The 72089-nt window shown below is 37.8% G+C and overlaps 1 protein-coding gene across 3 annotated transcripts; it reads right to left on the bottom strand.

Annotated features, from left to right (window-relative positions):
- Positions 1-29726: 29726 nt before the first annotated feature.
- DIRAS2 (DIRAS family GTPase 2) lies at positions 29727-65323 on the bottom strand. Of its 3 annotated transcripts, XM_027653128.1 has the most exons (3): positions 45959-46324; positions 41246-41325; positions 29727-33837 (listed from the first exon to the last, which is right to left on the bottom strand). In XM_027653128.1, the coding sequence occupies exon 3, from the start codon at positions 33794-33796 to the stop codon at positions 33197-33199; it is 600 nt and encodes a 199-aa protein (XP_027508929.1). In that variant the 5' UTR covers positions 33797-33837; positions 41246-41325; positions 45959-46324; the 3' UTR covers positions 29727-33196. The 3 variants fall into 3 exon arrangements, with proteins under 3 accessions (XP_027508929.1, XP_027508930.1, XP_027508928.1); XM_027653129.1 differs by lacking the exons at positions 41246-41325; positions 45959-46324 and adding an exon at positions 65238-65323; XM_027653127.1 differs by lacking the exon at positions 41246-41325 and having other exon boundaries at positions 45959-46320.
- Positions 65324-72089: the final 6766 nt, after the last annotated feature.

Below are 72089 nucleotides of genomic sequence, written 5' to 3'. Positions count from 1 at the left end.
TGCTCTATTCTTCCTAGCACCAAAGTCACTGCAGAACAAGGAATGCGGAAACCCACGTGTTAGAATTCTGGGCATGGGCAGAAAGAGAACTTCAGTCTCCTGGGGATTAAAATGCTGTTATTTACAGTTTAGTTCTGTTTCCGAGACTGCACAGAACATCCCAATCCCAATGCTTCTGAAGATCCAAGTACCGGCCTCAGTGCTTGCTGCTTTAATGTTATAAATCCAAAATTCTTTTTCCAGGGTAGCAGAGGAGCAGAAACAAACCAAACACTGCACTGAGCAAGTTAGGAGAAGCTGCCAGTGTTTATTCCTCCCACTATATTTCCACGTATGGTTCCACTTTTTCTTCAAAAATTCACCAACTGGAAGGCTCACTCGGGCTGTGGGAGCCCCGTGGCCAGCTAATCCTCCAGGCTGGGGGCATTGCCTTCCTCTCGAGGGGCCAGTATCTGCATCAACAAGTTTAACTAGAGGTTGTTCTTGTGTTCATATCTCTTCTGTGTTGCAAATAACTGCTAAATTGCCTGCAATCAGATAACAAAACCAGGAGTTTTGCATTCTAGCAGTTGAGAACAGCTCTTTGTTAACTTCTGAACAGCAAGAACTGTGAGATTTTCAAGTGAGGGAAGTGTGTTGTGTGTGAAAACAGAAGAATATAAACAGAGTATATATGGATATGAGAAGCAGACTGCACATACCATTTAGTGCTTCTGCAAGCCTAACCGTGTTTGTGCCACATTCCTGCAAAGTGATTTTTCTCTAAGTGTACTGTTTATAAGATAACTTTGTGCATCAGCTTGGGGTTTTTATATTTTAGTAAAGCTCATCTTGTGCTTACTTTCAAGAAATTTGGGGGCTGTGAATAGTTGTTAACAGATGTAGTTTCAAATTATTATATAATTAAAGAAAAATATTTCTATTTGTGGCGCACAAGCACTATAATCATAAAATGCATATTTTCTTGTTTTATCACTTAGCATGAATTTCAGAATGCATCACTTTAAAAAAACATAGTCATATTTTCTAGTAGTGCAGTCTTATATCTATAAAGGGAGAAGGAAAGAAAGAAAAAGAAGAAACTTCTGCAAGAATAAGAAAATAAGGAACATACTCCTTATGTAGGTATTTATTAATGCAAGGACTACAGAGGTTGATACACTGTCAGGAGCAATTTTACTGAGCAATGTACACATGTAAAAAATGTAAATTCTCAGATTTAAAATTTTTTAAACCTGAAGTGATGCTGCTTTTGTGTTGTGCTTGGGTTAACATTATATCTTGTTTTGTTAATGGTTTCTTTACATTTTTCTTGGCATTATTTTCCACAACCAGTAATATTCTTGCCTATGTTTTTTAAGAGTACAACAAATCCATCCTCTTCCTTTCTTTAATTTAATGACAAATAGAATTAATTCCCTGTAGAATCCAATTTTAAGGCTTAGTCAGAGGAATTCAGCCAATGGAGGGAGCTTAAACTGAAAAGGATTGACTTGCATGTGAAACCTCAGAAAACTGATGTTGGTGGCAAAAATATAAATATATATATATTTAGAGACAGAGAGAGAGAGAATGCTGGTTATTAGATATTGCAAATGACGAAAAAAAGGCCTTTCAAATAAGAGACTGTACCTTTCAGAAGGTATCAGCTACATATTGCAAAGAAGAGCTTACATTTCCACCTCCAGTGTCACAGATTTCAGTGATGTCCTCAGGAAGAGAGACAAATAGAAGATGAAACTATCTCTGAAGAGCTGTGTTCAGCTCACAGCTAATTGGTTCATTGTCTGTGTTAGAAATTTAGCACTGCTAAAGTGTTTCCACTTTGTTACTGGCTGAATCTATATGAATTCGTATGTTTTTTTCTGAGGGACAGGTTAGAAACCTGTGCTTATGCTACCGAAAGAAAAGAATGTTGCTGAAAAGTTCATTCTGGGGATGCTGCCACGTAGTCTACCCAAAATAACAACTCTGGGGACAACAGCCTAACCCTAGGACTTAACCATTCAACCCAATGAGGTCTCAGGAAGCCATTACTTCCTTTGTAAAAATAAAAGTAACTATAAAAATTCAGTGCCATCTCACCAGCCTCTCACATCAAAGCCAACACTCTAACTACAACCCTGTGTTAAATACCACTTCCATCTTCCTCTCTCAGAGACATCCTACTAATATTTAGGATGTTCTGCTTCAGCTACCTTTTGGTAAAGACTATTTTTCTTCCATCCACTTCTTTCAAATGTGAATTAACTGCAGTCAAGGACAACCACATAGCATCTGACTTTGACCTGTGAAAAACCAGTCAATTTCTGGACAAATCTCATCATAGACAGTCAGTAAAACAGGGCTACAAAAGAGTATGCTAAACCTGCAGATTAGGGACCAACATGCCACAGTGGTTGAGTGGTATGGCTGAAATGCAAAAAATAAAGTTGCTATGTACTGTAGTTGTACATCAGGCCTAGTTTGGCTTTCAAATGTTTCTTTCAGAGTAAAAGTGGAAATTAGACATTCAAAATGAGAATTAGTCCTTTCTTTTTTTCTATATAAGTGTGGTCTCGGTATGAGAAGCATCAAACTATTTCTGAGGGACCTGTCTTATTCAAACAACTTGCATGTGGATGGGTAGTGAACATGCAACCACCCGAACCAAAATTTCTCTTTAATACTAGTGGGTATTTCAACCCATGCCATCAGCTTTTATTAAATGTCTGCTAACTAACATATACCTAATATATAGTTTCAGTAAATTTAACATGGTCTTTACACCATCTCTATAAAAGTTACTAACTTTAAAAAAAACCCACTAAAAATAGACCATTCAAAGTCTCCAAGATCTAATACAGTTTTACTCTTAAATTTTAAATAAATTTTATTAATTCAATTACAATAGAATTTAATTAAAATTTCATTCTTAAAATACAGAAAACCTGTGGCAACTTCTGTGGTTTTAATTGCTCTTCATTGCTGGTGGAGATGTTTAGAGTTCCTTCAACAGAAACATTCATATTTTCCTTGCTTCACATGGATGCATAAATGATTGGAGAACTGCATACAAGTACACTTGATACAAAAACAACTTAAGAATAAATAATTGCATTTCATTACCTGGTTAGTAAAAAACAAGATGCATGTTTGATGACAGAACTTGACTGCGCTGCTACTGAAATTTTGATTGTAACAGACAAGTGTACAGGTCTTAAGAACTAAACTAGTTTGGCAGCACAGTGGTCAGAGGTTTCATGGCCCTGGAATCACCATGGTTAAGCAACCCTGAAACACACCCTGGACATGGGTATGGTCAGCTTGATTATGCCAAGTCCTGTGCATCATGCTGTCTCTGCTATTGCTTGCCCAGAGAACCTGTGTCAAATAACCATGGGAAAACACATGGGTGTTCTCATCATGCTTTCAGGAGTTTTGACATAACCCAAGCTTGTGCATAAGTCTCTCCAAACATGAAATGAGATGGACATGCTCTTTTGGAGGAACTTATTTAAATCTAAAATTCTGCACGTAACTTTTCCCCCTTAAGTCAATTTCTTCCTTCAAGCAACACTCACACTTGCTGTGACAAACATTTTTCCAGTTTTACTGGAATCAGTCCCTCCAATCCTATTTCTTTCCATAAGATTTCTGCTATTTTCATGGCTTTTTTCAGTATCCCCTGTGAAAGGAAATCAATTCCAAAAAGTAACAGAAAAGCTGAGTCTGTAGACTAAAGAGTATTGGAACCTCAGTCTGAGAAGCTTCAGGGACTTATCTTTCAACCAAGTTCTGCCAATATGTAAAAGTTTTATGAAAGGTTGATCCTGAAATGTTACCATAACAGTACCTAAGGAGATGGAAAAATCTCAACAGTGGGAAGCACCGTCAAATCAAATTTTGTCAAAATGTTCTGGCTGACACATTACATTTTCCAAGATTTTTCCCTGTGAACAAGTTTGGAATGCTTGTTTCTATTCCAAATGAAATCAGGGTTTGGTAGAAACATGACAAAATGCAGACAGCATCATGAAGGAGAAAATCTGTCAGTCTTCCCAACTGTTGCTATCTCTTACCACAACACATCCTTACTAAAAGATAAAGTCCTTATTAAATTGAGACATTATTCAAGGAGTCACTAGATGTGACAGAATAGTTTCCACCCATCTAATGCTCAAGAAAGAGACCCAGAAATTCAAGTGTCTGGACTTTCCTCTGCACATTTTTTGACATACAGATTGGGCCTCAAAATAAATGAATATTGCTCTCTGAGATCATACAGTAATTGATTTGATGCTATGAAAGCCTACATCATGCTATAGCAAGTATGGTGTGATATGAGTGGATGTTTCTTTTGTATAATTTGATGAATTATTGGTAGTTATGGGTTGAAGTCCATTTCAACTCTTTTGGGACAGAGCTTTGTATTCAGAAATGTGATTTAACGTTGCAAGTTGAAGGGTTTAATGGAATGCTGTAGGAATCAGAGAATGGAAGGAGAAGACAGAGGTGCATTTACTTGCTTCACTGTTTTGTGTGGCTTTTTAAAAATGAAGTTACTCAATTTAGCCAACTGAATGTTGTTTATATTTTTTTAACTTTGTTTTTTATTTTATGAATTTAAATAATTTGCTTACACAGAAGGAAATGCTTACGTAAGAAATAATAAGGGTGTAGGAAAATATGGTCTCTGCAGGGTTGTTATTTTCTTCTACTTCACCCTGCACACAGTATTTCAACAGTAAAACATTCCCTTTCTCTCGGCAGTCTGAGTTTTCTCCTGGAACAACTAATGAAATACTTGCCACGATAACGTGCCGTGCTTGATGTCAAGTGAGCCAGTCAGAACAAATCACTTCATCAGTAGTCAGTTATTTATAGTATTCTTACATGTGTCATCTCTGTTTGCTTTGCCTTCTGTCCTGCTGCAAAGCTAATTCAGCTACCACAGTATTTAGCAGTGTGTGACGTACCCCATCTTTCCCCTTTGGGTTGCACCCTTAGTATGTGGGGACAGCACGGGCACAGCTGCTCATTCTTTGAGTCACAGTTTGGCTTCAGAGAGAAACAGGAGGAGCAGTGACCATGCTCTGACAGAAGTGCCCCCTGCTTTCCTTAAAACTCTGTCTGCTGTCAAAACTGAGGTGTGCAGGCTGAGCAGTCGCAGGAGAGGAAGGATGCCAAAGCTGTTTGGAATGAGTGCTTCCGTATTGCACCACTTCTGTGTATTGATACTGTGCCAGACTTCTCTCAGGGGCTGGCTCAGCTCTTCCATGCTGGTTACACATGCTACCACTTCCTTCTCCAGTTACTCCATTTTCTGTGTTACATACTACATCTTTCTCTTTCATTTTTCCTTTCCTTCATTTTCCTTTGGAGGCTCTGAACATCATCTAGCAGCAAAGAGGCAAAGGTGAAGTGGAACAAAGAGCAGCTCAAGGGCTGCTTAGTGACATGAAAATGAACACATTTTTTATGCATTTCCCTTTAGTTCTATATGCCTTGACAGCTATTCATCAGAAGATATTAAGCTGAAGATCATTTTGGAATAAACACAAAATTAAAAATGTACTTTACATTACCATTTTATATTCTTCTTTTGTATTATTTTAATTAAACCCAAAGATTGTCTAGCATTTAATGTTGAATTATTTATATAAGTGTTATATAGCTTTTCTTAATTTATCTGTCATGTGAGTAGATGAATTTAATGCAATAATTATGAAAGGTTTAAATGTGATGTTTGTGAACATACAGCTAGAATTAACTTGAGTACAAGTGCACTTGAGGTAGCACCACGTGATTACTTAATTTTTATGCAACTTTTTCATGTACAGCCTTAAAAATATACCTTCTCTCCCTGAGTATTGGGTTTCTCTATACTATGCATATTTTAATCAAATACTTCTGTCCTGAGAAAGTATAATGGATTAATTATATAGTGAAGAGTGTGCATTCCATTTCCAAATAAAGAGTGGAAACCCCTGTATTTCCACATTTATTTTGTATACGATTAATCATACATGAACAACACAAAACTCTTCCATGGAAGTGACTCTATTTACTCATCTCACTGTAACTTTTAGCAAAGACAGGTCCGGTGTTCCTATTAGAAATACAGATAGAGCAGCACAGATGAGTTTGGTGAATACTGCCGGGTGTTGAGCTCAGACAAGAGTACAGTGGTTATACAGCAGAGCAGAAGTGGACAATGCATGGAAATGGTGATGTACTGCAGTAAGTCACACGTGTCATGACACTTGGGGTACCACAAGTTGAATTGGACCTGAGCTTTGCTCCTAAAGTAGACAATCAAGCACTTGACTGCCTTCAAAGGTCACCGAGAGGTAACATATTCAGAACTCAGTGATTTACCGGTTTTACCACAGGCTAAATTAAACAGGTTTTTACAGAAAAGGAAAAGATCGTTTCTCTCGTTTCCTTTAAAGGGATGTATGTCTTTGTGTTTACCTACATTAGGCTTTTTGGCCCATTCTTTTATTTCTTTTAGGAAAAGGATTTCAATTATGTCTCCGAAGTCTTTGTGGTGGTCTTTCCCACGGAAAAGGGAATTTGGCAAGAGAGTGCTCTGCCATGCTAGGTTTTTTTTAAAGTTTGAGTGATTTTTTTTGTCTGTGGTTTTGTTTTCCTCATACAGAATGCAAAATTTAAAGAAAGGTCAGAGCGGCGTACACACCTTCACGCGCGGCTTTTCGTTAATTGTTTAATCCTGAGGCACTGGAGGTTTAATCAGGAGAGTGGGGGCAGGGGGAGGGGGAGAATTAAACAGGAGCATTGAAATAGAGGCTTTCAGTGAAACACCCAGTGTCACTTTCTTCTTTTGTCTAGCAATGCTTGTCCTCAAGTGAAAGAGCTGACAGCTGATGGTAGCAGATGTAAGGTCATCCCAGATGTGGCAGTTCTGATAATGAGAACAGTCAATCAGACAAGAGGTGATCTTCTGAACCACCCCACTATCCTTTGAGATGTAGTTCTGTTTACAGTGTGAAATCTGAAGCATGGTGAGAGGAAGATGACTCTTCCATGGGAGGATTTAGTCATGATAGGTGTTGTTGTCTTATGACATTTGTCATTATTTGATCCTTTTGGGGATTGTTTTATTGAGTCAGCAAACAGTCTCAGCAATCACAAAATCTTGATTTTCATTCTATGCTTGTCTTATTACAACCACTAATTCAGTAAAAGTAGGATAAACAGAACGAAAAAAAAATCTATAATTTGGGAGATGACAATGTAAAAATTAATGTATGGTTAAGTCTTTTTACAAGGTTGTATCTCAAAGCAGATCAGAGCTGATGGTAAAACTGGAATCCGTTAAGGAGCAGTATTTTGTGAAAAACTGGGTAAAAAAAGCCTGCTTGACATTATAGAAATACAATTACCTCCTTTATGATGAAAAAATAACAAAAAGATATGTGATCACCTCCTCCATAGAGCATGAGTAGAAGCAGTCTGAATTATGCACACATCACTATATTTTAAAGGATAAACTTTAAAAATCCACCAGAATTGTTACTTTTAAATATGGAAATGAGCAGCTTGCATACTCTGTAGTCGATCTGATCATGTCATTCTGCTTCCCTAACTCATGCAAAATAAAGTTGTGAGGATAGTCTTTTAGGAGGGAGGAAGTTTTTTGGAAAATAGTCTTGCAAAGAGTCAAATCATATTCTTCCAAAGAGCTATTGACATTTCCTAATATCTGAAAATAATATATCTATTTTTGTAAATATTAATATATATGCACACTTCATCATTATTTACAAAATGTGTTCAACACTAAGTTAGACATAGCAGCACAATACAATAATGATAAAATAGGATAGTGGTACAATTGTATAAATTAAGTCTAATTTATAATTTAGCAACATTGTTGCTGGCACTAAAAATATTGTTTGTTGGTAAAAAGAGACATACTTGGAAGAAAGGGTTGGACTTTTTAAATATTTTGTTAATATTAGGGAAAGCACTAGTTATACATAAGCAAGTGTAACCGTAAACTGAACTTCATTTACTTATTCCTCTTCAGTGAAATACTAACTGTATTGTAGTTCAATATAGGAAGAACAAAATTCTAATAGTCTCCTTACTTAGCTTCGTCTTTTTCAGAGATACTCTTTAAAAAGAATTTATTGCTACTGATGTTGTTTTACGGCATTTTGCAGAGCATTCTTTTTTTCCTCTCATGTTAATGTGTAGTAGAAGTCAAAATCTACCAAGTCTCCATTTTCAGAGTTTTTGAGCACCAGAATCCTGCTGGCAAAGCATTAGTTTTGTATACAATTCATTTCTATTAGGAGATACTAATGCTATAACCTAGGATTTGAGTTATCTAAGTACTTTTATTGAAATACAGATCGTGCTGAAAAGCTTCTATCTTGCTGTGATTTCAGGAGCCCTTGTTACTTTTCAACAAGATACTTCAAGGTCGTTGAAAATACTGATGATACACGTGATCTGTGTTTCAAACAATGGGCAGAGTCATTAATCTGCAATTAATGCTGACCACAAGCTGTATAGGTGACCTCAGGTATGAGTTTCAAAGGAGAAATCAAGGGTGTTTGTGCAGACTTCTCCCTAAGTTGATTGTAAGGCAGCAGCGGTCAGAGCTGGGATGTGGCACATAGAATCACAGAATCTACGAAGTTGGAAGAGAACCACAAGGATCATCAAGTCCGACTCCTGGTCCTGCACGTGGACATGCCTATGTACCTGAGAATATTGCCCAAATGCCTCTTGAACTCTGTCAGGTTTGAAGCTGTGACCACTGCCCTGAGGAGCCTGTTCAGTGCCCAACCACCCTCTGGGGGAAGAATCTTTTTCTAATATACAGTCAAAGCCTCCCCTGACACAATTTCAGGCCACTTCCTGTGTCTTGTCACTGCTCATCACAGTGAAGAGATCAGTGCCTGCTCCTCCTTTTCCCATCACAAGGAAGCTGTAACTGCAATGATGTCTCCCCTCAGTCTCCTCTTCTCCAGCTGAACAGACAAAGTGCCCTCAGCCGCTCCTCATATGACTTTCCCTTCACCATCTTTGTTACCCTCCTTTGGATACTGTCTAATAGCTCAATATCTTATATTGCAGTGCCCCAAACTGCACACAATATTGGAGGTGAGGCCGCCTCAGGTCAGAGCAGAGAAGGACAATCCCCTCCCTCGACCAGCTGGTGATGTTTTCCCTGATGTCCCCAGGACAGGGTTGGCCCTCCTGGCTGCCAGGGCACTGCTGGCTCAGATTCAGATCACATCTCCCATCTTCTCAAGAGTTCATGGGTTCAGGTACACAGGCCTGTAAAAGCTGGCTATCATCTAAGACAAAAACAAAGGCATTTTTATCGGTTTTGGAGCTTTTTTCCTGTCCAAGTGTTTACTCTGGAGATGTTTAGAGAGGAGTCTGTAGAGATACTTTTGCATTTGCCTACTGGGCCGAACTGAATTCCAGAACTGGGGATGCTTAAGAAATGAAAATTGAGAGGGAATAGAAGTTAACTACACTTTTTTCAGATCTTAGATATGATCAATTTTGAATCTGAGTCACAGGGTAGGGGAGTTATTCTACCCAAGACTGCGTATCTTTTCATACATACATACCAAGATTTATAGAGCTATACCTTGAAACAGCGAGATAATATTTTAATATCTCTATTCTCTTGTTTGCCTTTCTTTTTCTCCTTTGTTAACAGAATACTAGCTCATAATCTGTAGGTCTTTTCTGTATTTTAACAACTGAGCCCAGAATTTTCGCTCCATTGTATATGTTATTACTACATAGATGTGACTCTGGTTGATTTCAGTGACATTGCTTCAATTTAAAATTTATATGAGGAAGAACAGTCAGACCTCTTTTGTGTGCTAAGGAGAAATCTTTGCTTCCTCTTACATACCACAAGTCCATGCTAGCTCTATTTTATTCCCAAAGTCCTCTGGACGGTCAGGCTTTTATACAATATTTTCTTAACTAGAGTTGTTTTGCACCAAGGGAAAAAAAATCTTAAAGTGGATCTGTACAGAAGACACAATTGAGTAGAACTGAACTCGTCTTCCAATAATGAATTTGCTGCCATGATTTCAATGAATTAATCTGGCCTGAATCTGTAGCTGAGACAAGACTTTGTGTGACTTTATATTCTCTGATATGGCCTTTTCAGATTTTATGTTCTGGTTTATCCTTTATTGTATTTTTGGATCTTAGCTGTTCAGGGGGACAGACTATCACTAAGAGTGTAATTAACTGAGTCAGCTTGGTTAATGAGTCACAAATGCGGCAGTTGTGACTTGTTAGAAGCATTAGGTGACAAAGGTATTCACTGAATATAAAAGCTGTTCCTAAGAACAGTAATTAAATGAGGAACTGTAATTAAGAAACATAACTTAATAACCACAAATAAAAATATTCTCATACATGCAAATGGAATTTCTAGGCTTTCTCTACAGTGACAAAGGGACATAGCATTGAAAAAAGTATGCTGAAGTGTACTAGTGGGAGGTGATTCATAGCTAATTGTTTCAGAACTGTTTGTTATCAAATTATTCACTCCTGAAATGAAAACATGCTACAAGTGAATGCTTTTTTTCCTGTTTCTTTTTCCTCTTTGATGCAAAACAGTTGCAGCTCAGCCTGGCTCCAAATGCAAATAGAATAGATATTCCAGGATCAGTGGTAATAGTGTTACTTTAATTTTCTCAGAGTCATAAAGAAATTGAAATATAATGTATCTTTCAATAGTACAATGCTACACTGCTATACTATACAAATAAACAGCATTTGGCTATAAATCAGTTTTATCTATACCTAATAAGTAAATATTGCTTTAATCATAGCATTTCATTATCTTCATAAGGTAGTTCTATAGATATATATATTGCTGCTGAAACTTACTGAACAGATCTGTCTCATAATAACACAAGAAATTCCATTTTTTAATGAAATTATACTTGTTCCCTTTACCTCTAAATTAGACAAATTTTTCAGTGATATACATTGAATCCTGCTATAATTGCCAGGCCTGAAGTACATTTCTTATAGTCATAAAGCATCAGTACTGCTGAAATTAAAATGAGAAGTACTCTGCTTCAAAGCTAACATTTCTTTGAATATGCCATATGCCTACACTCTGTTCTTTCTAGATCAAACAATTAATCATTAAGAATTATACTGTCTTTTAGTCTTACAATACAAGGAAAGAAAATAGCTAGAAGGCTTCAACTAGAACAATCCATTAGTTTGTGAAACTTCTTAAAAATAAAAGATGAAAATTAATTAATCTGAATTGTTACTTTTCATAATTTTGCTCTAAAGGTTTTGCATCTGCTCACCAGAAAATATTTTATTTCTTTTTAATTATTTTTATGAGGCTTCTACCTCTTAACATGCAATTTTTAATAGTTCTTTTCTAGAAGAGTGTCCAGATTTGCTAGATATTCTGAGTTCATTCATATTCATAGAGAATAAATATTTATGATATTTGATTCTGAAAGAAGGTATCACAGAGTTTGAGAGCAGAGAGAAGCATAGGTAAAGTATTAACTTCTTATTTAATTTTAGGTAATTTTCCTTGGTTTTATATGAGATATTTTGTGAATTTCTATCCAAAATCTTTCAAAAAACTCTGTTCTATTTATTGATATTTCTAGTTTACTTCTTCCACTTTATTCTTTCCACATTTTGCCCTCATTTTTTTTTCTTCTTTCTTGCAACCAAGGAAGAAGTAGAATGATTTTTTTTCAAATTTAATTATTAAATAGCACTCTGAAAAGAAAATAATCTTTTCCTTATTTTCTGAAGTATAGAACACCACGGCCTGAGGCACTGCAAGGAAGTATAGGGACATTTTTGAATCTTAGGGAGGCAGGCGTGCTACAAAAAGGGGAAGGGAAATATCAGGTAAAGAGTGGGAATAAAAAAGAGGAGAGAGAAGAGGTCAGAAGCTGGGTTTAGGCCTTGCAGCAGAGCCTGCCCGGCAATTTTCCTTCCAGTTTGATGGGAAACTCAGGTGGCACCAGCTGGGTCATTAACCCAAGGTCTGAGAGGGTCTGGCAACAAGAGTTGGTGTCTCCTCGAAAAAGGACGCTGTGCACCATCCATCCTGAGGAGAAAGCACTTTGTACAAACCTTTATTTTCAGTGTGTGCACTAATTTCAGAATTACGCACTTTGGTTCTGTCTGAAAGCTTCAAAATCCCTCAGTCACTTGGTGTAACTGAACAGAGCAGAAAAAAGATGCCATTTTGCAAATGAAAATGAAAATTATACCAAAACATTAAACCCAATATTCCCTTTTTATAGTATAATCCTTATGAAACTTCTAAAATCTAAATTACTCTTTCAGCGAATGGACACCAGCAAAACAGTTCTGACCTACTAGTGAAGTGAAACAGATGTCTTTAAGTTGGCACTAGTTTTGGTAGACATCCAGAATATACACACACACAAAATTGTATTTCAGGCAATTATTTTGTCTGGGGATTGCTTAAAAAATTCTTTTATCTTTTATCAAAGGAGAAATAATTTATTAGCTGTGTCAGCAGTGAAGCAAGATTTCCCAGCCAGTCACCACTTGGGCTCCTTAAAATGTAGCACATTAACTACCACGTAAAATATCTCTCTTTCACAACCTTAATACCATGCAACAGCAAAGAACAAAACAGCAGATATAAAAAAAAAAAAAAAAAAAAAAAAGGAAATTGTACACTCAGTTTCTCAGCCATTTTCCCTGTCCATAATAGAGTGAAAGGCTTTTGATGAGCAATGTCGCTTAGTGCAGAAGAACAGGATGTTACTTATTTCAGCTGAAATGAAGCCCTCCAACAAATTTCTGATGTTTGCAAAAAGAATGTGTTCTCATTCTTCTCAAACCTGAAGGTAATATTTAGTTTGGAAAAGGATGTAAAACCAACAGCACACAAAATTAAACCTGAAACTAAAGAATACCATATGGGGTAAAATAATATTTTTTCTCTTTATAGCAGCAATTTGTTTAATGCTTCTGAGTCAGCATAAAAAGGGTACAAAGTGATATTTATTTCCAGGTCGGGATAGTTATGTTTTCTCTAGATGGTGAAACAGGGCTATGTTATGTTTCCACAGAACACTAGTTAGAGTTATTTGCCTTTTTCAAGTTTACAATGGATGACATTTTGGTGATGCATTATCGGGTTACATCACACTGTCGTCAAAATTAGAGCTTTTATTCTCCCTGCCTCAGGAGGAATACCTCCCTGGCGTTTTGGGAGAGTATGACAGTATTCCTTCAGTTTGAAGTCAGACCTGAAAACACATTTGGTTTACTTAAATGGATATTTGCAGTGCTTCTCTCACGTTTTATTATACTAACTGCTTCACCCATGGAATGAAAACATCTGTCTAAATTTCAGCACACAGTCTCATTAAAAGAATAGTATATCTTTGCTTATTGGTGAAGACTTCAATAGTAATTTGGCAGAAAAATCTCTGGTTATTGTACCTGGTTATGCATTTTTCTTTCTCTTTTTTAGCCTTTTTCAGCCTGTTCCTACTGTAGAGTTGGCTGGTTCAGACATCTTTGTGAAATGCACGGTGTGTGTGTCAAAGCTTATCATGTTGTTGTTGGCTTGTTTTGTTGCCCCTAACATTGCAACCCCAGTAAAATCAGTATTGTCTTGGTCGACTCCTTGGTCTCCAGTAAAAATTTTTTGGGTGAATGTAGACAACACTATGTTAGAGTGAACACTGATATATAATTTTCATGGCTACTGATAAGGATCCTAAGATAAAGTCTAAATATTTAGATTCACCAATTTAATAGAAGATATGTTTTTGTCAGATTCAGCTCTTTTTGGGCTCATTAGTTGAAGTTTATTTTGAGTCAGTATTTTATGATGACTATCATTTCCAAAAAGCAGTTTAAGAGTGGTTAAAATGTGAGGCATATATTAAGAGTATGCAGTCAGTCAACACTGAGCCATGCACATGACTAGAATCATAGGATTAGCTAAAAAAATCCTGTTTCAATTTGCATGCTGTTGTTGGCATAAACAGGTCAGATTTGTGTACATCCATTTTAACATTCATTTCTTGGAGACTAATAGCTATTAATTCTGTCAGGCAAGAGATCATGTGTGGGATATGGTGGAGTAAGAAAAGTTTGGACTCCAACAGTCAAACAACATGTGATTATGAGACACTCTTGAGGATAAATGTATATCTTTGGGGTGTATAAATCATTGTGTGATGGTTGTTCTGACAAGCCATGTGTTAGAAAGATGAATTTAAAATAGAACAACGGGGAGAAAGGTTAGAAATATGGTAAATAATGTTTCCTCTAGAAACTGGAAGATGACTTCAAGCTCTTAGAATGCAGAAATTCTGGTGCTGCCTCATACAAGACCTCTGGGGACAGAGGTCTTAAATTACCTCCATTAACTAGAGCATTTGTGAGAAAGAGAATTTTATTTTGATCACTGAAAGGTAGCCCAGAATGAGACTTAAAGATCTTCTTCTGGGCTTTTATTTTTATTCGTCCTTCCTGTAAGTATCTATGTGAGAGGGAGGGGAGGGGAGGGCAAGGGAAGGGACAAGAGGAGAAGGCAGGAGGAAAGAGGAGAGGAGAAGGGAAAAGAGAGGAGAGGAAGAGGAGAGGAAGCGTAGGAGAACCAAAGTGCTAGGCCTTTACTTAAAGTTCCCTTATAAGATAAAAACTTTGTTCTTCTGGAGATTAATTGTAAAATCACATATATTTCTGATTTTTTTTTTCATACCACTTCTTTTCATTAAGTAAGAAATAGCATAAACATATCATGGGCACATCATGTGATATTTTTTTCTTCTAATGAGGATACCTAGATGAAGACTTGAGCCCAGTAGCATTCGTTAATAATGCAACAATTAGTCAAGACAGCAATATTCCCATAGGGATGGGAATGGAAAGACACACTCTTTGGGAAACAGTCTCAAAATGTAAAAAGTACAAATCACACGGTGGCAAAGTTCTAGCCCAATAACAGCATTGAAAAAACTACAAATTTGGAAGATTCAGGTAAGCGAAAAGTCAACAGTCTTAGACCTACTTCATGCTACGGGCAGAGACACTTGGGGAATCTTCCTATTAGAGGAAGCTATTAAAAAGCAGTTACTCAGAAATATATTGGGTCAGCTATTGAATAGCAGAAAGTTAACCTGTCTGGTTTTTTTTTTTTCTGCTGGTTCCATGCACACCAAGGGTTCCAGCCAAACAGGCAGAAATCCCTGTGAGACTTTGAACTCTTGGCTGTGCCTGGGATCCAAGGACTGTAGTGGGATATCCCCAGCCTCCTCAAACTCCCTACTGGCTTTCAGGATTTTGGCTGCTAGGGCTACAGTGGACATCTGGAAGTCCTGAGTGACCTGAATCTTTCTTGCACAATCAGAAGACTTGGAGTTCCTGAGGAAGAGCTTCCTTATTCTTACTAGGGTATTTCTCTAGACTAGTTTCTATAAAACACACACACAGAAAAGAGAATTTTCTGCCAAGTTGGATCAAAATTGAAAATATTGAAATGAATGATTTGCAAACTAGAAACCCCACATTTCATCTAATTCTGTCTCTAGGATGACTATTTTAATGGCTGGGTAATCCCACTGCTAAATGAAATCCAATTTCTTTTTTTCTAGTGAGCTACTACAATTTGCAGATAGAGAAAAATAATGTTCTGTTTAACAATATTTATCATTAACCCTATAAAACATTCTAACCCAATTATTCTAACAAAATGTGAAATGTGTATGAGAACAACACAGTGTAATTGGGCAGAATCAACTTAGGCAAACAATTTTATGATTTAACTAAGGGCAGTGATAGTACAGGTTTAAAACTGTGGAGCATTAGAGCAAGAAACCCTATTAAAAGCAAGTATGGGAAAACCAGAATTATTTGAAAAGAAAGAAAAAACCTGTGCATTGAATCTAAACTTGAAATTTTTTCTATTTTATTTTTTTTCAGACTACTCTCCAAGTGCAATCCAAGAAAGTCTAAAAATTATTATAAGCTTTGTAATTTTGTTCTTGTCTGTGTAGTATGTCTTACTCTGAATTCTGTGGTAAAAATAAACCACCTATCAGTCAGGATGTCAAAAAAATAATAAGTACAGGATGTGAGATCACTCTCCTCATGAAAATCTCCACATGATCATATAAAAATAATGCACTCTTTGAGGCAACTGAAATGGTGCAAGACATGGAGAATCCGAATAATAATATTGACATTTTTTAATGAAGAGAGAGACAGCATAGTTCTTTCCACCATTTAAAAGAGAAGGTTTAAATCCAAAACACAAATAACCACTTCCATGATTTATAGCCTAAATCCATGCATGAGTCAAGCCAAGTAACTCAGAAGAATAGGGTTCCTATCTAAACTGAAATAAGTACTTCTTAGTCATATGTAACTGGGTGTATTAACAAATGTGGTCATACTTGCCCTAGAGGGGGAAATTTTACTGCCCTGAAGATGTCTTTGGGAGCATTCTTTGTCAATTCTTTACACAGCTGAAGTTGTTGACTGCCAAGCATATCACCCTTCCACTTAGTAGAGGATACTCATTTCTGAGCAGATGCTCGTACAACAGTGTGAATGTCTAGGCTTAAAAACCAAAAGCCCTGAAAATAGGATTCTTCATTTACCTGTAAATCATACCTTGAATTTCAGTTGCAGTTTACTTGCTCTTTTCTCTTAACCTCTATTAATTTTTCTCACCTTCTACCTTTCCTTGAGTGTAAAACACTAACAAAAGAGGAGGTTGTGGATGACCCAGGCAGCTTGCACAGGACTGACATGCTCTGAGAGTAGAGGCCAATTATGTCTGTAGATGCATGCATGTAGGAGCATGGCTGTCATGTTCTTCTATTTTTTCTATACCCTCATAAAATCAAATACAATGTGAAAACCAATAGCACAGTAACCGCATTATGTCAATAAAAGTCCTCCCTTCACCACAGATTTTCTGTTATCTGGTCCTCTGCCCTTCAGAACTATTTGTGAGGAAGTGTAATAGGTTTCTCTGCTCTGACCACGTGCAGTAAAAAGTGCTAAATATGAGAGAGAGACTGCAGTAACATGCAGTGTATATGACTTTGGTACACATGCACCTGCTATTTTTTTGGTAATATATGCTTAATAAGTTATGTTTTTATAAGTATGACAAGTTCTTTGTTAGACTTTATTTTCTGTCCTCAGAATTGAATGAAAAGCCTCATCTTTTTCCCTATGGATAAATTTTCTTACCTCTGTTCTAGACATTTAAATGTTAAGATGACAGAGAACATGAAAAAAGTAAACAGAAATGAGGGGAAAAGATTTAACACACACACACTGCCCTATAAAGCACTAGTTTTAATCTGAAAAGCACTATGTTTCTAAAGTGTTTTCTGATCTTCTTAGGCTGCTTGGGTTTTCCTTCAGTTGGTGACTCGAGCACAAAGTTTATGGTCTTGTGATAATTCAACACTAAAAGTCTACTGGAATATTCATTACACACTTCCAAATTTTTTATCAAAATCCCTATCTACATTTCTGTACTTTTATGGCTGGTCCATGGACAGTCAACAATATAGACAAACTTGTGTCACGTATGCTAGCATATTTAATCGCAAAGACATGTAAAAGGAAAACATTAATCTGAAAAATATTAAAAGAAGTGATTTTTCTTAAGGATGTAGCTGACTTGTTTGATTTCAACAGTGAAACCTTATCATCTCTATTAAGCATATAGAAATAAATTATTCTGAAATACAGGAAAAAATCTACAATAAGCTGATTATCATGTGATTTATTGCTGTGGGTTTACAGTATTTTTATAACAGCAATCTGTGAAGTAAGGCAGTGCCACCCATTTCAAGTATAAGAGGAATTTATTTTCTGGCCTCAAAGCAGTGGCAAAAGCAAAGATTGTAAAATTAAAATCTTTAAAATTTATTTGTCCTAACAATTTTTAAATGTATTTATTGCTGCATGCACAGAATAGCAGTATTAGAATCTGTTCTGCAGTTTTTTTCTTCATTGTACTTTAAATCCTGCAGTCTGCAATCATCAATAATCTGGGATTATACCTATGTTGGATTATCCAACAGGCTATCTGGATATGGAAATGAATTTTTGCTTTTACATTCTTATGTCTCATTTACAATGATGCTGTTAGGAAGACCACGTAAGTTTGTTAGTATCACTGTGGAAAGGGAAATTAAACTTTTATTTTACTGAACTATTGCTCATGTTTAGGGATTGAAAACCTTTTGTCTAATCCTTTAAGCATAGTGGTAATACCACACACCTAAGTGAACTTCAAATAAACTGGTTCACTCATGTTCAGATTTAATACACAAATATGTCCGATATTACTATGTCAATTGTTCTCCCGAGGTTGGCAGGCAGCTTCCCTGCTGCCAGGGCATCCTCCCCCTGCCAGGGTACATCCAGGCTGCTTTTTGACAACAGCAGACACCACTATTTTGTCTTGGTATTGGCAATAATTGTATTTTCTCACATCACCTCAGCCAGCTAAAAATAGATAGGTAAAAATAAATCTATAAAAATGCACTTAGTTGGGTGGTAACAGTTGTGTTCACACATAACTGTGGAATGGATGTGCTTGAGTTTCAATACTATCTTTTTTTGTTATACAACAGATTTCAGATTTATTGTTATCTTCTTCCTGACATTTAGCATTATGCTTTGCTGGCCCCAACCTTCTACATGTCAGATGCTGTCAGCTCTCCACCTGATTTTGATGCCATGTAATTGAATAGGACATGAGTTGAAGTGGTAACATTTTTCAGCCAAAGTTTTTATAATTATATTTATTCATCTGTCAGTAAACGGACTCTTAGAAAATAACTAGTTATAAAGTTTTCACATACTATGAACACCTCAAGTTTCGTTTCTGGTGCAGCTGCCTCTCCATTTCTCTCCTTTCCTGAAGACGTCACCATTCACAGCTCAGGCTGCGTGATGGTTTCCCAGAAGCAGCTTCTTTTACCTGAGACATGACCACATCCCTGTGCCAGAAAAGACTCGTAGTCTGGTAGTTGCTGCAGTAATCCCTCAGCTTTTCACCTTCCTTTTTCTGTGTTGGCAAAATCTTCTCAAGGACATCTGGACAGCAATTGACTTGTGAACTTGCTACTTTACCTCAATTTGGAAGTGCAGTTATCACTTATGAGGAGAAATGATAAGTGAAACTTGGGATCAAGTGTGCAATGCCTTGTATTGCTGTACAATACATCCCCAGAAACACAAAGGAGTTCAGGCAGGAACCCTCACAGCAGGAAAACAGGCTTTACCTCAGACTGTGAAGGAAACCTGCCAATGAACTAACAAAAAGTAACATCACTGACCAGTGGAAGCAAAGTGCCAAACAACACAAATTCTCACTTCCTTCTTAACAAGGCTGAGTTGGTGTGACACTGTATTCCTAACTTGAAAAGGGAATTCATTGTGAATTGGTGTGAAAAACCAATATTTTTAAAGATTTCAACGTAGCATTCTTCCAACAGCAGTGAGAGTTGTTAGCAGCGCAATAATCCCAAAAGACTGTGTTGCTAACTGGGTTTGTTCACCTCACATACAAATGATATACTTCTCCACGTGGTGGGACACATCAACTACATGCCATGCTGACCAGAAAGGAGAATCTAAATTTAGGAATACATTATATCTAGTTAGATTCAATTACCTCATCTGTAATTTGTCCCTAACTAATCAGTGCAAAAATCTCAATTTTCTGTTTAGTGTCATAGGGTTTGTTTTTTTTCTTTCCCCTGCTTTTGTGAAATGGTTTTTGAGTTTTCCTGCATTCTGTCTTGAGAACAATTCTAAAAATAATACTGTGTGGCATCAGAAGCAGAACATCGAACCCATATTAACCCACATGGAAAATTGCCACCAAGATGATCAGTATTTTTCTTGATTATCCGCTAGTGACAATTCAAAAAATACTTGTGAGACAACTCCTCAGTCAATTTTGAAATATTTTACAGATATTTTCACTCCAAATACTCAAAAAGCACTGCTTTTAGAAGAATTATGTCTGAATGTTATGTTGCTTTGCAGCCTGAATCATTGACGAGAAAGTCTGAATTAAACAACAGGTTCAATTTGGTACTTGAAGGTGACATTTCAAGTAGTAGCTGTTTCAGCAAAGTCTGATTATTACCAGACTTGAAAAAAAAATTTGCCTTTCTCTCAGACACTCATATAGAAGTGAATAAGAAATCAAGAACCTTTGAACCTGAAGGTTCTGCACATTCATCTTCCCGATTCCGAGTTCAGTAAATATTCTCAGCTTTGCAGTCATGTACAAATTTAGAATATGACCTGACTATCATTTAGATTTAGCCAGAAGAACAGTGTAAATGTTGGAAAACAACTATAAGTCTTCTGAAAAGAAATCAGAAAGAAACTAAATAAAACCCGGAAATTAATATGCTTCTGCCTCTTTAAGTACTAATAAGACCTTATGCAAAATACAAAGCAGTTTCCCTGTGTTTCATGTACATTGAGGGAACCACGGTACAGCTCTTAATTTTTTCTAAAGTCTTAGAGTGTACATTTAAATCTTTATATAAAAAGTTGTCATTCTAATAGATACAGTACTTTTCCATAGCAAACTGACTTTCAAAGCTGTAGGTAATTATATTTCATAGCCAAGCATAACTAAATATAGCCAACAGAATACAAATTTTAAGAAGAATAAATAAGAAATTTATGTACTCTAGCTTTTATAACTTTCTCTAAAAAAATAAAAAGCCCATTCACAAAATGGACAGTCTTTAATCTGCAACACTTTTTAATATGCTACACTGTTTAGTACAGTCTCAAGTGGAGTAGTGTATATCTCAAAATACCACATTATGTGTTTGAATGCCCAGGCTCAATGAAACATGGAAGGCATATATAGTGCATAACCTAGATTATTCAACCCACCAAGAATTTTTCTTTGCAGGAGAGAAAAAAGAACCATGCAAAGCAAGCCAGTAAAACCAAATGTGTATTTTCCCAGTCGACAGAAATATATCAGAATTAAAAATAAAAAATAATAAAAAATAATGTCCTCAAATTCCTTTTGAATCTTCCCCGTAAACGTAATTTCCTATCCAAGAGTGTTTAAAGATGGTAAGGAACAAAAAAATACTTTCACAAAAATCTAAGCCACCCAGTTATCAACCCTCTTGACAGATGATCAGTTTTCCAGATAGGGTATTTTTTTGTTTTTACTGGTTTGTTTTGTTTTTTTCAATGAATCTTTCATGATTAATCTCCATTTGAGATTGCTTGCTACACTAATCGTATTGTCCATATGGCATTGAAGTAATTTATAGAGTACTAAGATTCTTATTCAACCATGCTTCAGATTTCTCATAAAATAAATCTACCATCATTTTTGCTGGAAAAAACATTTGTGATTCATAAAATGACTAAAGCCCATCTATTTTTCCTCATATCTGGAAAAATAAAAGATAATAAAAAAACCCTGAAAGTAGTCCTCTGGCAGATACACTTCTTTGTGCAATGATGAACTAAAGGGTAAAAAATGCAGTAAAACATGATTTTTCCTGCCCACACTGCTGTCAGTGTGGCAACTTCTACTGCCAGGTGGGGATTTTTCTCCTACACCATAGTATGTCCAAATGCCAGAAAAAGTCCATTATCAGTCTGAACTGAAATTTCAAGCATATAACCCAACGGTTATAACAGACTGGTATCTTTTGAAAGTGAAGTTCACAGAAAAGAGCAAACTAACCCTAATATTATACTGCCAGAATATTTATGCTTTGCCTTTCTAGAATATCACAGAACCACAGAATATTCAGAGTTGGAAGGGACCCACAAAGGTCATCGAGTCCAGCTCTTGAATGGATGGCCCATAAAGGGATCAAACCCATGACCTTGGTGTTATTAGCACCATACATTAATCAGCTAAGCTTATCTCAGGGTCAATATGTTTTCCTGTCAACTTTTAGATAAAAAGTGCCGGGATAAGAGAGTATTGGTCACATTTAAGATTATGTATAGTGTCTGTAGCATATAGAGGTTTTTTTCTTGTTGGATCATATGTTTTTAGCAGGATGAGTAAAAAGGGAATATTTAAGATGTTAATCTTACCTGATAAAACACAAAACCCCATGTTAAAATCACAGATGATGAGGATTTTGTGCCATATATGCAGTTACAGTAGCACAGAAACTCTAATGTCTGAAGAAAGCAACCTTTTGTGAATTATTTTCTCCTGTAGCCATAGGGGTGGGTGAAGAAAGATGGAAAACAATTACTAGCTGTTATGAGAATCTCCCAGGAAAAATTAGTCTTCTGTTTACTTGAGGGGAAAACAAAAAGACAAAAACCTGAAAACCATGCATATAGTTCGAAAGAAAAACAAGCATTAAAAATACTCTGTTGGAGCTGCCTTTGTGTCTCTGCCTATGAGCTGTCCTCAGTCATTGGGATAGATCACAAGTAATCAGACTGGTGAGGACTTTCAGGATGTGTCTAGGGGCCATATCAGCAATGTTACTGCTATGAGTGTCTCTCCCATTACTGGGTGTTTTCATCCACCCACCAGCTGCAATGAGGGTAAAAGTATACAGATCCCTCAGTCAGTGTCTGTGCTCAGACTCCCTCTGGGTGCTTGTACCTGCTCTGACTACTGAAAAATTTGCAGAAGCAGATGTGCAACAGAGTTTTTTGTCCTCTTTTTTACTTACTTGCAGCACAGTTGTAGCCTGTTATGGCTCTTATCATATGGCTCTTCTGTAGTTGCCCAAACCATTTTTTGACCTGTTCAGCATGGATCTGGCTTTCTAGATGCCCTGTTGCTTCCACTGTTCTTATGATCTGCACATTTCTTAATCTGGAACCAAAACTGGAAATTACACTTTGAGGTTTCACCAGTTGGTTGAAGTGTTTTTTTTTTTTTAAAAAATTTCTTTTTCCTAGAAATACATTGATTTTATTTTGCTGATCTTCTTTTTTTTATATTTCATAATCACTTACACAGAATCACAGGGTCACAGAGTGGATGAGGTTGGAAGGGACCACGGTGGGTCATCTAGTCCAACCTCCCTGCTCCAGCAGGGTTATCCTGAAGCACATAGCACAGGATTGATGTAAAAAGTGATATAAAATATTATGCTGTACATATCTCGTTCACCAATATCAACAGAAATTGCTTATATCTGATCATCTTAATATTGAAATAGAAAAAATAAAGGGAAGAAGTTCAGTATATAGTTTTCACTGAAGGTCATTGGTTGTTGTTATTCTTAGAAAGAACATTCATTGTCTTTGTTCATCACTGATCATTCATTGCGGCACTTTGAAAGCTGCCTGGATGTCAAAGAACACTGAAATGTTCTTCCCAGTAGATCTAGGGAGTTTCACTTTTGTTAGTTGGAAATATGGTATTCCAAAAATCAGGCAAGCTGAGGTATTCCCACTGATTTGGGGGATTTCTATTTCTAATCCTAAAAAGTCACAGGGTAGGGGAAGTGGAGTGGTATCTACTTATTTATTTTAAAATAGACAGTCATCATCAAAGACCCAATGAGCTACTGGTCACTCAGTGCACATGTCCAGCCAATGAGCAAATCTAAGCCAAATCCTACTTTACTTAACTTGTTCTATTTCCCCCTACATTCTTTAAAGGATTCAACATTTGTTCTTTCATTCAGCATTCAAAGATGCCAATGTAATACTCTCTCTTTTCCCACTGATGGTGGATTAAAAGCAAAATCAAGACACACCATCATCTCCTGCAGGTAACTTTTACTATTCAATTGCTTCCTTTCTTTCTCACACCATGATGCAATTAAGACCTTTCATCATTTCAGTCTTTCCCCCAGTACAAAAGCAGCCATGTCAATGAAAACAAAAGTCAGTAGGTTTATGTTATTGTTCCTTTTGAGACTGAGATGAGAACTTAAAATTTTTTCCACAGGAAAACTGTCTTCAAATAGCTGCTCAAGAAAGCTTTCATTTAACATAACCTTTCATCTTCAAAGCTTTTTAAAAGAAAATCTCCTACAGAAAATACATAATTTATGCCATGCCTTAGAAAGCAAACAAAACTTGCTATCTGCAGCCAAAAATACTTTTTCTAACCTCTATGTCAGTGTCTACACTGGTACACACAGTGATAAATCCCATTACTGCATGCCTGTGAAAGAGGGGTTGCCTACAGCCTTCAAAACAGCAGTAGGGCAATAGAGTTTGATGGACTGTAGGGTGAAGAGAGTGACCAGAGGTATCGGCTGCCTGGGGTGGGGAACACGTCACGATGGCTCTGGTGTAAGCAGTAGTTTGTGGTATGCTCAGCAAGAGTGGCCTGTGCTTGTGTAGTGGTCTGTTCTGGAGCCTTCTGCAGGTGACTTACATAAAAATTCAGAGGAAGTGAGGAGGTCCTGCAGATTTCTTCTCAAGCAAGCTCAGAGGATTAGGAGTACACCCCTCCCACATTTCCCCTGTGTCTCCTACGGGTTCCTCTGTGGTGGTGTCATCATCACAGAAGAGCTGTAGTCATGTCAACAGCTGAGGGGCTTAGAAAATGAAGTTGGAAGGAGTGAATTATTTAATTTTGCCACCAGAGGATTTTGAAATGAGAGCATGAGAACCAAGGGAGTGTACTGACATGTCCAGTCGGAACAGATTTTCACCTAATGCTGTAAGTTTGGAAGAGACGACAGGCTTTGAAAAAATGGCAGCTGTTCTATAAAACAATATTAAAAAGACACAGAGAAATTAAATTTTCACTGCAGATGTTTTGTAAGTCTCCTGCATCTTCAAGAAAAAAAAAAGTTGCTCCAGTATATGAGAGGAATTTGAACGCTAGGGTATTGGTCATTTTGCTACAGATCAAAAAAAAAGTCTGAGTTAGAGAAAGGAAAAGAAAAACATTTCCTAAAAGTCTCCCTTTGTAGCTTACAAGATTAACTTTTTCTTGGTTTGGTAGTTTGCTATACCAAAAAAAAAAATCAACAATTTTTACCATAGAAAGCAAAACTCTTCAGTTTGTTCTCACATCAGGTCCATTGTTACCACACCAAATACAGTGCTATTGAAAATAAACTAGACAACATAGGGACAAATTTATTACAAACAAAACCAGGAATGAGTTTGGCCTCTGGCATTCAGAAAAAATTGAACTTGCCCATACTTCCATGTACTTGAAAGTTAAAGCACATGCTAAGTCTGTTCCTACTCAAACTTCTAGACTGTGCTCTAAAATACCCATTTTAGTGACAGTTCAAACCATAAAACATATTTGTGGGGGAAAAGAATGACTAATACTGTCTCTACAAATGCCTGTTAAATTATTCTCTTGAACTTCAAATTCTAATTACTATTAACAGTACTTTGAAAATCTCTTGCTGAAAATAGACCTGATATGGAAGTTTCTTTTCCTAAACTAACTCATATTAAAAGACCCAGTAGAACATACTAATATCAAGCTTTTGAGGAAAAACAGGTTAAAGAAATCATCACAATAAATAAAATACAGTTTCAACTACTAGCTTGCACTTAACAATACATTGTCTTTCTACATCTGTATAGTACAGAATAATATATTTTCTTGACTTCAACACAACATTGATTTTTTTTTAAAATTAAATAATCCAGGTTCCGTAAACAGTTTAAAGCAGTGCTGTGTAGCCTAATTGACCCAGCAATGTTTAGATCATGGTAACTTTTGAGAGATGCAGCACACTTTATGTGCTGTTATGTAACTGACAGGCTATTTTTGTTTGGTTTGGGGTTTTTTTTCCATGGCAATAATTTAACAGAGTGGTTGCTCACCGACCACTCCGGTTACCTTATTACTACACTATTTTGAGTTGTTTTCTAGTAAGTAATAAATAAATTAAAATTGTCCTCTGCCATAGTGGCTTAATGGTGCTTTTGCAAAATGGCATCCAGCTTTTGCTGCTACGTAAGCAAAAGACCATGAAACGATTAGGTGCAGCTCAAACTTTCAGAACGAAGCCAATCTTAGATTCAGATTTGAATTTGAAAAGAAACACTCTCTTTCTTCCCTGCCACCTCCTTTTTCCTATTTCTTTCTATCTCTCTCTCTCTGCCTCACATTTACTGTTAAATAAAATCCATACCACTATTTTAGCATATGGTCTTGTTTGCACCTTAATTCAGGCAGAGGCATCTTTCTAACAATTTTAATAACTGGATCATAACAGCCAGCAAAAAGCATGGACAGAATTTAAGATTACTTATTTACCCCAACCTTTTTTTTTAATGTTCATATTGACTGCTACTTACTCTGAGTGATTGATCTGTGTCCTAATGGACTTTATTATTAGGGTAATTCCAAAAATATGCAATTGATTTTTTGCCTCCTTTGTTTCATCCTTCTTAAATATTATCATTGAAACTGAACACATTTACCCTCTCTCCACATTCAATATCCCAAGAAAAGCCACTTCTATAATTCTACCTCTCTCTTCTAACACAGTCTTTCACCATTTTTTGGTACATGAACATGCACTTCATAGAGCTACATATAAATATACTATTATATGGATGCTTACAGACATGTTTCTATAAAAGTATCCTGCTTTCCCTTGCTGCTGTATTGGGCTTCATTCTTCCAGTCATTTTTTTAATTCATTGTAAAAGGCAAGGCTTGACCAGTGTGAGGTTTGTAGAAGGAAAGGACCTGTTGTTCATACCTGTAGAGGTCATCTTACCTCATTGAGGAGAACATCTGTCTCTCTCCATGTAGTGGGAAAGAGGGCTGCCTGGACTAAATAGGTCTTGTGGCTTAACCCCAGCAGACAAGTGGGCACCACAGCAGCTGCTTGCTCACTCCCCCACTAGTGGGATCAGGGAGAGAATTGTAAAAGTAAAGGTGAAAAAAACCATGGCCGGTGATAGAGACAGACTGATAGGTGAGCAGGCAAAGCAAAACTGCAAGCAGAAGAAAAGCCACACAAGGAATTAACTCTCTGCTCCCCGTGGGCAGGGGTGTGTTCAGCCACCGCCAGGAGAGCACGGCCCCATCATCCCTAATGGTCACTTGGGAAGATAAAGCCCATCACTCTGAATTTCCCCCCTTCCTCCTTCATCACCCAGCTTCTTATATTGAGCATGACACTTTGTGGTATGGTAGGGTCCAGTTGGCATCAGCTGTGTCTGCTCCCAGCTTCTGGTGCACCCCCAACATCTTTTTATTGGCAAGATTGTGTTCAGCACACATCCAAAACACAGCCCATACTAGCCACTGTGAAGAAAATTAACCCTACTCCAGCCCAAACTAGCGCAAGAGGAAGGATAGAAGAGCTAAAACCCTGTGGCTAGTGAGTGTGTTCCCCTACATGGTCATACAAGTCAGCTATCCAGTGTAAAGTTGCTTTTATAAGGAGTTACAGATTTGAATAGATCACTGAGTGAGTAGCGATTGCTCTCCTTATACAACCTGCTTACTTGAGGCAACCTTGTGTCACCTCCCTGTGATGTCTGTAAGAACAGTCATCATTAATGCAGCTCAGTGTGATCAGTCAATATTGACTTGTTCTTTTGGAAAATACTTTCAGGGGTCCTCACTGATCTCCCAATTTTTTGAGAAATAGTGAGTTCTGTAAAATGTAAAATCTTCTGATGTTCCCATTTTCTGTGCTCCTACTTCCCCTCCCAAATTATAATTTTCCTACCTCTTTATCACAATGACCCAATTGTGCAGGGGACAGCTGGCTAGGAAAAATCTGGAATTAAATTCATATGCCTAAGCATACAGTGCCTTTGTAATGTGGTTATAAATTAATAAACAGGCCAACAGTCTTTTTAAAGGACCAATCTGAACAACAGCAGGAACTGAACCACCAAAGAAGGAAAGGAAATTCAAAAGGCAAAGGATCTTTACAGTAGCTCTGGACAAAAGCTGCTGTATAGCAGATATATGTTAAAGTGAAACAGTGCCTCAGTGCTCTCCCCACCTCTCTCTGAAAGCTAAAGTAGAATAACTTTTTTCATCTTACATATTAAATAAAGATATTTGCCATATGACTCTTATAAAAGAACACCTCTTACATTTCTTTATTTCCCACTTTCTCTACTGAAATTAATAAAGTACTGTGGTAATTTCCATGTGACAGACACCGTCATCCACAGCTTTCAGAGCATCAGGTACGGAACCTGGCTTGAGTTTTGAGGTGGATTGTGATGTGCACCACTCACAGCACCTGCCAGGCTGCACTTTGATCTGAGAATCTGAAACTAGAGATGCTCTTGTAGGATCCATTGTGCGCCACTTCTCAGCATCTGAGTGTGACATACATACATCAGACTGAACAACAAATCTTCTTTTGCCCTTCAGTTTCATTATGATTGCAGTAGAACCACAATAACTCATTATAAAAAGTAGCACTTAGATCAAGATAAATTATATGAAAGAGGCTAAACGTTTTCTCTATACCCTTTATTCCTCTGGTTAATTTAGAAGAGATTCTGGGTCCTTCGCAAAGAGCATCCAGGTATGTACTTTCAAAGGTACTCAAGCTCAGCTCTCCCTCTCTTTGCAGTTTTAGTGGAGCTGGACTTCAGACACACTTGACTGCACGAAATAAATTTGTGGATTAATCAGAAAATGTGCACAGAAGGTGGGTGAGAATGCCAATTAAAATGCCGATGAACTAAATGTGACAAGTGTGCACGAGTTTGAATGAGGGGACGTGTTAAAAATGAAAATATTTTCCACTGGGAAACAGGAGTAGTAACAAATGACCAAAACAAAATTGAAGGCTGACAAAATTTTGTGATGCTTCTGGTGTTTCCGTGGAATATGATACGGTAAACATTTGTAAAGCAATTAGTGACTGAATAGTGCAAAACTCAGGCCACTGAATTGGCACATCCACTGTTGTACAGTAGGCTGTAACAGAACCAGGACAAAGCATAGTAAATGATGGCACATTAGAAGACCAAAAAAAAAAAAAAAGGAACAATAGGGATTAATAAGAGTCCTGGGGTGTTTATTACTAAAAATAAAATGCTTCTTGGACTGCCATGTGCAGGGAGGTGAAATCTGTAATAAATACTCGATATTTCATCACTGGTTCAAATGCCTATCAACATACATAAGTATTCAAGCTTGTTTTTTGATTCCTTTCTCAGTCAAATATGAATTATTACTTACAAGAAGAAATAATTGTTTAACTGAACTGCTGCTACTGCATCTTCCGTATTGCAAGAAGTGTTAAAATATCATATTTGCCATCTTTTGCAACAAGTGGTGATATAAAATGCAGTAGTAGTAAATTTGCAAAAACATCAGGAATTTTATAGAAATGAGGAGCAATAGCAGGATCCATATAGCAAGTTTCGATTTTTCACAAGCACAAAGTTTTATCTGTCATTATTTTTAAGTAAATATTAAGATATAGATTAGCTTTTCAAATTATTTTGATTTTTGCTGGCCAAAAGGAACACCCACTGATAAACTTTTTTGGGCAGTTTTTACGGAAGGTAGATTGCTTTGAAAGGTAGGTATTTGCCACAGTATAATAAAGGAAAAGTAAATATTGGATAAGATAATACTGGTCCAATTCACTCAGGACGGATTTGTATAGCTGAAGGCTCTGGGACTCCGCCTAGCATGTAAGAAACTGTTTAGATTAAAGAATTGCCTTTACAACTTTTAAAAATATGTACTATACTTACGAAACAAATACAACACAGGCATCGACAAGACTTCTTCTAAACTTATGTTTAGATTTAAAACTTTATTTTGTATGTTGAGAACATCACCACACACATGGAAACTTGTAGGCACAAATTACTTCATATCCAGTTTTCAAATAAAACAATTGCTAATGAAATTGCAACAACACATTTTCATGATAACTATATACTTAATATTTCACATACACATATAAAAATCATGCATTTTAAAGATTCATTTTGGCTAGATCATATTTTCTGGGTGCTAAAATTCACTGCAGACCTTACATATTTTAAATATTTTTTACATACTTTTTAAAGAGATTATTATACTGATGCCACATTCTCAAATAAAACACAAAATGTAATAAAGCTGTATATTTTCTTTATTTACCTTATATTTTTCTGTATTAAAAAAAATAATTCTATAAGTAATAGCAAAACAAATGTTTTCAACCAGCTCACACATATGCAAGATATGTAAAATCTAATAATATAAACTAGGATGGCAATGCAAGGGTATAAAATATCTTCTCTTTTGAGACTGTGGTCCTTGAGTAATATTGCTTCTGTACTGGCCTTGCTTTTATACATGCAAGTCCATGAAATACTTCATGGCTTATAATGTAGCAAGTGAGGAATCAACTGGAAACTAAAGGAAATGGTCCTCAAGCCTAACATTGGCAGCTACTAGTTTTATTTCCATATTTACCATACAATTACTCTTTTCTTGCTATGAGGCACATTCAGAAAAAAGTCCAGGGCCAAATTTCAGCCTGTAATATCTTTGCAGTCAGTACATTTTAAGTAATTTAGATCCCCTATATTGTACTTCTGCAAGATACTTTAGTATGTAAATTATTCCTCCAGTTAAAGAAATAATGTTAAAAGGTATATATAGCCTTTTTTTTTTTTTCTTTTTGATTTTCTATCATTATTCCATGCTGGCTGCTAAGGCATGTGCCATGCATGATGACCTTTGGCACTGGTGTGTTAGCATCTGTGGGCAACCTCTCTAATTTTGATCTTTGTATGCCTCCTTAAGGTTGATCATGCTTTTTTCCCAGCTTCATCCATGGGATCGAATGCTGTGATGTTGAGTATCATCAGCAATTTTTTTTTACACCGTCAATGTATAAACATTTATAAAAGTCTTACCAAACATAGTGCTTTTAAATGCTTTGCATCCCTGATCTGGAAATACTGTTTGATTCATTGACAGACAGTTGAGAAAGATGCACCTGGCTGTGTAAGCCAAACCAGGCTTCTTTATGTGTTTCAGAAACTATTTAAGAATGTGAAGAGACAGTCTGACAAAACACAGAGTGAGCACTGAACTGGGGCAGAGGAGATCTGCTTTTGTTCCTGGATCTGCCACTAACCTACTGGGCAACCTATGTGCAGTTGCTTCCTCTCTTCATGCCTCACTTTCACCACCTGAGAAGTTAAGATAATGATGCTGTCCTTTTTGCAACGTGCTTTGAGATTTATAGAGAAAGAGTGTTGTGTAAGAGCCAGGAATTTGTTGTCAATGAAGAATCTTAGCTTTTTTCCATGCTCTTTACAGTTTTCTCTTCTAATGCAATGAAGTAAACACGCACAAAAAAAGTCTTTCTGAAATGAGTAGCAGCTTCACACTTGATTCTACTGGTGCCAGAATTTCTTCTGAGTGAATGACAAAAGCTGTGCTCCTCTCTAGACAGTGCTAATAGCAATTCTTCCCCAAAGAAATGTGTATCGTCACTCTACTTGCGAAATATCTACACATTTGTTAGAAAGGTGGAAGTTAAGCAAGCAATAACTCTGAGAGAAACAAGGCAGCAATTTTTAATGCAATTACTGCATTTGAGCATCTCCTGGAAGGTGTTTATAATGCAAAAGCATGCATGCTAGTAATATTAGTGCTTGACTTCATTTTCCCATGTTTCTTGACATAAACATTTACTAAAAGTATGGTAGGCTTTTTTATTGGTTCAAAGCAGTTCCTAAGGTGCAAATTGTGACTTCTGCAATTTTAATGTGTCCCTTAAAAACTGTATGTGCTTATTTTATGTTAGATGGCCTTTGTTATCAGTAGGATTCACACTTCAGTCATTCATATTAGTTTTTAAAAAAGCTTTGGAGAGACATCCAGGAAAGCTCACATTTTGTACAATTCTTCCCCTTTCAAAGGTTTTGAGAACAGTAATTTCCCCTGATAGAGTGTTTTAAATATTTTCTTTTTCTATTCTGAACTTTGCATTGCATTGTAACACAGTACTGACTGCAACCCTTAGTATGCCAAATCCTGTAGTGCTTATCCCAGAAAATCTTCTCTTAGAGGCTCCAGTGGGCCCTAACTCCAGATATAGGATTTGGTTCTATAAATAGTCACAGCAGTTCAAATAATGAATTTAAATGGCAAATATAAAACTCTTCAGACAATATAAAGGCAGTAGATCTAGTAGTGCAGAAACATAACCCCATTCTGATTGGAATATGGTAATGTAAAGAAGCATCACTCATCTAATCTGATAAATTGAATAAAAACTTTGTATCCTGCATTGACCCCTGTCCAAGGGTACCACCAGTTCACCAGTTCAAAAGACATTTCATTCATTCATTCATTAATCAATCACACCATGTGTTCATTTAACCAGCAGCAGCATTTGAATCGAGTCTTTCCCACAGTCTTTTTAGGGGTCTCCCTAGTCAGTCCTCCCTGGAGAAAGCTTTCTGTTTGTATATGTACACCATTTTTATACAATCTGACATTCTCCACAGGCAAATGTCTGTTCTGAAACATATTTGGGCCAGAAACACAGGTCATTCTTGAAGCAGTGAGTCCAGAAAAGCAAATGATCTCCACCTCTCCTGCAGGGACTGCCTTTTTGACAACCTTCAGTTCAAATTCTGCATCCCACCAGAAAGAAATATCATTCTGAAGGGTAGAGATAATATCTGTTCCTTTTACCTGCTATACCCACACTTCCTTTTACTGTGCAATAGTTCATTTATTTGGCAGATCCAAGACTCTCTTATGCACACTCTCCACCAGTCAGTAGTGAAAATGGCACAGAATTTTTTGTTTACAGCATTCTTAAAGAAAATAATTAATGCCACCCAGAATTTATTTGTATGTTCTAGGTTTCTTCACAACTATTTTTTTTTATTTTCTTCTGACATTATACAGTGCTTTCTCTTGTAGTTATATGCAAATGAAAATATTATTAAGTTGACTTTCCAAATCTTTCACATTATGCGTGTGAATGATGAAAATTCTTCTTTTCTGTAAATTACAAAATTAGGTATCCTGGGGCATCTTTCCCTTTCTTCCTGATTTATTTTCATTGAGTACATGCTTTTTTATTTGTTGATTTTTTTCATAGCAACCACAGTATCTCATTTTTTCAAATTCTGAAGCTTTCTTCCAGAACAGATACTAATAAATAGGATCTTGCATGGTTGTTTGGTGTCTGTAGGTTTTACATGCTTGTTCTCAGGTGGGACTTCACAGCTGACTTCTGACAATGCAATTTCACATCACCACGCATTTGCCTTTCAGCTTCTCCTTCCTTTTCTGCTGCTTGCTTTTTTTGCCATCAATCTGCAAACTCACAGTCCTGCGTTTCTCCAGGTTGAGCAGCTCTTGGAACAACTCTTTCACATTGTGGTTCGTCTTGGCAGAAGTCTCCATGAAGGCACATTTCCACTTCTTAGCCATGGCTTCTCCTTCGCTGCTCTCCACCTCTCGGTTTTGGTTCTCGTCGTTCTTGTTCCCCACCAGCATTATTGGAATGCTTTCTATGTCTCCTTTAATCTGACATATTTGTTCATAGATTGGCTTGAGTTCCTCCAAGGACTGCCTGCTGGTGATGGAGTAAACCAAAATGAAGGCGTGTCCTTTAGAGATAGAAAGACGTTGCATGGCTGGAAATTGATGGCTCCCCGTGGTGTCGGTTATCTGCAAGGTGCATATGCTCTTATCACAGCTGATCACCTGCCGATAGGTGTCTTCAATGGTGGGGATGTAGCTCTCCCTGAAAGTGCCTTTCACAAACCTCAAAACCAAGGAACTTTTGCCCACTCCGCCAGCTCCGAACACGACTACCCTGTAGTCGTTGCTTTGCTCAGGCATGTTTCCCTGTGTGCCACTTGGTCAGCTAGGGGGGAAAAATTCTAGGGAAGAAAACAACAAAAGCAAGAAGACAGATATTAATACAGGTAACATGTGAAGAGTGCACGTTGTCATATCTTTCCCAATAAGAGAAAAAAAATGTGACATAATTGATGGCATACCAGCTGTAGTAATTTAAGAAGATTTGCAGAGGGTTACAGAATGATTTTTTTCAGGAGTAAATTTAGGGTTTGCAATCTAGTCTGGTAACAAAAGACCTTCTTCATCACTTCATGGCTGATTATAAATTAATATCATGAGTTTCAGCATTCTTTCTACTGCACTGATATCCGCAGAAATAAAAAGTTGCATCTGGGCATTTCAACAAGGCCAAGACCTGAACAAGCTGTACAGACTGAATTACTCTTCTGTCTCTAAAACAGGTTTTCTTAAATCATACTTGAAACATGTTGGCGTACGAGTGCATACAGTCAATTACTCTGAATATGCTGTATCTTCAGTAGTTGCAGAATTTATCTCCACTACAACTGAACAACTCTTTTTGAGTGACAACAAAGACATACTGGCAGATTATTCATCAGTAGCACAAGTAGGCTTTGTTTTTAAATCCATGTGAGCTCTACTTCAATGTGTTTTTCCACTTGCATTTCAGATCAGAGAGTACATTTTGATAAACTCAGATTGCTCACATTCAGTCTGCCTTTTCATTCTAATATTTATCTTGCAATAGAGGACATTTAACATGACACGTTACACTTATCAGAGAGGTCGTGCAGTCATATTCATAACATTTTTAGTGGCTTGTATTGTAAAGGCTCAAAGGTGCATATATCAAAGGTCACAAAATTCTGTGATTCCTCAGGTAAATTCCCCTTGACAAAACCCGCCTGCAAACAGTAGGACCACAAATATTGGCATAATTGTTAAATAACAGAAATGGTAAAGTTTTCAGGTGTTTACAAGATGTAGCTGTTTTAGAATTCATTGAAATAAATGTGAAGAGGATTTTGCCCTCCCATTAGCAGCAGCTCATTAGGTACACAGCACATACAAGTCTTTTTCATATTTAGTGAGATTTGAGCAAATAAACACTAAAAAATTGAACCCTAACATTGAAGAGAATCTAGGATATTGTTACTTTTCAGACCAGATTTAGATGTATAACAGGTGCGTGCAGGACAAACTGCAAAACTTGCTGAATCTGTATTTGTTCTTAAGAAAATTAGCTATTTTGAAAGATAACCTCACCCAAGTGCCTTAATGGCACCGAGTGACTAAATCTGCCTGTTACAATTTTGCCTGGGTAGCAGTAAATCAAGAACAACCCCAAGGAATTTCCTTCCTCTGAAGGAAAGCCTTCAAGATAGTTCTTCAATGCACCAGAAGGAGTAATTGCATTGCTAGGTGGGGTCGTACCTGTCTAGCAGCAGGAGAATAGTGATGCCCTAGAGATATGACCTTATCTCCGTTGCAATCTCACGTCCAAATTTTTGCTTCTGCATTTTGATGCTGTTGCTGGCTTGTGCCACTTCAACTCAAGCTATGGCAACCCATGCTGCACTAATGTCTTCATTTTGTTGTTTGAGCATACCCTGATTTTGTTATCCTTCTTGTCCAGGGCATCCTATGCTGTCCTAATTCTAATGTCTGAGTAAGCTGAAAACATCTGTCTTTACACAATGTGTTGTGTGAAAGAGTTGTACATCCTCATTTGCCATAGGACAGGCAGAATAACCAGTGCAACGGGGCCTGCTGATCCCAAGGCAAAGTGGAGAGCTGTCACACCTCTGCCTACCTGGCCTGGCTTCAGGTAGATGATGCCTAAAAATGGAAGAAAAATTCTCCAAGCAATATTAGTATAGATGAGGTAGAGAGCAGTTCTTCAATGAAAGCTTTCAGGTGCATGCAGTACCTCACAGAAGGTAGCTTCACCCCTTCCATCTCTCCTATGCTACAGTCACTGTCACTCTGAGACACTTGTTTAAATACAGGAAAGACAGATAAATAAGTGTATTTTTCTGGAAGCATTAAAGAAAATTGTTTTTTTGAGACCAGAATTCAAGGAATGGAAAGGGAAAGTAGCCTCAGAAAACACACTGGTGTTCGTATCTGTAGAAGAGGGAAAACCCTCTGAGGAATAAAGAATATGGGTGAGCAGCTCATGATGCTAAGAAAGAAATAAAAAAAGAAAACCAACACAAATCCACCAAATGAAGTAGCTAGAAAAAATTGAGGAGGAACAAGAGGAAGCTAGCAGAATGCTGTTTCACTGAGGATGAAACTGTACCTAAGAGCTGCAAACATGCAAATTCAGAGCAGTCACAGAGTTTATAGTTGTGGACGACTGCACAGAATGAGTTATCATAAGAATTATAGTTTAATAATTTCTTGTGAGCAAAAAGGCAAGAGAGGAAAACCTGGATATTCCACCTCAGAAGCAGCTTAAGCATTGCACATTCATATAATATGCAGCCTAAAAACTACGGGATGAGGAGAAAAAATGCACTAGGAAAATTTTTACTATGAAAATCAGTGAAATGTGGAGTAGAGAAATAAAATTTTAAAAGCTAGCTGAGTGTACTCCTGCTTTATTATGCTTTATACTTTGAGCATACTCAGAAACCTCTGAGAAATCTGACACATATGGTAGCCCAAAAGATAGAACAAATTGAAATGTGGCACTTCATGGCACGAAGAATTAAGCATACAAAAACTTCTAAGGGATCCTGAAATGGCATGGTAACAGTCCTCAAAACATAGCAAGCTATCGCGAAAAGGGAGAGTGTATATCTGTAGTGGGAAAAAAAAAAAAGCATTAATGGGCTTACATTGTAAAAGAGATTCCCATTAGACATTTGGAAAACTTTACAGTGGTAAGAAAAGCAGACCTATTGCTTAGGGAGATTTTGCAGACAGTCTTTAGAAATTACCATAGTATCAAAGGATAATTCCAGCTGGAAGGGACCTGAGGAGGTTTCTGGTCCAGCCTGGTGGTCCCAACAGGGTCAGCCACGAGACCAGGGAAGGTTGTTCTGCCCTGTCCAGGTGTGAAAATCTCCATCATTTATTTCCTACAGCCTCTCTGGGAAACACTGCTGACTTACTGACAGGATGACTTTTTTCCCGCTTATACCTGTCCTGCTCAGGAACTGAGAGGATAAAAAAATCCCAAAAAACAATCTCATGCATGGCTTTTTGATCACACTGAGGAGAAAGGATTCCCTATGTAAGCCTTTTATCATCTGTTGGTATTCTCTGTGTAGATCTGGTCAGAGTCTCCTGCAGTGAAAATTGTTCTGTATGTCTGTGGTGAGTTTGCACACAAGTGTTCATTTGTTAACTCTTTCCATACTGCCCTTTAGTTTGCTGATGTTCTTTGTCTTAAAATATGTTCGTGAAAGTACACAGCAGAACAAAATAAAGTATGTTCCATCAGTTTTCCATATTCTTGTCGGTGTAGGTACAGAAAAATTAACTTCATAGAAATCTGGGGTTTCAGATGTACAGGATCATTTCTGATTCATACTTATGAAAACCTGTCTCATAATCTGCACATAAAAAAATGCTTTTTACACATTAAAACTGACTTATTTGTAATAAAGCCTCATTTGCTGCTTTTGCTACTTTCACAACCTACATCAGTGGAAATTTACTGTCATCCTCTGAAGTGTCAGTTTATCAACACTATCCTCACTTGAAAAGGCAAAATACTTTCTATAGCATACATTGATACCCTTCATTTTTTAATTGTCTGATTGCAAAGTTCAGCAAATCACTGAGTCTGCACCTCTGCTGACAGGTCTGTTTTCTGCAGATGCTCTGTTAGCACAAGGCTCGAGTGGTTCAGCTACTGCAGGTGAACTTAATGGGCTATTCACAGGGACAAATCTCTGCCACCAATTCAAACTCAACTGCAGACCTTTGTGTTGGTCTGCATGCTTTCCCCATTTATTTCTGACATGCCAGGTGGAAGAACTGAAGGGCTGCTCTGACAGAACTCTGGTTCAAGGTCTGAGTTATTTTAATATAAAAATCAGTTATTTTATTATATAGTGGTAACAAAAATATGCATTTAAAATGTTTAAACAAAGTACTTCACATTATAGTTTATGTTCTTTATAGTACAAACTCATCATGTTCTTTGGCTGACTAATTACATGTAGGTGTATTAGAATTTACTAAATTGATGTTACTGATCCTGTACTTAACCACTGGATCTCCAGAGTTATTTTTAATTGGGTTTTTTTTCTTTTCTAATTCTTCTATCAATTGTATTTATAACTTGCCTCTTATGTTTGCATTTAAGCTATGGATAACATACACAATAAGAGGCAAAAGGCGCTGGATGGTTGAAAAATATCTTCCAAAAACTAATCTACTTAAATAACTACACTTAGAGTAACATGAGATGAGAATCTCACAGCTCATGAACTCCTTCAGGTAATACTTGAAAATAGGCACAAAAAAAATATCACTCACTCTCCAGTGTTTCCAGTCTTGGGTTTTGTTGCAAAAGATTTTCATCATGTTTGCATTGTTAGACTACCATGTAATCTCACAAATTTGTTATTTTTTTACTAGATGGTATCTTTTAGTATAGCATTCATTTTATAAAACAACGTCATTGCTTTCTGGAGTCAGAGGCTTTGATTACATCTTAACTGATTCAGTTTTTGAGGTTTTATGATGTCCTACTGAGATGTCAGTCTTGTGTCATATACAGCAATTTTCAGATGTTGGGTATTAATTTCCTGAAAACTCTTTTTCTTCAGGTAAAACCATCTCATGTCAGTCAGTGGTTTTTGTTGTTTTTTTTTGTTTGGTTGTTTGGCTGTTTGTTTTAACTCTAAGGTGACGTCTCTGTTTATATTGTCATTATTATCATGAAAATTCAATAAGGGACAAGCAATGTTTTTAGTTCAAAATCTTGCCTCAATTTAAATTAGCAGTCTTTCCAGGCTATCCAGCGATGGCATCACTATATGAAGATACAAGGTACAAGGTGAAGAATGTATCTATAATTAAGATGGATTTCAACATGGCTATAAGGTTAATGTCCATTTCAGCATATCAAATGTGAAAAATGTCACATTATTTTTATAAAATATAGAAAGAGACCTCTGCAAGGAGGTTTTGCTTGTTGCACACTATGTATAGAAGCAGGCATTCCTTGGGGAGTGTTTTCACTATATCTGCTAATGAACATGGACTTCAAGAATGGGGACTTTCCTACTTCCAGTGTCTTCAACTTTGAATACAAGATTGACTTTTACATTCTTTTTCTTTTCTTGGTTTCTTTGGTCTTTTCAAGTCAATGGAAATTTGGACACATTTGAAGACCAAATGTTAACTGTTAAAACAGCTCTTTCTTGCAACATGAGGTTCTAGTCCATATGGAAAGAACTTTTTTATTCTCATGCTGAACAAAATGTTCTTTGAAAGTCTGCTTCTTGATCAGCTAGTGTAAATCATGATTTTTTTCACTGCATAAATGTGGTAGCACTTTTAATTTATCTTGTTCTCGACCATAGCTGGAGAGAAAAGCATTTATAGCTTAATACTTTTTATCATCTGTCAGAAAGAAGGTGACCAAACTGAGTTGAAGAGAAAATGGCATCTTCTGAGGAGAAAACCAAAAACTCATGTGTCATAAATCTGCTGAGTTTACTTGACACACTGTCCTTATATGATATTTACTTGATCATCTCAAAGTAAAAGACAAAAGCAGACATTCTTCTTATTCAGTGTATTCGTAGAAAGCAAGAATTCAAACTATAAACTCAATTTATTTAAACTGAAACTGTTTCCATTTTTGACCTATGATTTCTACAATGTTGAAACTGTTTGAATTTGGACAGAAAATTCATAACTTATAAACTGGGTTGGACTGAGACAGAGCAGAAAGCTAAAACTGCTCTGGGTGACCAAAATGTCAAAAAAGTGTCGGCTTTGGAGGAGTTTGGACTGCTGTCCAAACTAGTGTTTGTTTTCAAATGTCCAAAAAAAAAAAAAAAAAAAAAGAAAAAAAAGAAGAAAAATAAAAATTGCTCTTTCTTTCCTTTCTTTTTCTTTTTTCTTTCTTTTTTTTTTTTTAATATATTTTGACCAAAGTATTTATTGCATTTTGGAACAGTTTTTTCACAACATTATAAATGTGTTTGCTACAGTACAAATATGGTGTAGGTTTCAAGCTGAGTATCAGAAACCAACTTCACAAAGTCTTTCAGAGAGGTTCTCTGAGAGGTTTCCTTCATGCTCCTGGCCTAGCACAGAAGAGAAACAGCAAGAACAGGAGTCTTTAAGAACAATTTGTGGCAAGTGTTTTTCTGTATTTACGGAGAGAGACTATTTGTATGTAAAGGAGGTAGAATACAGCCTGTATATTGGTCTGCAGTCACAGATGCTGTGCTCTGCTTTAGCAAACTGTCATATTGTCATCACGCCAACGCAGAAAATCTCATTCCCAAAACAATAGCTTTTCAAAATAGCTTTTCGTTTGAATCCCTATAAATTCTTACATCAAATGGAACCCCTGTTAAAATGAAAAATCTCAAATGAATAGTTGTCACAGTAGAGAAAATCTTTACTAGTTTCTGAAACTATGTTTTAAACTAAAGTGGTATTGCTTGTTAAAGAAGGTGAAACTGTCACAGAAAAATGAATGATGCAGAAGTAACTGTTGATTCCCTCCTTGGCTGAGGGTTCCTGTGCAGAAAATGCAGAAGGGGTTGGACCTGAACTAACAAAGAGCTTTACAAGTAGAAGTACACTGAAATTTTGTGCTCTGTTGCTATCTAAGAGCTTCCAGAACTAACCCTTGAGTAACAGGTATGTACTAATGAAACACTGACATAAAACAAGATTCAGTATCGTTGAACACAGTCACCATGCAAAAGAAAAAGCCTTTCTTTCATGCAGTAACAGAAACATTATGCTATATTTATCCAGGATGGACAGTTAGACACATTTACCACACCAAAAAAGCCGTACTTTCATGCAGAAATGGAAATAACATACTAAGTTCATCCAGGATGCACGGGTGTCCTATTGGTTGTCACTTCCTATTTAGTGGATTGGTTAATCTTAAAATTAAAAGTGGAGCATTTCATGACAGTTTCTGTCAAAATTCAGGATTTGTTTTAGGCATGTTAGATACTTCATTGACTTGAATAGAGCTATTCTTACATTTATTTATCTATTTGAGTATTTTGGTAAACCAGTGTCTTAAAGTGCTTATCATCAAAACTCAGAAGTCTTTGTGTATGTGTGGTTAGGTATTTGTGAATGGACACAGAGAAATAAAAATGTCAAGATAACAGCACTGTATTCAACTCCCTTTGGGACTGATTTTTTTGTAGTTTTCTTCCCAACTTAAACAAAATACTGTAGTTTTTCCTCAATTTTCAATAGATTTGATTTAACCAAGTAAAGAGAGAAAGATCAACTTACAATGTTGAATGTTTGCCTTTCAACAGGTAGGTCATAATGCCACTATGAGCAGCAGGCTTATAAACTGGAATTTTTCATTCCTATAAATGCAGAATCAGAGACTCAGTTTGACCTTCCAGCCCCTCTATTTTTTTAATAGTAGAATACTGCTTTGGCACTGAGGAATGACTTTACATGTCATAGTGAACTTCTGCTTCTCCAGATGTAGACTAGGCAAAATAAGTTCTGCACCTTATGGAAAAAGGTGTGGTTTTTAAGTTTTCCTGGATGGAGAAACTTAAAAAAGTACAAAGCACCAAAAAAATGCAAATCAAGAAAGAACGTTCTCCAAATAATCATTTTACTCTGGAGGGTTTGGATGATTCCATATATTGTGAGATTCATAACCATTCAGAGATAAAAATGCCAACATAAGCAGCCAGCTATTTCCACATAAAAGTGTGTATTTACACAGAAGAATAGTATATTCACGGAAAACTAATATGGAAAAAAAAAGTTCATTTAGCAAAAGAAACTGTATGAAGACTGGTGGCCCTTGTTCCTCTCACTGTAGCCCTCAATTCTGATGCTCTTACACAGCCCAAATAATATCCCACGCAAAACAGTGTAGCTTAAATTGGGAACGTTTTTGCAATTCCTTTGTTGTGCAATAAGTTGTGATTAGGATAATGCAGTGGATTTCAGGACCCAAAATGTCCCTGAAAAGTAATTAAATAATGCAGTACCATTGCTGATATGCTTTCAGACACTAGTAAGAAGACTGTTCTTCCACTCAATACTTCAAAAAGTTATGAAAACCAAAAGTTAAAGTATAACTTTGGGGTTTTATATGGCAATAGCAATTTTCTAATAGGAGTCTCTAAATGTTCGTAAGAAGCTATTTGTTATCTATAATGTGCAATGTATCGTAACCTGGTTTGGGGGCAAGTTGTATCTATTTTTCTTTTTACTCCAAAGAGTTGGAGTTTTCTTAACGATTTATTTGCAAATCTGCATCTCAGGACTTTCACAAACTGAATAATTTTCCCTACTGATTTTTTTTATTATTATTTTTAAATAGAAAATAAATTTCGTACTAATATTCATCATTGTCCCAAATTTCAATTGTTTTTGTTCTGAAGAAAGAAAGGTAGGTTAAACCCTTAAAGTAGTTTAGTCTCAATTCATGTTTCTTCTCCTTGTAGTATTAAAAAAAATTGTAAAAATTATATTCTGAATATTAAAAAACAATTACTCGGTAACACATGGCAGCATTTTCATGTTTGCATGAAAAAATTAGGAAAATTGTAATGTTATTTATTTGGGCCAACAGCAATATTTTAGCTAACATTTGACTATTTAGATTACTAACTTTTTCAGAATAGATAAAAGTTGTCATCTTAAATTTTCAGGGAAGAATACAAAATTAAATAAAAATAAATAAAAAAGAACAAGTGTTCTTTTCTTAGCTTCTGATTAATTTTAAGTCAGGATTACTGGACGTTTTGGGAAGGAAACAGCTGCAGTCCAGGAACGGATTTGCCCTTTTCATATGCTTGCTTTAATATTTATATATTTTAAATGAGGATGCTGAAAGGCTGACATGGCTTCACTGGAACTTGTTCAGATTCAACTAAAACCAATTTCATTGCCTGCGGTCAGGGTGATGCTGACTGAATTTTACTGCCATAGCATATTGCAGTCCTGCATAGCCAGAGAGACTGATTTTAATCTTGGATACAGAAGCTTAACATTCAACATAAAAATCATTTGCTCGAGGGGAGGTGGTCCTGCCCTCAATGTGAGTTGAAAGGTGCATTTGTCACAGTTTTGTCACACCCTTTTTCACATTTTCTTGTCTTCTTTTGATACCCATTTCAAGAATTATACAGTCATCAATATTTTTGGTTGAGAACTAATCAATACTTGTTTATTCAAAAAGGCAAATTAAAGCATGTTCTCTTTCAATTAATATGTACAGTTGCATTGTCACTCAGTGGGTCTTTTTCACTTCTTTTCCAGTAGTAAAGTGAGATAATTTAGTGCACATTTTAATGCCACAATAAAAATGAAGTGAAAGTATCTGTTCACTGATGCTTAGAAACCTTTGTTTGTGTGTAAAGTAAAAATACCAAATGGAAAAAAAAAATTTCCAGGATTTTTTTTTTTACTGGAACATTTATGGAAGTTTTTAATTTTAAAGGGAAATTCATATTGCTGATACCTATGTTTTACAAAACTGTGATTTTTCTTCTTTTACATAATATTGATAATTGCTCTATTAATCCTGGTAACATAAAATATTAAGGGGAAATTAACAAACATTTGAAATCAGCCCCACATACCAAGCTAAATGTCCCACAGTGAATACTGTTTCAGCTTAAATGTACAAATGACCCAACACTCACATACAGTGTGGGAGATGGAACAACTGAATGCAGCTTATTATGTATTACAGAACAGTTACTGAAGTCCACTGTGAGTTGAATGCAATTCAATGTAGTACATAAATCAAAAACATTAAAAAAAAAAAAGAAGGAAGAAAAGAGCATGTTTATAAATTAAAGAATTAGAGGAAAAGGGAATATGGAATTCAATTCGGTCTTTCTGTAGGAAGATCTGTGAACCAGAATATTGTTTATTGCATGTTTATTAAAAAAATTAAGTTTGAGGCAATAGCACATACCCTGCCACAGTGAAAGTGTAAGTTTTTGCTTTTTCACACATTATAGTGGGATCTTTACAAGGGTGAGTATGTTGGTTGGCACAAGAGAAAATCCCAATAGAATTTTGTCAGGTGATCCTCAAAGGAAGCTGGAAACAGTGCTGGTAACGACTTAAGGAACAGCAGTACCAGTTTACATATTGTTCACTATATTACTGGTACTACAGAGACTGCAGTGCCACTTAATATAATCTTGACCACTTGGCCATAAGGAGCCATGCCTCTGAACTCCAATTAAATTCCAAAGAGCTCAGCCCTGCACTGTGAGAAAGGGATATTATTCAGCCTGAGGACCATTGGGGCTCATGAGTCTGCTGGTATAAACAATAGGGCAGCACAGTGCATAAATATGCTTTCATCTGACTGACATGAGATATGTGGAAAACTGTGTTTCCAAAGATCTTGACTCTTCAATGCAGGCAACTTCCAGGGAGAAGTAAGAATGCTGTTTAATATTGAAAGAGACCTACTGGATTATCAAATCCACTGCTTTGCCTCTGCAGGCAACCATTTCACATAATCCCTTCCATCAAGTTGCAACCAAAAAGCATTTAGAGTGTTTTCTGTTACTTCAACTAGAATGTAATTTAAGAACCTTACTACTCTAATGGTTTGAAACCTTCCAGCCTAAGTGTGTTCACAGCTCATTTATACCCATTCAGTCTTCTCTCTTCCAAGGGACAAAGGATAAAAAGCTGTACATCACCATCATTCTTTCAGGTCCACGGGACCACTGATTTGCAGTTGCGTGTTTTAACTTGTTCCATATCTGTGCAATTTTTCATGCAAGAGCCTCAGAAACGTGATGTGAGAGAGAGAGCATGAAACCTGGAGGAACATCACCTTTCTTAGTCCCTGAACAATGGTATGGATCCCATTCTGTGTGAACTGGGCACTACTGCATTCAGTAAGGACAGAGGAACCCCAGGGAGCAGCTCCTTGAGCTTTTCTGAGTCGGAAAACTAAAAAGGGGAGGGAGGAAGGGGGAAGTCAAAATAGCCCTCTGAACCAGAATTAAAAATAGTGAGATCCTGCAAACGTTCTAGACAGTAAAATGTAAAGCCTGGCAAACATATAACAGCAATCATTTTCATCAGCTTCATTTACATAAAAAGGTGTGGGGATGCACACCTTACGTAGCTGTATGTGTGTGCATGTATAAGCAGGTATATACACGTTCACTTATATCCAGGGAAACAGAACTTATATCATGAAAACAGAACATTCAGAAAATGCCTCAAAATTAGAATACATCAAATCTTGTTGCTCCGTTCTGGGCTCACCCTTCTGTGGCTGAGTGGTGCAGCATACAGAGCATTCCACATTTCACGGGGAAGACAGCGAGAGAGAAAGTGTTATCAAATTCGAATTTAGTCACTCTCAGGCACTTCAGAATGGTCTTTCATGATTTATTATCTTTCATTCAATTGCGAGAGACACGATCTACTGAATAAATAAAATATTTCCCGCCTGACAGTGGAATGCTGCAAAGTTGTATCTGTCTCAAAGAAAGAAACACCCAGCGTTGTCTCATGTAGACTCCCCATTTTTGTATTCTTCCATCAGTTAAAATGTAGCTTTCATTAAAGAAAAAAAAGTAAAAATTAACCTCCTCTTAAACCACTGCAGTGGCAGTGCTGTAAACTAGGGCAAAATTCAGCACATCGAGTTTCATGAAAGCCAGCTGGAAAAACAAGGTTGCGAAGTCATTACTAGGATCCCAGCACAAGGAAAATGATATTGTTAGCTGGTCATTATGTGCATGACCAGCTTCTGGTTTCCTTGCCAGCCCCAGTTTGCAGCATGCCATGTTCTCTACGCAAGATAGAAGCTTAGATCAAATCTTGCAGTCGTAACTCACACGAAACTCCATCGACTTCAGAGGAAATTTTGCCTGAGTGAGCACTGTGGATTTCGGCCGAAGGAAATTAAGACCTCTACCCTGAGCGCAAAGCTGTGCTTATTTGTATGAAGTGACAACAGAAAGACAGTGGAAAAAAAAAATTTACCTGTGTGGGAGCAGAAAGCTTCAAATGCTCTTCAGTTTCTGCCTGTCATTGCACCAGCTCTTCTCCCTCTCTGCCCTGGGTTTCCTCCACCAGAAAGGAGCCCCTGCCTTAATCAAGGGGGGCTGCAGCCTGCGATGTCCCCTTGTGCCCTGTGCTGGCTGCTGCCTGCCTTCTCCTCCCGCAGCTCTGCTCCTCTCCGCTCGGTACCTGGGTCGTGGATAATGCTCTCGTTGGCTTGATCGCAGCCTCTCTGCTTTTAGGGACGGACTGACTCCAGCCCCTGCTAGTGCTACTGCCTAAATGGCGACGGCAAAGCTCATCGAGGCTTTTAACTGCCACCTACTGAATAATTGTGGAATATATATTTATATATAAGGTATATATGCATACTGGCTGTATTTCTCTGTTTTTCTCCACCGATCTAGTAGATTTTTGCAATTAGTCTTCAAACCCTCCAAATATTCTGTAGTTTATCATTTAAAGCTCTACCTCTTACACTAGTCTGTGCTTGTAATTCTCCCTTTCTTTCAAAAGCAAAGCACAGACCAAGCCTGTCCCTTTAACTTTAGAAAGCTTACAAAGCCTTTGGTGAGGCTTATCCCCAGCAGGCATAAAGCAGCAAAGCCCTTTTCAAATCAATGGAGTTGTGCTGATTTATATTAGCTGAGAAATTAATCCCTTAGGTCTAATATTTATTCACAAAAAAAAAAAAAAAAAGAGTGGAAAGAAAAATGTGTTTTAAAAATAGCTTTTGTCCAACATAGTCCCTCAGAATTTCACTCATCTGAAACAGATTAGACTTTTTTTTTTTCCCTGAGAGCAGTGTAAAACAGGATTCCTGAAGTTTATGGACAAACATAAATTAAGATGTTTTATCCACCTTTAATGGTGATGATATTTTATTTTTCTATTTTGGCAAAAAATTTGTAGGCAAAATCTAATGGCCCCTTCAGCCATTTATCTTTTAAAATAACTCCTAGTGCATTTTTCTCGACTAGAAGTGGGGTCCACTGAAGGTGTCTGAACTCCTACTGCAGAAAGAAAATCTAAGTACAGGGTCTCCCTGTGAAAACCCAGGGAAGGTGTGTGGGGATGCTACCCTCATAACCAAATAGTGGGGTTATGTAGGACTGTGGTTCCTCCAAGCTTGCAACATGTAACTGAGTTGAGTTTTGACATAAAAGGGCTCTGTGCCTATCCTGAGGAGCACTGCCCTGTGGAGAACAAGTGGCACCCAGCACCCTGGGCACAGCAGCATGGAAAGTGTTCAGCTTTTAGGCTTGCTGTGGCTGACCAGTTAGCTCCCAATAGCTGGTGTGATAATTTTTAAACATAACCCTTGGTGGTACTTAAAAATTGATTTGTTTGTTTTTTAAAAATGGATTTGTTTTAATTGCTTTTGTGAAATATCCATTTGTCACGCTAATGCTTTTGCTGAACACAGAAATGAAAAGGTTTCTCCTCTAAATTTGTGGTTTACAGAGTATATGTGTATTAGTATGCATGATGACCTGGCCAATATGCCCTGAGGAAATAATTTGCACTAGTGTGTGGTTCTGCTAGAGAATAATCCTGGCTTCTGTTTCCATAGGCTCCCAGGCAGCAAGCTGTGGATCAAACCATGTGCTACCAGCCTGCTCTTTTGCCTGACAGCAAAGCCCTGCCTTTGGTTTTGTTACCACTTCTCAGCAATACCTTAATCCTGTGTGCTTTGAGAACTGGTTACACAGTATCTCAAAACCAAAAAATTATAGTAATATAATTACTGCAACACAGAGAAGCTCAATCTATAAAGTTTATAATATTGCACAGGGATTTAGCCTGTGCTTTTTTCTGATTCTGCCCCATGACAGTATGAGTGCAGAATCCAGACCTACTTATTGAATAAAGTGCTTCTGTAGTTGCAAAGAATATGTCTCAGTAATTTTCAAAGGTCAACAGATCTCAGTCTTCAGTGAGTGCATCCTTGTTGCCAATGTGGCTTTCAATTTTCCTTAAAAACTGTGGGAGCACATGAAGAATTTTAGAGTTATGACTTGCCACAAATCTTACTCACTTGGTTTACACTGTGAGTCTGAGAGAATCTAGTTCTCGAACCCTATTCCATCAGGATGGGTGTTCAAACTTTAGAAAAACTACCTTTTCAAACAGAATTTACTTCAATTACAAGTATCAGTATAGCCTGTCTTCATTCTTTCCTTACCTGTCCAAAGAATAGAAATCTTTCATTTACAGGTTCCAGATTTGTACCTGCAGTGACAGACAGAAATTTCACTTCTACAGCTTCCACCTGGGCTCTAGCCTGCCAAAATCACCATGAGGTTTTTCCTGGGTTGCCATGCTATAATTCACTATAAAGGAGACCTGTATGGGATTTCCCTCACTATCTCTGCTGAAAACTGACATGGTAGCTCCTACTCTCAGCAGTGGTTTTGTAACACAGCTGCTCTAAACGGCATTGTTCAGACAAGACAGACTTCTAAAATCCCAAGTGTGCCTCTCTCATCTTATGACAAACACAGGTTATCCACATGTGGTCCCAGCGGAGAATCCCACGGAAGTGATCCCGGGTCAGTCCCACCCCGGCCAGCAGAGGCACCACAGGGTGAAGGTTTCCCTGCACTAAGCTGCATTGCTCCCGATGCTGATGTGTGTTAATGCGGGATGGAGTGGACAGGGTCTGTTCGCAGCGAAGGTCTTCCCTTCTCCCAGTGGCACCACAGACCTCTGCCCTGTAACTGCAGAATATGTACCAGTAACCCTCATCTGTTACTGTGTAGAAGGGAAAGTGCAGAGGGCAAGGGCACAAAGCCCTACCAGACTATTTCTCTTACAAGCTTCCCTCACAACGAAACGTCTTAGCCAAGCTGTGTGGTCATTTGGTTTCTGTGCTGCATCCACACCAGAGAGGGCATTTAAGGAACAAGAAGTTTGCTTATTTAGCAAAATATGAGCTGCCTAAAGCTTGAATGCACATTTAGCACAAACCTGCATAAGCACTGGAAGTGCTTCCGAGTCAAAATTCAACCCGTGGCCCATACACAGCATGGAAAAATGAGAAAGTCTTCAGTTTGCCCGTTAAAGTTTAAGATGTGAAACAGCTGCTCACTTGTAAGGATTTTCTCTGTGCAAGGCAGAACAGTCCTGACAAGGAGAAGCCAGCAGAGAGCAGGGACTAAGCTCACTTTTGTCTTTTCTGGGATGGTTTTCCTCCTGTTAATCTCTGTTTCTCTGGAATGCTTTCACTAAACCACAGTCTGGCTAAAACACATCCCTCTTCTCTTGCACATTTGGAAACTCATTGTCTTGGCTATGCAATGTTGTAAAGAAATTTAGTTCTTCCTTCCAACTAGCCTTCAAAATGGCTAATAGTTCTCATAAATTTATCATACTTTGGTATCTTCCCATTCTGTATTTACCAGTTGGATTAAAAAAGGAGGTAATGAGTTGTCTTAATCAGCAGTAAATTGGACATCGCAAAAGATCTTAGTATCAGAAAGATTTACGGGAGTTTTTGTCCAATAGGAAGAAATGACTTTCTGATAAAATTATTATTATTAAGAGTGTTTCTCCAGGGCAGCTGACTGTCAGCGGTGGATCTTTTAATGACCTGCATTTGGTCAAATAATTATATTTAAATATGACATGACAGTAGCTCCAGGACAGTTTATCTAAAGGGCTGTATTTTGTGCTTGCACATTTCATTTGAATATTAGGCAACTTTCACCATTTTGTAAATTAAGTATGAAATTGTAATAGTATTTTTGATGCCTGCATGATACTTTGAACCAGAAAAACTCAAGAAAAGTAGATAAGTAGCAAGTTATTATTAGCATGTCTAGGTGCATCATAGCCCATCTAAAATGCACTGGAGCAGGTGACTACCTCTGGTAGAATTACATCTTATGTATAAATCAAATGCACCTGAAACATATGTAGTATTTCAGGCAGTTAGTGGTCTACACCAAAACCATGAGATGATGGGGCCAAATTCTTCCTGGGTGTAACTGAGGTTCTCATTTATGTTGCAGTGACTCCAGACTACCTCTTGATTTGAGTCGACAAGAAAGGTGGATCTTTATCCAACATGTTTTAGTAGCAAAGCCTCACCTGACCAACAGTGTTACTCTGTGAAATGTTGTGAGGAAAGCTCAAACTGCTGTTCTTCTGGAGAGGGGTATCTTATGCTGTATCATTTTCAGGCCCTGGGAGTACATATATGAAATACTATTTTTGCTAGCTGTGGACTTTTAGCTCATTTTCTTGCAAGGTAACTTTGTGTTGCACAGAGAAGTTTAAAAAATAAATAAATAAATATTGTTGCAATAAAACCCGGCCTAGCTCTTATCTTACAATAAAATAAAGCAACTATTTCAGCAAAATTGCAAGACATGTCACTCCTTACAGGCTGCAGTTGGAACTGGTAGTTGGGAGAAAGTATTATCAGACCCCACAGAGTGCCATTTTCTCCTTTAGATTTCAGTGGACTTCAGCCCAGACTTTGTCATTCACACCTGCAGTATGGTGAATACAGTTTCCTTGAGACACCCTTTTGACCTGTAATCTCCATTATTGATTGTATTACTTTGAATTAATATTTTCCAAGTTTTGACTTGATTCCTGATGAATGGAATGGCACAAAGAGATACTTTTGCCTTGTTGTCTGTACAAGGGCCATAACTTCAGGGCTTGCTTCTGAACACTTGGGAGCAAGTGGTTTGCTGCTGATTTACAGGGAAAGAAAGACAAGGTTTAATTCTTATTGGCTTCTGGGTTGTCAGATACCATAAATGTGATTGAAGGAGATAGGCCATTGACTCTATTCTCTAATATCTTCCCAGGGTACACAGGGGAGAGTGTTATTGTGACTGAAAATTGATAGTTAACTGCATTTAACCTGATTTTCTGTGAAATGGTAAGATAGTGTAGCACTGCTCAGTATTTAACATGATAATTTTAAAATAAAAATATGTTGGTGGCATTTATAATAAACAAAGAACAGAAAACCAAAATTTCTGTGTTGTAAGTATAAAAAGAGTCATGTTCAACTCACTTTTCTTTCTGCAAATATAAGCCTCACTAAACCATGCACAAACACATGCCCATGTAAACTAGTGATTCAACATCAATAAATTGCATAGAGCTGCAAATACAGGAAAAAGTTACTAAGCTTTCTTAGAAATCCATAAACAATATTTAAAATTTAATAATATTATTTATATTATTTAATATTGTTAGGGTTATTTAACTATATTTAATATATAATCTATATTATTAGTATAGTATTAGAATTTTGTGACATTTGTAAATTGTTAAGAACCCTTTATAGAAAAGTAGAGTATTTCTGTCTTTATTAGTATAAGCATCCATCACAAAATATACTGGATATAAATCAGTTTGTTAAGAACAGTCCTTCCATTTGCTGATCAATATTCACACTAAACCCCACAGTGTGTTTGACCCATAATCATCCAGGTATACTGAAGAAAATCTCCATGAAGGAGGAAAGCTAAGAAACTTGTGACTTGATAAACATAAATGAATGACATTAATCATGTGTCATTCATTGATCTTAACCCTCCAAACACAAACTATAGCTCTCAGGACAAATGATGGTTTTGACAGGCAAAATTTTAAATTCACGTGAGCATAATGCCTTAAAAGATTCAAACATTATGTCAGCTACTTGCATTGCACTTGAAAATAAAATTGGAAAAAAAGGAAAAAATTTCCTATGACTAGGTAGTTCTTCTTTTCTTAGTGCGTTCATTTATCTTGTGCCCCTTAAAATGAGGACAACCCCCTTCAGGTTTTACAACAGCTCTTAGGTGTAAACTCACAGGGGTGTATTGGGTTTGGATGGTAATGTTTTGGTCCATGGTGGAGAAGATATCCACCTGCAGCCCATGGAGGACCCCATGCTGGAGCACATGTGTGTGCCCAAAGGAGGCTGTGACCCTGTCAGATGCCTGAGCTGGAGCAGGATCCTGGCAGAACCTGTGGAGAACACCTGGAGAGAGAAATCTACACTGCAACAGGTTTGCTGGCAGGACTTGTGACCACGCAGGGGACCCACACTGGAACAGTTCCTGAAGAAACTGCAACCTCACATTGGAGAATTTTGTGGAGGACTATCTCCTGTGGGTGGGGCTCCACACTGGAGCAGGAGAAGAGTGTGAGGAGTCCTTCCCCTGAGGAGGAAGGAGAGACAGAGACAATGTGTGATGAACTGACAACACCCCTCAAGCCCATATCTCTGGAGGACTGGAGGGGAGGAGGTAGAGAAGTCAGAAGCAAAGTTGAGCCCAGAAAGAAGAAAGGGGTGGGGGTTGGGGTTTTGAGGTTTGGTTTCATTTCTTGTTGTCCTTTTCAGATCTGATTGGCAATAAATTGAACTAATTTCCCCAAGTCAAGCCCGTTTTGCCTGTGAAGTAATTGGTGAGTGATCCCTCCCTGCCCTTATCTCAAACTCTGAGCCTTTCGTATATTTGTCTCCCCTTCCCCAGCTAAGGAGGAAAGGTATAGAGCAGATCTGGTACAAGAATATATCATTATTTACCAGTGTTGTTGATCAACAACAGCCTGAAACTTGCTATTACTTTCTCTGTTTAAGGATAACTGCTTGGCATGTTAGCTATGTGTTAAATATTTGGATTACATCAAACATTTGGAGAAAGAAATACTCTTTTGGTTACAGACAGAGTATTACACACTTTGCAAATTACTTTATTTTTGTTCAGGCCTTATTGTTGCCTACTTGAAATGGAAACTTTCATTTGTGCTTGTCTTAACACCACAGATCTAATTGGTACTCAAATCCGTCAACTGCAACCAAAAATCAGAAGTGAGTAGTGAGCAGAAGAGAGCCGTCCATTATTTGCTAGGTTGCTGCTCCCAATTGTTGTTGAACTTCAATCTCTACAAGGAGTAGAATCAGGATAACAATACAGGAAACAACGGACAACCTCTAATTAGACATAAATTCTACTAATTTGAAACTCTTCCTAGTATCTGTGATTCAAACTCCTGCCTTTGCAGGAATCCCCACAGATGGGAGTTGTATTTGGCTTAGAAACCCCACAGTGCACGTGCACAAAATTTGCACACTATCAGTTCTCCTGTTTCTGCAGTATACAAAGAATATCAGCAGGAGTTTTTCACGCTCTCCCCTTGACTCTGTGTTAAGTATATTATTATCTCTCTCCTCTACCAACTAGATTTGAAGCAGAGACTTGTGTGGCAAAAATGCTTTTCACTACTCTTCACATTGCAGTTGTATGCAGAGGTGTGCACTGCTGTTATTTGTCTCTTTCCTGAGGATGTTCACAGAGGGGACTAGAGTCAGTGGCAACTGCTAAGTTGAGCCTGTGATCTTTAAGTGGATTTACCACCAAGTGGATTGGTCTTCTAACCCTGTCAAGAAATGTGAAATAGTACAGCAGTGTGACAGTGTGAAATAGTGACACAGTGAACAGACCTTTTGGAACCAACATCAATCAGAAACTACTCCTCAAACAAGGCATCTGGCATGAAGCAGGTCTAAGAACATGTGTATTTCTTTTTCCTTGTCATGTAATATAGTGATAACCTGATCCGCTTCATTTTCTCTGTCCCACTGTGTCAGCCCTTTTAGACCATTGATTCAACACTCTCATCAGCATTTCTGTCATTACAGAGATCTTATGTGTCTCTGAAAATGTTTTAACAAGCAGTGTTCCATCAGCTTCCCAAGAATAGCTGGCTATTTAACAGGTCACTTCCTCTCAGCTGGAAGAAACTCTGCCTTTTACCTGATCAACAGTGAAACTCATCTTTACCTGTCAAGGTTAAAAGAGAAGCACTGAGTGCCAGTGCTGTGTTCCAGCAAGGCTGGCCAAGGCTGCTGTAATGTCCCCAAGGTGACTGGGACACACGGGCTAGGATGGCAGCTCTGACAATCTCGTGCAGAAAGCAGGTTGTGTTCTTCACTGCTTCTGTAGGCCAGCTTGCTCAGCTGAAAGGACTTGTCAGACTGAAAACTGAGCAGTCTACTCTTTCCACATCTCCTCCTCCTCCTGGCATTGAAGGTTTGTCTCAACAATGGCAGCAGCCTAGTGCCACCTCGTGTTACAGGAATCTGCCTCCTCCCCTCTGAGACAGCTTACATCCACCAACCAAAGTCAGGGGAAAAGCTTACATTCATTTTCAGATGTGAAAACAGTGCAAATAATGGGAATAAGAAAACGTGTTGACAGTATTACTGTCAGATTTCCTCTTGTTATCACACTGATAAATTTTCTTTGGGATTCCATGTAAATCATGGAAATATTTCTATCTGTCCTTTACTTTTTGTTGATTTTTCAGTTTTCTCTATGGTTCTTGCCACATATTTCTCTATTAAAGGCCTTCACTGGCATCTGTACACTTATGCATATCTGTACAGATATGTAACTGAACTATATAAAATGTCATAGCACTTGATCCTTCTTACCAGTTGCCATTGCTCCATGATCATCTTGTTGCTGTGAACTCACTGAAGAAGCCACTAGGTCAGAGGTGTTTATCCTCCTTGCAAGGACAGCCTCTCTTCTGCATGGCTCTGTATATCCTAATACATGATCTTCAGTAAACTTGTTAGCCACACAAAAACATGCAATCACCACAGTGGAAAAGAAAAACACAATAGACTTCACCTCTTTCACCTGAATTATCACATTAAGTGTTTTGATCAAGTAATATTAAATAGATTTATGAAGCAAAAAAAATTAATAAAATCTTTACTAATTTTGTAGTTATGAATTGCCTTAGACAATGCAAAGTGAGGATTATTTAGTGCACATTATAAAATGCAAGCCATTTTGGAAATTATGTTATTCAGTGCATCAGGAACAATATTCCAAAGGACAGTTTAGGATGGGTAAAATTTCTTGGCAGAAATTCTATTAATTTGGAGGAAGACAGGAGTTATTTACCCAGTGCAGCCTCACCTTGAACATTGTGTGCAGTTTTGATTGCCACAATCTAAGAAAGATATTAAGTTATCAGAGAGTGTCCAAAGGAGGGCAAAAAAGATAGTGAAGGGCCTTGAGGGAAAGCTGTGCGAGGAGAGACTGAGGGCACTTTTTCTGTTCAGCTGCAGAAGAGGAGACTGAAGGGAGACCTCACTGCAGTTACAACTTCTTTGTGAGGGGAACAGGAGGAGCAGGCACTGATCTCTTCTGTGGGGTGACCAGACACAGGATCTGAGGGAATGGCCTGAAGTGGTGTCAGGGGAGGTTTAGGTTGGATATTAGAAAATGTTCTTCCCCCAGAGGGTGGTTGGGCACTGAACAGGCTCCCCAGGGCAATGGTGACAGCACCAAGCCTGACAGACCTCAATAAGCATTTGGATGATACCCTCAGGTCAATGGTGTGACTCTTGGGGACAGTCCTGTGCAGGGGTAAGGGTTGGACTCAGTGATCCTTGTAAGTCTCTCCCAAATCAGCATATTCTGTGATTCTGAAATACTCTTTTGATCATTATTTCAAGGAACTGAACCTATAGACCTTCAATTTTTAGAATACAGCTGATGTTTGAATAGATTACAAGCAGAGTTTGCATGTTCTTCACTTACCCTTAAACATGAACAAAAAGAGAGGTATTGAACCTTTCCCAAATACCTATCACATCATATTCCAGGGGCAGATAGATGTCACTGCAATTCAGTGAGTAGAGCTGAGGTCTGGAGAGGTGAATTCACTTGTCCAAGGTCATCAAGTCTACTGGTAACAGGGCTAAGAATAGACTCTGCTGAGTCTTAGCAGAGCTTTCTGGTCACTAACCCTTCCTGCAAGTTATGGATAACTCTTTTGAATATATGTATGCTGCATACAAGTGGGCAATAAAGACACAGCCTAAGCCACATGGAAAGATTAACAAAAATGTATAATTGTCCATTTTGATGCGTAGACATCTATACTTGCTTGTGTTTAATAGCATTAAAACGTGTGCATTTTTATGAATCCAAAGATGTGTTTGTTTCCTTTTCAGGGGATAGAGATCTTGCAAAACTATCATTTGAACACTGCAAAATTCCCAATCTTTTAGGTCACTTTATTTGGGTGGCAGCTCTTTAGGGAGGAATTTCCATGGTTCGGAGAGCAGCACTAATGAGCTGCATTTCATTATAATGAACTATAATTTCTGTAGCCTTGAAATTGAAAGAGGCAGTGAGGATGAGGCAGGAGGAAGCTAATGGGGTGAGAAAACAAACATAGATTAAAGATGTGAGGTAGGAGTACAGTCTGTTTGAGCCTTAGTTTAGTTACAGGAAAAATGGTCAGACTTGTTCCAAAGCGAGAGGGAAGTAGCTAAGGTTGAATCAAGGTCCAAAGTATGACAAAAGGTCAAACACAAACCGAAAATATTGAGCTGCCACCTCTCTTCACTGCTGTGGTTATACTTTTGGAAAGCCCCATTACACAAATCCCTGCTCGCTGAGCTGAATAATGCCATTAAGTTGCTGTCTGCTCTGAATGAAACTGTGAATCACTGATTGTATGTGATGAGGCTTCCTGCATACAACTCATGCTGCAGTTCCTGTGTATAAAATAGAGTTTTCTCTCAGTGCAGAATATTCCAGCTCAAAAAGTTGATGTAGCTTTATTTGTGAACTGTCCATGGGTACTCCAGAGATGCCCATTTATTCCAGCTATTTGTCTGTTGGTCTGATATTGAGAGAGAGGAAAAAAAAAAGAGTATGCATCTTGTAGAATGTCAGGAATGTGACTGTAATAAAAATGTTCCCTGCTTGAAATATAACAGGCCTTTCAGTGTAATTTGAAGGCCTGCTGTTCATTTAAAGTACCCACTGTGTGGGCTGTGTGCCATTATATTGTGCAACATGTAAGGAATAAAAAGAATTTGCTTTCCTTTAAAGAAATAAGAATGTTAACATAGAACATTTTCTGAGTAGCATAATCACATTTATTTAAGAAAATTAGTCCTTTAAAAATGAAGAAAAAGACTTATACCACTTATACAAGCTGATCCTGTCCTTTTCTTTGTCACTGTTATTTTAATGTAAGTTCTTATTAATATGAAAAATTATGGCTTTGCTTGGAGCTTTAAAGGCCTCAAAAGACCTTGACTGCAACCATGATCATGAGAGTCTTTGTTCAGACCATCAGCTAGGTACCTGCTAAATCAAAACTTGAGTCCCCTGAACAGTTCTGCTGAAGAAAGATGGTAGAATTGGATGTTGGGTGCATGACTTCTGTTTATAGGCTCTGGGTCATTTAGAGTATGTCTCAAGCGCACAGCAAATAAATCACAGACTCACAAGAGTATTCTGAGTTGGAAGGGACCCATAAGGATCATCAAGTCTAACTCTGAATGGCCAACATAAAGATTAAACCCACAATCTTGGTATTATTAGCTCCGGGCTCTAACAAGATGAGCTCCAGTAATTCAAAAACTTTGACTTGTTAAAGATGAAGCTTACAGAGTGGACTGTACAGAGAAACTTGAGCCTGTGCCAAATAAGCTAGCTCCAGAATCAAAAGCAGTGTAACTACCTTGGCTCATCAGTTGTCTCAAAGTAATTGGTTCTGCTGAAAAGTGCTGTGTGATGCCTTCAGTGACACGATGATTGCACACCTGTGACCTCTGCTAGTACCCAGATCCTGTGCTGCACAGACATGTCCTGCATGCAGACATTTCCAAAGGGCCCATGGCCCACACAATTGCCAAAATATTAAAGGTTTGCATTTGCAGAAGTAAGACCTTTACTTACTGCGCAGCAGTGCAACCCACTAACACTAATGCATTCATACTGAGGGAGTCATTCAAGTGTCTAAATGGTGCATCTAAGAACATTATTTTCCTGAAAAGCCCACTTAACTACTAGACAGTTATGACACGACTGTGATAATGATACTTGTGGAGTCAGATTGTCAGTGTTTTTATAAGGGGGCTTTGCCGACTTGGCAAAGAAAACAGAACTTGGCTGGTAACTTTTGTGTTTTTCTTTTCCTGTAATAGCACCTAGTAAAATAAACTGAAATTGTTTTGTAAGAGGTAAAGCATCCTTAAGCCTCACCTATAGGTGAAAGTCTGTCTTTATCAAAATTAGACTTCAATATGTGTTAGTTGGCAGAGTTGAGACTTGGTACCCTTCTACGTAAATTAGGTGTATTCTAAATAAATGAGCCCTTTCCATTCTGTAACACTGCTGCAGTGCTGGAACAAGGACAAAGGCAGGTATATTCTGCCCAAATCAATTGTTCTGGCACAGACAGAGAGCATACACTTGCATTAACTGCTACCACTCCATCATTCTGTGAGTAAAACAAACTCATTAAAACTAGCAAATGCCCTTCCTCTGCTAAATTTGGTGACATCTCACAGATAAACTGCAATTCATTGCAGTTTGTGCAGTGCGGACACTACACAATTTTATAAAATATTCTCAATATAATTTGAAGAAGAATTGTGTTGATGAATACAGATTGAAATCAGGCAAACAGTTTATTAAATCAAATTTTGGATGGAAACACTGTGAATAGAAAAGATTTGCTTAGAGATGGTTTCTTAATCCGCTCTGGTTAAACACCAAGGATTCTCCCTAGGGAAGAAAGCTACCAGAAAAAGCAAGAAAGAGAAGAATTGTTTAGAAGATTTTGTTGAAATTCTTTACTTATCTCTTAGCAAAAGAAGCTGCTCCATGTAAGTGTGCAATTTTTTAATTCACTTAAAGCAAAATTTTACATATACATGCCTGATTGGTTTGGGGAACTTGGTTAATTGTGGTATTCCAATTTCTTTTTCTGTTGGTTTTGGGTATATTTTATTACTTTGGAAAAGTTGCACCGTGACCTTCCGATCTTCAATCACCACAAAATAAACCGAGATACAACAGCCAAATCACTCACTAAGTCTCTATTGGCAAAGGATTATCTGGACATTATCACAGTTCTCCCTTCCTAATCATTCCAGTAATCTTACATGAATGCTTGTTTGTTTTTTTAAATAAATATTAGCTCATCAGTGTCAGATTTGGAGACCTTATCATAGTGCCAAGTGTCAGGAGACACTGGCATTACTCGTCTTCCACACAGCAATATCTAGAGCTCAGTTCATGAGTATGATTCATGAACTGAATGTATGGTATGTTTGGTTTCTTGTCAGCAGGGCACAGCACTTTCGACTTCACCCTCCTGAGGCAGGAACACTGAAAAAGCATCAACTAAATTGGACCACTATAAAGAAACATTTTTTCATCTGCCATTTTATAAAGTATCAAAACAAACCCCTTCCCCCCCAAAAAAAAAAAATTATAAGTAAAAAGAATACAAACACACAAGAAAAAAAAAAGTTGCTGATACCTTACAGTCTTGAACCAGCCATCATCTTTTAACTATTATATGTGGCCTCATATCATGGCCTCCCATTACTAGTGGTAGGTGCCTGTGCTCACTATCCTTGCCTTCATTGCTCATTTTTAGGTAGGTCTGTGCACCCCACACCATCCCCCTGACCTCACTAGAACACTAAAGGCTGCAAAAGACATGGAAGCTTTTTGTACAACTCCAAAAAGTCCTGCATCAATCAGTGCTTCAGTGAAGCCTTTACACAATCTAAAGTCCTGATGAGGGCCTTACTGATGGCGGTTCCACGACAAAGGCAATAAACTTCACCACAAATAACCTGAGGTCTTCACAGCTGTCTTCAACAGCTGAAAACAAGGATTTATGACATAGCTTCTGCAATTAAATCCACCAAACTTCCTGTACCCTCAGGACGTGAGAAGTATAATCTCTGCAGGTTGAAAGCTTTCCCTCCCAGTCTGTTGGTCTGCTTTCTGGGCATGAATGTTACACTACGAATGGCTGGCGTAATCCCTAATTCTATGAAAAAATTAGATACCTCTTTCACAAGAGGGAAAAGCTTAGCTCAGCATCTGAGTGAAGTCCTGTTCCCTCCAGGAGAGCTGGCTACAAAAGGATAGTCAATGCTCCCCACCCTTGCACTGGAGTCTTTTTATGCAGGTTTCACTGAGCGTGGTTCAACGTAAGTTGTTCTAACTTCTCTGTTAAAGGAATTTCCAGAAGCATAGTGTCCAGGTATTTACTTCGAGAATCAGAAATAGAAGCTTCTCAGTAAGATTGCCAACAACTTTTTTTTCAAATGCTCTGTTGAAGTCCATCTGTTTGTCCGGAAATCAGTACAGAAAGTTATACTGAGAGAGGCTAGTCACCAGAATCATTTTAACTCTTATCAAACCCTAAAGAAAGCTGTGAAGGAGAGTTTATACTGTGTCTTAGATTACACATTTTCAGGAGCTCACCGTGAAACTTCTCTGTTCCATTTTTAGCAGTTCTTCAATGCCTGACTAGCCAGTAATGGCAACCTAATGTGTCCCCTGCTGCTGCAGCTGTAAAAAAAAAATCCATTTGAAAATACCTCACCCTGAAATAGGATAAGCCTAGAGGGAGAATTTTTTTTTAATTGTTAAATTACATGTGGGAAGATACCCACTTTCATTCTACATCTCCAAGGAAGGATTAAAAAGACAACTTACAAAACATTTCAATTGTGCCTCTGCTGACACCAGTAGGGTTAAAATTATTTACTCCAGCAACAAATTTATCCTACAGAATATATTATATAAATAGCTTTTTAAAAATATATAACAAGACCCAAAAGAGTAATTAGTATTGGAGAGGCAAGTATGGATTGCTATACGACCCATCTTTTTATCAAACTTTCAGAATCATTGTATCTAACTGTATTGTCTAGTGGACTAAAAAAAAAATAGGGTTTTTTTTTTAATATTTCCACCTTGCATACTCACAAACAAAGGCATTGTCATAGAAATCTATCAGACAAATGTATGTTTAACCAGGAGCACAGTGAAGAAAAATACTTTGAATCAGAAAATCACAGCAGTGTATTGCTGAAAATTCCATATTTTTGATAGCTGTTTGCACTGTGCTATGTGATGTAATAATGTACTAAACAGTTATTACTATAAAAATTTCTCCACCTCCACTTGAAAATACTAAAGTGTCTGTTAGTTTAGTTGAAATTCCAGTACTGTACAAAGTCATGGGAATAATGTACCACAGCAGTATGCGGGTGAATGTTTGTGAAAGAGAAAGGGATGTGAGTGGCCAATAAAAATGATAAAATAAAAATTTACTAATTAAAATTAATAAGAGATGCTTTAAAAATGTATTCATGAGGTAGATTAAATGAGATGTAAGAAACGCTTAAGGGAATACTTCCTTCCACCTTTCCTCAGGATGGTATTTCTGGACACCAGGCCACCATACAATCAGCAGGACTTATAGCACCTTAATATGCTGTGATTTTTCCGGTAGGTAATTTTTTACCCACTTATTCCATCTTTTAATAGCTGTGTAAATTAACCAGAAACATTCTGCACTAATAACATTCTGACTAATCACAAACAAAATAAAGAAAGTGAAAACAGACAGAAGCCCCTAAGCAGCAAACCACCAGCACTCTGTTTTGGCTTTTAGGTGCAGATTTCCACATTGCAGTATTCCCTTCGAATTTTATCTCATAAAAATCTCCTTTCAAGTCAACAAAGCAACTCAGGACCCGATTCTGCAGACACTGCTTTCAGAAAATTTCTGTTTGACTGAACAGCCTGAGTATAAAGCCAAAGCACACGACATCTTGTAATAGGTCTATCAGGCAACATGGGAGAGGAAGCAGCTCTCACTTGACTGGTGTTTGGAATCACAGAATCACAAAATATGCTGAGTTGGAAGGGCCTACAAGGATCATCGAGTCCAACTCTTAGTCCAAGAAGGCCAGGGCTGTCTGGTTTGGGTCAAATACTTTGTAACATGGGATTCAAAATTGGATAGAATAAATTTCACTGTATCTGTCAGGGGCAGGTCAGTGCTACGTGGAGCCCCCCACAGCAGAAGGCTGCAGTTCTGCAAGGGACACAGGAGCACAGTGACTGAACTTGAAGCCCTTGCAGACTGCTGAATTCACAAAAATCCTCTGCTAGCTGATGCCTGACCTCAGAATAAGCAATGCCAGTGTGACACTTGCTGATGTTATGCCTCGTTTCTGACTTACCCTTCTGATCACCAGGGATGGATGGAGCATTTATCCACCCAATTTTCCTGCTTTAGGCCCTTTATAATGTCTGTGCTGGATCTCTAAGACTTCAAATGATATCTTTCTGTCCGGCTTTTAAATATCACTGAGACGTTTTATCACCAGGCCTGTAAGAGACCAAGTTAGTGCTACGGTTTTCTCTTCTCACCACACAGTGATAGAAGATGGGGACCAAGGCCAAACATATGACTAATCCTCCAGTGATATTTTTAATAACATTTAAAAAATATTATTATCCAGGATATATATTTTTTTCCTGGTCACTTAAAGTGTAGTCTGTGTAAAGACAGCAGTTCTGTGTGAAATCCAGTAGATGTGGCTGAAAATTTAAACTAAATTAACTGGAATTCAGTACTCTGATCTGCATCTTCCTAGGTGATCCAAAGATAATTTATGGCACATTCTAGTTGCTAATGTCAAAAGAGTAGACTCAAAAGAGTTGGTTTCTGAAATTGGGTGCATTGCAGTAGGAAAGACTATCAGCACTCTCGTTGATTTCTTATCATTAAGGGCTATTGCCTGTATTAGTACAGTAGGTTTGGGGTTTTTTTCTGTTTTGTCTTTTTCATCCTATCAAAAAAAAAAAAAAACAGAAAATTTAAGCTGATCATGCTGTATTTGGTCTTCCAGTCATTCTTTCACTTTTTGTCCTACTGTCACAATTCAGGCCTTGCAAACCAGGAAAAAAACAAAGCCAAGAAAATTAATTAGCTCTGTAAATCATCAGAGTGCCATTTTCATTATAGGTGTTTTAAATTATCTTTTCACATAACAAAGTACCTAAGAGTGGAGCAAGTTAAACCACCAACCATATCAGAGCTCTTTTCATTATCACAAGTGAGTTTTCTGTAAATATCCTTGACATCTAATACTGTGTTTGGTGGATAAAGTTTAACCACAAGACGTTTTCATGCTAGTCACAGAAATTATTCTGTTAAAAGAAAATTCTTCAACTGCTTTGTTTGTACGTGTAAGGGTTTTAAGTGTATTTGAACAGAAATTTATAGTCAAGAGTTATTAAACACAACAAGCTTTCTGCATAATAGGAAAAGGAAAGAATCTGCTGGACAGACTAAATTGCTTCAAATACAGTAGATTTCCAGGGTGCAGCTCCAAGGGAGATCAACATAATGTACTAAACAGGAGGACACATAAAAGGACAATCAGAAAATGAAACAGAAATGGCAAATAAAAACTATTGTGCCTGTAACCCTTTGAGGACAAAGTGCAGGAAGAAAGTTAAAATAACATCTTTGACTTAGATGATGTGGTAAAGGTCATTCTGCCTTTAACAGACTGTACAAAAAGTGCAATTTGTCAGAGATTATCACAATTTTAACAAAGGATAAGGAAATATCTTGAGAAAAAACATTGTAAAATCATCCTTGTTTGGTTATACTTTGCAGTAAAGTATGCAGGTCAAAACAGGGAGCATCTGTTTTATTACAGCTAAAATTTCTTCCATAATTGCCTGAATTACAGAGTTTTAGGTGAATGTAACATGTCGCCAAGTGGAACTGTTCTCTGTGCTCCACCAATTTCATTATTTTTCAGAACAGACTTATTTTTCACATTCACCTATTGCAGTGGTTAGATATTTCAAGTGTGGTAACAATAGTTTCCCTATACCTATGCAATTCTATGTAGTTCTAATTAGACTGCGTCTTAAAATTATACATTTCTTTCTTTGTTTATATATATTTATCTGTATGTAATTATACGTAAATAAATAAATTTATTTTATTTATTTATACATATAAAACTTGAAAAGCAAGATATTTCATTTAGATAACAGAAATCAGTGTATCAGTAAGATAATTATCCATTATTTCTAATGATGAATACCACAGTATCACTGGTGCTACAGTATATCCACATAGTAAATAGAACATGCTATGCTCAAAATACTCTAAAAAAGCCCCACTTCTTTTTATTCATGGCTACTTTATCAGTTCCCTACCTCCCTCCCTATCCCCATTTCAAAATTCAGGGCAAACAGAGACATTTAAATTAAAGGATCTGGCCAATTTTCCAGTATTTTCTCATTCATTAAACACATGCTGCTGCCTGATTTTTAGGAGAATCTCAGCTACAATGATCACTGAATCTCTGCTGATTTCTGGCCATCACAGTGTTTGTACTTATTTGTGTTCTGTATATTTATGTATTCAATTTCGACAGGCCAACCAATAAATAAATCCAACAGTTTGAAAGGACATTTCACTCATCTTTTAAAATTTATCCAGAAAATGCAGCTAGCACAGATCTTGCAGTTTATTTATCATCTGAGAGGATAGTCACAAAGTAAGAAAATGCAGTGTTAAGTGTTTTTCTGCTTCAAGCAGTGCAACATGGCTGATGTAATTGAACTGGAAAACAGTGGGCTGCTGCCAATCATGTGCTTCTGAAACCAGTCACATGTGAACACTTTCAAGAACTGAAACCCACATAGCTAACATTTCCTGAAGGTTTGGAGATTTGCTCAGCAAATACAACCAAAACAAAAAACCTAGGAAAAAACCCAAAACCACCCCAAAACAAACAGACAATCACACACACACAAAACAAAACAAAACAAAAAACAAAACAAAACAAAACAAAAACCCAACCCACCAACAGAAACAACCAACCAACCAACCAAAAAACCCCCCCAGTTACACAGTGGAGATGGTACCAGGGTCCAGCACCATGTTCTTCTTACACTAAGCCTACTTATGAGTACAGAACATCAGAAACCTTAGGAGAAGGATAGGATTTCAGAATTGATGAAGATGGTGAAACATTCAATGAGTTGCTTTACATGGGATATTGTCAGTTGAAACAGCAACTGCTTGTGTGTCAAAACTCCCCAGCATGTTGCACCCTCTGTTTAAACTAAATTTATATGAACAAATAATAGTTCCACAAATATATCAATCTGACTTTCAGTGTTATTTACATATTTTGGCAGAAAACATTTCAACATTATACTTCAATCAGTCTTGAAAAGTCATGTGGGAGACAGAAGCCCAAATGGTGCTTTTCAGCTTTCATCTCATCATCTGAGGTTACTGCAGATGAATACTCTTTCCAAACTTAAAAGTTAACATACTCTTAAAGTATATCAACCCAATCCCTCCAATTAACTGCAAAAATTCTGGGAAACTGCTTTTCACTTACCTGCAACTGCAATTACTGAACAATTCTCAGGCTCTTACATAGCACTTGATGGTACCTGCCAACTCGCAGTTGCAGTCTGCCACCAGAGAAAAATGTACCTATTCAGCTAAAACAGGGAAATCTTAACCAGACACGTGCAACAGGCATGCTTCTGCTTGAGTCAGTTGTTTTGCACATCTTTTTATAGCCACAGTGTTGTGTGGCTGAGTCAGAGCAAACGTCAGAAAGGGTGAGAAAAGGAATCAAGTAAGCTTTGGATTCTATAAAGTACTGATAACAAACATTGAATTATTTAAGTGGATTGGTGGTTAGGACATATTTCTCACCCCATATCAGCTTGGTTCTGTCATGCTGAGAATAATTAAACTGGACATATCAGTTCTACTGGTATCTTACAGAACCAGAAAAGGATTATATTCCCAGAAAATGGAAAATAGTAAACTCTAACAAAACAAAACAAAAAAAGCAATTATTTTTATGGATTGATTTATGTTCAGTTTTGAAACAGTCTTATCAACTTCTAATGAATCATATTAACCTGTGATAGAATGCATAAGCAGGTGTAAGAAGGTAAGTGATATCCTCTCCCCAAATTAAAAAATAAACAAACAAATAAAAGAGGTAAAAATCCAGATAAAAAAAGGAAAACTTCTTGCTCTTCAACAGCTCTCTATAAGCAAGACAGTAGAAAGTTGCCAAAGTGCTACTTACAAATTAGTGACATTTTTGAAAACTTTTTATGATAAAGGTCAACTATAAGCTAAGATGTAAAAGAAAAAAAACCAACCTTTCTGTTCTAAGGAAAATATTAAAGAGAAGTCGTTAATATATGATGGAACAAGTCCATCCTTGGCTCACCTTTTACTGAGTCAGTGCTAAAGAGGAATGTCAGCCAAAGGGAAACAGTTGAAGTAACAGTTTCTTAACCCATAATGGGAAATGAACCAATTTAATTTACTTCTGTGTGTCATAAGTTTTGCTTGCTGTTGCTGTTAATAATTAATAGCTCTGTTACTAATGCTCAATGTTTTCCTTCTGCAGTAAAAAACAAAAAAGGTCACGGAAAACTGAACTTTCACTTCTGATTACCAGAAGAGAAAGGAAATGATAATGAATTCCTTGCTTCATCTGGAAGTGTAGGAAGTGTTTGTCTCTTTGACAAAGATACTCTTGTGTGTCTGTCCCTGTGTCTGTGTCTGTGCCACTGAAGATTGTGAAAATACTTCTGTTTCTCCTCCTTTCTGCCTTTAAACACTTATGATGACACCTCAGGACACTATATTCAGTGCTAAAACATTGCATGTTAAGACAAGGAGCCACCAGTCACTGTTTTCTTCCTGATGATAATATTACTTGGAGACAGCAAACAGTGTCTCTCCACTGACATCCTGGAAGTATTGGTGGGAATCTTTTGCCAGACAAAGTTGCAATAATAATTGCAGGTCCCAAATTTTTTTTCCCAGCAAATATTATGGCAGAGAAGTGATCTCAGAAGTTCTCTTACTTTCAGCAAACCACTTGAGCAAGGCTGTGGTAATACCCATTGCACTAAACCCCAAGAGCGTTTGCTGCTTTCCCATACTACGTTCTTCAGAATAAATCTTTTTATCCTCTGTATTCCACACTCTCTAGTTAAGTACTTATGAAAGTGTACATGTCTTTATTTCTGTGTATGCGCATAAAGTAATTTTGGACCCACTCCTTTTTATAACTCACTTAATGTTTTTGCAAGGTCAAAGTTATCTCTCCTGAAGACCTCTTCTCTGACATCTAGGAATTTCATAGAATTTATCAGCATTTCTTCCAAGGAAGTTAAAATGCCTTAGAAGGAAATGCATGGGATTGGCCACAGGTAACATTAGTCTACACTTGATCCACAGATTTGTGGCAGGGCCTGGCAGAGGTTAGGGGAATTGCAGTTGTCTGACACTGTCCAAGACAGCTGAAGAGAAAGGCAACTGCATCCTGGGCTGCATCAAAAGCAGCATGGTCAGCAGGTCAAGACAGGTAATTCTGCCCTCATGAAATTCCACCCGAAGTGCTGCATCCAGTTTTGGGGGCCCCAGCTTGGTCCTTGGCCTGTTGGAGCAAGCCCAGAGGAGGGCCACAAAGATGATTAGAAGGATAAAACACCCTCTCCGTTGAGGAAAGGCTGAGAAAATTGGGATTGTTCAGCCTGGAAAACAGAAGGCTTCAGAGTGACCTAATTTTGGTCTTTCAGTACCTGAAGGGACCCTACAAGAAAGATGGAGAGCAATTACTTACAAGAGGCTTGGAATCACTCTCTTGCTAGCAGCAAGAACATGTAATGATAATGGTTTAAAAATGAGAGAGTAGGTTTAGATAAGACATTAGGAAGAAATTCTTTACTATGAGGCACTTTACTGTGAAGCACTGGAATCAGCTGTCCAGAAAAGCTGTGGATGCCTCATCCCTGGTAGTGTTCAAGGCCAAGTTGGACAGGGCTCTGAGCAAACCGGTTTAGTGAAAAGTGTCCCTGCCCATGGCAGGTGGATTGGAACCAGATGATCTTTAAGGTCCCTTCCAACCCAGGCCATTCTATGATTCTGTGATTCTAAGATTCTATAATTCTGTGATACAATGGTGTGCTTGTTTACATACGGTTTTGGTTTTGAGTTCCAGAATCACAGACGTGACTTTCTTGAGCACTCAACCAACCATGTTCATGAGTTACATATTGCTGACGTTTAGCAAGTAGTATTTTCCATTTTGTTTAAGCAAGCAGTTCTTCTACAAGCAAGTCATTGGCATCTTGTTTTTCTTTTCCCTTGTGATGCATATGAACTACATCCAGTTTTGGCTCTGGCATCCTCCATCTTTAGCATTTCATTAAGTCATCTTGTTAGCTCTTGAAATAGCCATCTGGACACTAATGCTTCACCAGATGTCTTTCTTGCTTCACACGGGAGCAGCTGATTGCAAAATGCTTTGACAGACTTTCGTGGTCACTGATGACAAAATACTGCCAGGATTTTTTATGTCTCTCTTTCTCAACCCGCATGGTCCTCATTTGGGCCATTACAGGGTTAATTTTTGCAGTTACTAAGAAGGGCCATGGTTAGGACACGAAGGTTATTCTATACCACCTCACATCATAGTGTGGGGACTGTGGAGGAACACCTTTTGGAGGAATACTGTGGCAGAAGGAGAGGTTGGGTATTGTCTACTTTCGTGTTTCTGTGGTGAGCAGTCATGTGTGAATTGTTTGCCTCTTTCATTTACACTCTGTCATTAGTGTTGTTGCTTTTACAGTTTGTTGCCTTATTTCAGTGCTGTTTGCAGTAAATCTTTCATGTCTCAACCCATGATCTTTACTTTTTGTAAAGCCACCAATTCTCCTCTCCATCCTGCCACAGGGAGAGGTGGGGAAGGGGGAAGTGGTCGAGCAGCACATGGTTTTGGAGTGTTTCAGTGGGAGCATTAAATTGGGTAGTACCATTCTTAAACCACAACACACATTTTCATGTCAGGGCACTGAAAACAGTTGTGTTGCATGCCTTTGATATCAAGACAAACTCTGTCCTGGGAAGAGTTCTAGGGAGAGAGGCAGAAGCAGAAGCAAGTCCACCTTGACTCTTCTCACAGCACTAAATCAATAAAACTTACTCTCACATAAAAATAAAAATCTCTGATATCTTAAAATTGCATTCCTCTTTACATGATTGAACATTACATTGAACATTACATTGAACAATTCATTATTTTTTTTGTGCTCAGTCCTACCAATGTAAAAGCTAAAGATTAAATTCCAACAACTCCTTTTTCTTGTTCAAAATACACATGAAAACTGATATTGGCATAACTCTGTGAAGATTTCTGTAATATCTCTATAGCAGATATCTCTCTTTCTTTCTAGAATTTATAACATTTCATTTTTTATTTTCTTCCTTTTAATTTTTTTCTTACTTTTCAACTTGAGGTAAAAAAAAAACAACAAACAAACAAAAAAAAAACTAGGAACAATTCTAGAGAAAAGTAAAAATTATTTTCTAAACTAATAATAAAGTCACTGGAATATTCTGTTATTCTAATGTGGAATGGTGTCATCTTTCAGTCATTTTTGTTCAGGGGTTTCTGCTCTAATATTCTCAAGAAGTCAAGAATATTGGCATTAATGAAGGAGAGAGTTTGGCTTCTTCCTCTAATATTTTCGTTCTTATTGGCAGTTCCTGACAGCAGATTTGGCCTTTGACAAGAATGTCTTTTCTGACAGATGGGTGCATACGGCAAGGTTTCAAACAACTCTATTAATAAAGTTAGGACTCTCTATGTTCATGCAATTCTACTTGAAAATTGAGGGAGCAGCAAGAGGCAGCTGGTCCAAAAGGACAGGGCTGTCCCATAGCCGGGTTGATGGGGGCAGGACAGACAGTGGCCTCTCTGGCCACTGGGAGAGCAGGGCAGGGATAGTGACTGTAACCAGGGTCAGTGGATGGCCAGTGTTGTCTGGACAACTCACAGGGTTGAGGCAGGTCCAAGGCCAAGCAGAGATGTCAGATCTGTCAGCCAGGACCAGGAGGGTGTGTGGCCAGGAAGGGTCAAGGTCACAGCTGAGTTGCAGTCCTGGTAAGGGCCAGGCTTGGAAGCCAAGGCCAGGAGGCTCTGCTGAAATGTCTCCCAGATCTTTCTCACACGGCTCTTTCCCAGGGGACTGATGTAAGGACACACAGTATCAGGACTGGCCCTGAGGACAGGTAGCCAAAGGCTTGGAGCAGCAGAGGCAAGAGAGACCCTTGCTGCACATAGGTCCCCTGGCACTTAGCTCTTCCTGTCTTCTGAGGAAACTGAGAAATTTCCAAACTGTAATCATAGCCCCACCCTGAGTCCTTGATCAGAAAAAGAAATTACATTGACAGGCAGACAACTGTAACATATGAATTGTTACGCAGTTGTAGAACACTCCAGCACAGGGATACAGCGTCAAGAATGATGTTTAATGAGGATTTTGCAGAATGACTACTTCCTGTTTCTTTGTTTTTACACCAAATTACAAAGGGGTTCCTTAGGCCTGTGCGCATCTGTGAGACACGTCTCCAGCAGCCATCAGCTGCTCTCTGCTTCCGAAATAATCATGCAGCTAAGCAAGAGAAATATAAATTTCCTTCACTAGGAAATTACATAAGGTTTGGTATTCCTATCTTGCTTGTCCATTCAGATTGACATCGACAAGAGAAGATTTGTATACAGTGATGGACACTCACAAAAGGTTACAAGATGCTTCAAAGCACTCACAGAAATCATTGAGTCCTGAGTGTACCTACCCTAGCTTCCTAACTGCTAAAACTACCCATGCCTTTTCTCTTCTGGGATCTGGTAATCCACTGGAGAAGTGATATTTAAAGTTTTCATCAATGATGCAGATGAAGGGATTGAGTGAACCCTCAGCAAATTTGCAGAGGACACTAAGATGAGTTGTGCAGTTGACACACCAGAAGGACAGGATGCCATCCAGAGGAACCTGGACAAGCTCAAAAAATGGGCCCTATGGGTATCTCAGGCGGTCTAACAAGATCAAGTGCAAGGTGCTGCACCTGGGTCGGGGCAACCCCTGGTATCAGCACAGGCTGGGGATGAACAGATTGAGAGCAGCCCTGCTGAGAAGGACCTGGGGGTGCTGGTGGGTGAGAGGCTGGACATGACCCAGCAATGTGCACTCACAGCCCAGAAAGCCAGTTGTGTCCTGGGCTGCATCCAAAGCAGCGTGGCCAGTGGGGTGAGGGAGGGGATTCTGCCTCTCTGCTCTGGGACACCCCACCAGGAACACTGCATCCAGCTCTGGGGTGCTCAGCACAGGAAGGACATTGGACTGTTGGAGCAAGTCCAGAGGGGGGCCACAAAGTTAATTTGTGGGATGGACAACTTCTCCTATGAGGAAAGGCTGAGAGAATCGATATTGTTCAGCCTGGAAAAGAGAAGGCTTCAGGATGACCCAATGGTGACCTTCCAGTACCTGAAAGGAACCTAAAGACAAAGAGAGTCTAGTTCCAAGAGGATATAGCGACAGGAGAAGGGAGAATGTTTTTACACTGCAAGAGAGTAGTTCAAATTACATCTTAGGAAGAAATTCTTTACTGTGAGGGTGGTGAGACACTGACACAGGTTGTCCAGAGAAGTTGTGGATGTCTCATCCCTGGAAGTGTTTAAGGTCAGGTTGGATAGAGATCTGAGCAATATGATCTAGTTGAAGGTGTCCCTGCCCATGGCAAAGGGTTTGGAACGAGATGATCTTTAAGGTCCCTTCCAACACAGGCCATTCTATAGTTCCTTCATTCCTTGCAAACCCTTTCTACAACGACAATATAAAACAGACCTTCAGTAAAAAAATGCCAACATCACAAAAATTGAATCAAAACTATTCCCACTGTGTAAAGTCCAGGTATGTTTTGCTGGGAGTGCCATAACAGGGGTTTTTTTTACATTATTCTGCTTTCATATCTTGTGCGTGTTGCCTTTTTACCCTTTCATTCCTTTTGTAAGATTTTGGCTACCAACTGTTGTTTTGGGAACTACCAAGCAAATCTCAGGGTACTGAAGGAAATTACGGCTATCACCAGGATGGTCGAAAGGTTAAGTCCTAAATCTAAAATATATTAAGATTTCCAAGGCTTAAGAGAACATGTAGTTTATGAGGGAAAGTGATAAGTATAAATTATTGACAGGATGCTATACCATGCTTTTTGTCACAGCAAGCATATTGCATAGCCAATTCACTTGCTGACAGATGGTTTATGATTTTTTGTTTCAACATATAAATGCACTTCATGTCTGCTGTTGCAAAGGAAGACTTTTGAGCAAGCTGCAAAGATCCTTTAACCTAACTCAGGTTTTAAG

Source organism: Corapipo altera, unplaced genomic scaffold, assembly GCF_003945725.1.
Source record: "Corapipo altera isolate COAL_440 unplaced genomic scaffold, ASM394572v1 61305, whole genome shotgun sequence".
Lineage (NCBI taxonomy): Eukaryota > Metazoa > Chordata > Aves > Passeriformes > Pipridae > Corapipo > Corapipo altera.
The sequence above is the reverse complement of the archived record's forward strand: the minus strand, read 5'-3'. Positions and strand labels throughout refer to the sequence as shown.

What these genes read in the sequence shown, in the direction of transcription:
- DIRAS2 (XM_027653129.1), bottom strand. Translation starts at nt 33,796, where the DNA reads ATGCCTGAGCAAAGCAACGACTACAGGGTAGTCGTGTTCGGAGCTGGC.